The following is a 72,089-nucleotide window of genomic DNA, read 5'->3' as shown; positions in this document are numbered from 1 at the left end:
CGTATCTAAGCTTTCATGGGGTGCCACAAGCATTAGACTCCATCGTGATGACAAGTGGTGAATAAAAATTTTAGCGGGATGAAGGTAGTAATGATTACATGGAGTAATGGAATATAAAGCATTTGAATGTTCAATGTATTTAATAATAAAATACAGGAATAAAATAATCTAAACAAACTAATTATATATGCGTCAATATGTTCCATCTCACTTGTGAATGTTTGGATAGAAATTATAAACCAAATCTCCCCAATCAATCATTTATTATCATCGGAGTCACCTAAATTTAGACAATTATTCTTCGCATTCTACTAATTCGTGTTATAGCACATTTTTATGGATATGGAACGCACAAGTGTAAAGCGCTAACACCCATGACCCAATTAGTAGGTCATATATTTTGATTGCTACGAAAGGGTGATTCACTCATGCTTTACGACAAAACCGTCGGTGCTTTGCTTAGGTGTTTGCTTCAAAGTTCAAATCACTGATAATGACAAGATAGACTTTTTTTTTTTTTTTTTAATCACGGGGAAGAAAAAATTATATTAAGGTTAAGTTCTGCCAAAGTTAATAAGCTTTGGGAAACGGACCCAAACAAACAAGTTGATTATAACCATCAGAATCACTGATAATGACAACATAGACTTCGTATTCTCTTTTTATTTACTTTACCGAAAGTTTGATAAAGATTTTTTCATTTTATTTTATTTTATTTATTATTATTATTTGAATAGATGTACGAAGTATATGTTAAATACGTAATATGTATGATATATATTGTCTCACCATCCATGAGACTAGTAGGGTATATATATATATGAGTATATACAAAATATTTTTTTAAGATTCTTATTATTAGACCTTACTTTTTACGGTTTTTTTTATTTTTATTTTTATTTTTTTTAATCTAATGTCTGCAGCCCTGCAGGTCAAATACTTAAAAGCAGAGTGTAAAATATAGTATAGTAGGTTCAAGTATCCTCATCTAATAAAATTGAATCGTACACCTGGAGTATTTAAGTCAAGTCTCTTACAAACTAAAATCAATTCTTGCTTGATAAAATGGACTAATAGGCTCTACTATTGATTATTCCAAAAGGATGCATAATACAGAGTATATATGCTAAGGTAAATACCGAGTGAGTACCATTTAGTCATACATACATACGCTACCTTAAACATCTCTCAATTCTGATTCATTTGGTTGATAATGAGATTAATACTACGTACTTAATAGTCTGTTCCGCTATATTAATTTATGCTCCCTTTATTTTAGAATAATTGACACAATTTGACTTTTGTACTTGTTAAATTGTGACTCGAAATCTAGTAGGGCTGACTTTAAATGCAGTTGTCTCTCAAACTATAAATGATTTTGAGATGATTTAAGTTGGAGGTGATAGCTTGTTTCAAGATATTTTCAACGACAGGTCATATGCCTAATTCCGATAAGAAACGAGAAAGTTATGGTCGTTTTAAGAAGAACTGACGTTGTTGGAAATATGTTGACGAAGTACGCGACCAGGCACGCCCATGCCTAGTCGAAATTTCAGTTTTTTTGGTCCAGTTTTAGCTTTATTATTTTAGGGATAATTTTCCTAAAATTATATCTTTTCTATAACGACTATTTGAGTATTTGGGGAACAATTTTAGGGTTTCCTTATGTTATAAAAGGACCCTTTAGTTGATCAATTCGATCATACCTTATTTTGAGCCATTAGATTTAGGACTACTTGTATTATTCTCTCGTTCTTTCTCCATTATATTGAAGAAGCTCTCAAACCCCCCACCCATGTCTGTAGGTCTAATTTGACCAACCCACGTAAATCTTTGTGTTTTTTGTTTATCTTCTTTATTGATTTTCTCATTCTTATTTTTCATTGACTTGTTCCGCACTGATCAAATACAATTACACCCTTATTTCCTAACAGTAATATTGATTATTTGAGGAGATGTGGCTTCGGGATGAGAATTGTGCCGAGATTGTTAGTCATGCGTGGGAAAGGGGTGGTGATATATGCTCAAAAATTGCTTTTACCTCGAAAAATTTGAGTGCTTGGAGTAGGGAGAAATTTGGGGATTTTGTGAAGGAATTAAAAGACTGTCAAGCAAGGATGGAGAATCTTATGAGTGAGGTTCAATCTGATGAGGTTATAGCCCAAATGAGAGCGTTGGATGATCGTATGGATGAATTGGAACGCCGTGAGGAGTTGTATTGGAAGCAGAGGAGCTGTCAAGAGTGGTTAAAAAATGGGGACAAAAACACAACTTTTTTCCACACTAAGGCTAAGCAAAGAGCGGAGAGAAATAATATAAATGCAATTTCCGATGAGGCCGGTAATGTTTATAAAGATGAAGAGCAAATTTCGGCTGTTTTTGTGGATTACTTCACTGATCTTTTTGCCTCGAATAACCACATTGAAGTAGAACCGGTCATTGCCAAAGTAGAGGAAAAGGTGACAGATAGACAGCGTACTACTCTTGCTGCCCCGTTCACCGCCGATGAGGTCCGTGTTGCTCTCTTCCAGATGCACCCCACCAAAGCGCCTGGTCCCGATGGTATGTCAGCTATCTTTTTCCAGAAATTTTGGGAGATAGTTGGTGTTGATGTTGTTGGGAAAGTACTTGATATTCTTAATAATGGTGGTACCATAGGTTCGATTAATCAGACTCACATTGTGCTTATCCCGAAAAAGAAATTATGTGTGTCTCCTGTTGATTATAGGCCTATCAGTTTGTGTAATGTATTATACAAAATTGTCACTAAGGTGCTTGCAAATAGGTTGAAATTGGTTCTCCCTTCAATTATTCATGAGTCACAGAGTGGATTTGTTCCGGGTCGATTAATCACAGATAATGTGTTGGTTGCTTATGAGTGCTTTCATTACCTCCGGAAGAAGAAAAAAGGGAAAAAAGGGTACTTGGGCTTGAAACTTGATATGAGCAAAGCCTACGATCGGGTGGAATGGAGTTTTTTGGAGAAAATAATGCTGAAATTGGGCTTACCGATTAACTATGTGGTCTTGGTTATGAATTGTGTTAAGACTGCTTCTTTTGATGTCCTTGTGAACGGTCAACCTTCGAAATCCTTTAAGCCTAGCCGGGGGCTAAGGCAAGGTGATCCACTATCACCTTTCCTTTTTATTATGTGTGCAGAAGGTTTATCTGCTCTGATTAGGGATGCTGAAAATAGGAGACTTATCCATGGGGTTAAAATTGGTCGGAATGTCAATCCGATTTCTCATTTATTTTTTGCAGATGATAGTCTTTTGTTTGTGCGGGCAAATGAAGAAGAGGTGGAAAATGTTCTTGGAATTCTTTCAACCTACGAAGTTGCTTCTGGTCAGAAACTGAATATGGATAAATCTGAGGTGTCCTTTAGCCGAAACATTGAGCAAGAACGGAAAAATATTCTTCAGATGAAGTTATCTTTTAAGGCAGTCGAGGGTCACGACAAATATTTAGGGCTCCCAACATATATTGGTAGCTCTAAAAAACAGGTTTTTCAAAACATTCAGGATCGTATCTGGAAAAAATTGAAGGGTTGGAAATAAATTTTTTTATCTCAAGCCGGGAGGGAAGTTTTAATTAAGTCAATAGCTCAAGCGATCCCTACTTATTCTATGCAATGTTTCACCATCCCGGTGAGCATACTCAATGAAGTTGAAAGATTGTGCCGGAATTTCTTTTGGGGTCAAAAAGGGGAAGAACGCAAGATGAGCTGGGTGGCTTGGGATAAGTTGTATGTTCCAAAAAGTCAAGGTGGCCTTGGGTTCCGCAATATGAGAGCTTTTAATAGAGCCCTTCTCGCAAAGCAGGCTTGGCGAATTCTTACCAAGGAGGACTCGTTAATGTCAAAGGTCCTCAAAGGCAAGTACTTTCCTAACTCTTCCTTTATGGATGCGAAAATTGCATCACATTCGAGCTATACATGGAGATCGATTATGAGTGCAAGGGATGTGCTTTTAAAAGGTATTAGGAAGAATGTGGGAAATGGTGCTACTATTGATGTTTGGAAGGATCCTTGGGTGTCTAGTCTTCCGAATTTTTGTGTGGTGAGCAGAAGGAATTCAAATGATGATAATCCATCCACTGTCCATGACCTAATGGTTGACAGAAGCTGGAATGTGGCTGTTCTGAACTCTAACTTTTCAGCTCTTGAAGTGAAGGAAATTGTCAACATCCCAATTCCCTTATTTGATAGCTCAGATTCGTGGTCTTGGCATTGGTCAAAAAATGGATGCTTTTCTGTGAAGTCTGCTTACAAATTGTTGAGTATGGAGCATGCTCAATCGAAAGCCTCCAATTCCAATCCCCCAATTTCTTTTGACTGGAAGTGCATCTGGAATTCAGACCTCCCCCCAAAGATTAAAAATTTCTGCTGGCGCGCAATCAGGGGAGCCCTTGCTGCTCGTGTTTCTCTGCTACATAGAGGTATGAGTGTTGATTCTGTTTGTCCTATGTGTGGGGATGCTCAAGAGACTATCTTGCATATGTTGGTGTTTTGTGAGGAGGCAAAGCTTTTGTGGTACCTATCTCCTTTGCGTCTGGAAGTTGGGAAGTATAATGGCAGCACTTTTGCGGAGTGGTGTGGTGGGGTGCGCTTGATTTTCAAGGATCACTCGTGGTGGAATGTCTTCTGGAGCACTTTGTGGGGTGTGTGGCTGCGTAGAACTGACTGGATTTTCGCAGGGAAGAAGAGAGAGATAACTGAAGTACTACACAAAGCAATTAGCATTGTTGGTGAGTTTGATTCTGCAAATGATCATGGTTGCAGCCACTCTGTTTCTGAACCCCTGGAGTGCAAATGGAAATCTCCTCCTGAGGGAGTTATAAAAGTGAATTCTGATGCGGCTATCTTTAAGTCGAGAATGGTGGGGATTGGAGGGGTTATGCGTGATAGTGTGGGGGATGTTGTTGCTGCTACGTGTTTGCAGGTTGCAGGAAGCTTCGATGTGGATGTGGTGGAGGCAATGGCAATGCGGCATGCTTTAGTAATTGCAATGGAGTCTGGCTTTTTGAGAGTGTGCCTCGAGACGGACAATATCAAGCTCCATTATGGCTTGAGTAAGCAGAAGGAAGATCTTACTGCCTTTGGTTTAATTACCAAGGATATTCTTAAGCTTGCTAATTCTTGCCATGAATGCTCATTTGCTTTTGTGAAGAGAACATGAAATCAGGTTGCTCATAGTCTTGCTAAGCTTAGTAGTAAGTTTGTTTCTCTTAGAGTTTGGTTGGAAGAGTATCCCATTGAGATACATGAGGTTGTAATGGCTGATTTAGGCCTTTCTTCTACTTAATATTATTCTCATCTCTTCCAAAAAAAAAAAATATTGATTATTTGAGTCTGGATCGGAAACTAATCAAACTCTTATAATGTATATTACGATTGATTATTTGATTAAGGTTTTGACTCCAGGCTCTTACATTACTCCTAATCTAATATAAAATATAATCGATTCTAAAGTAATCAAGCAATAATCCTAATTCACTCTTGAATTAAATTAATGGTTTGAATGCCATTTCTATCACTCGGAACGAAAAAAAATAAAAATTCACAAGAATATTTTTTGTATCAACCAAGGGTGTAATTGTGTAAAAACCTAAAGTGACATTCTTCAAAGGGTGTCTTCGATTCCACATCACCTGTTCATATATTGACGTTCACCATATATATTTATACTAATATTTCAAATGTTATAATAATGTAAAATGTTGATAAATGGGTATTAACATATTAATATTTTCATAACACTAGTTGTTTATAATTTTCACCAATATACTATTTTCATACCTTTGTTGTTACTTATGCGTTAGTTGACATGTGCGTCTGTTCAAATAATTTGATTTTTTTTTTTTGAAGGGAATGATTTGATTTATTTTAAAATACGTTGAGTAGGTTTTATTTTATTTTATTATTATTAAAAAGATTATTTCTCTAGAGAGTGAATACCACTCTCTTTATTAAAAAAAAAGGATTTTTTGTTAGAAACTAGCTAATAAAATCCATAATTTGTGAGAAACTATCTAAAATGTTGTAAGAAACTACCTAATTAAAGGTAAATTGTCGTTAAAGACTATCTATTGTCGGATTTCCACGGTTAACCAATTTTTCCGCCATTGACCCATCACAAAATACCCACAAAACCGCACGCTTTCGGGTTGGAAGGTGGTTTGGCTTAGTGGAGGCAATTTTAAGCGGGTTGTGTTAGTTTTAGGGACAAAAGCGGGTGGTTTTAGAGGTGCTTTATGGAGGGTCAACGTCGAAAAATTTGGTCAACGCTGGAAATCCAGTCAAAGGTAGTCTTTTACAACATTTTATCTTATAATATGTAGTTTTTTACAACATTTTTTTATTAGATAGTTACTTACAAATTTTAGATTTTATTATATAATTTCTGACAAAATTAAAAATCCTTTAAAAAAAAACTTATCCAAGAACACTATAACAGCGTAACTACTCATACTTATGATGTGACTTAATTTCCTCTTTTGGCAAAGGGACTAGTAATCTAACACACACGTCGCTCCCCACTTCGAACTATGCACATTGAAAAATGATTATATAATTAAATTAGATTATAGCATATACTGTTTGATCTTATTTATGAATATTTATCGTTAAATATAATAATAACGACATTATGAATATTTCACATTCAATAAGTATGCATTGGCGCATTGCATTAATTTGAATCTAATGGCATTTCTCATTCGATTATTTTTAATTCCTTTACCTTTAAATAGGATTATTTTGCAAATGAGGTCAAACTTTATTAAGCCAAACTATGTAACCGAAGATCATAGCCAATTAGATCAATGAATTATACATAACCTTAGTGGTAATTGGTAAGATAATTAAGCCACCTACTACCATATAAAAATAATCTACATGAGGTCAAGGGTTCGAAAAGAACATGGGAAGCTTTTGCGCGAGACCGAACTCACCGTGAGTTCAATATATTTGACAATAATATTATAATATCTGACAATAATATTCTAATATATTGCATTAATATTCTAATATTTTACAATAATATTCTAATATATGAAATTAATAATCTAATATCAGAGATTAATAATCTAGTAATCTAATGTCAGAAATTAGATTATTAATGTCAAATATTAGATTATTAATGTCAGTATTAGAATATTATTGTTAGATATTAGATTATTATTGTACATATATTGGAGTTATCGTGAGTCCGACTTACCCAAATTTTTTCGAAAGAACATATATAGCCTAAGTTTGTAAAGGGTTCGAGTCAAACATATAGCCAAAGTTTTCATTGTGGAGCAGAGGTGACAATGTAACAAGATAGCAAGTAATATTTTTGGATTTTAGAAATAACATATATAGTCACATACAGTAGAACAGTAGAAAATTCATAAAATTAAGACTAGGCTCAACTGCTCAAAGCTTGCATGCATGGCTCCATTCATGCAAACAATTTTATTATTCAACGATAACCTCCCTCTTTTTCACAGGGACAACACGTACTACTAATACATTACATATTAGTAGCTTTAATTTCACCATCACATTACCATTTCAACAACACGACGGACAACACAACAACATTAACAACGACATAAAGCAACAACAATTGCAAGATGCTACTACATGGAGCTAGCAACATAATCGTACACCCTAGCTGCATTGTCTAGGTTTAATACTTAATAGTTCAAACGAGGAAACTATTAATTAATTCCAGACGAAGAGAGCATGTACGTCATTGTAATGATGGAACATTATTAAGCATGGGTGCAACAAATGCATCTTCGGCGAAGGCCGTGGCAATTTCCAGCTGGATATCCTTCATACCTGCAAACGGTGTCACAGTTGGAGTCCCTTGAACAAGGTCCCCTAAATGTTTTACTTGGAGATTTGCATTTCTTCCTGCTAAATATTCCAGCTTCTGCCTTTCTTGGACCCGCGTCTTCTGCACGTCACATAATCAAGAACAAAATTGTTTAAAAACAATTATATTTTATTTTATTTAGCTATACTTTCAAATTTTATACGGAGAAATCTACTACTCGTAAATATTAAAATAACATTGCTCGTTTTAATTAAATCTTCATTGTCATACTAAATCAACATATAAATGTAACGTAAGTAGCTTAGGAAAATGAAGATAATATCAATTTGTTGTTATTTGTGGCCTTATTAAAAATATCAAACCGCATTTTAATTTGTAAAATCAAAGCTTAGCTTAATACTTTGCATGCATGCATGAGATTGAAGTTATGCTACGGAATATAATATAGTTTTACTAACTATATATACTACAAGTAAAATGTTAATAGGTTATGCTACAGAATACTTTACATATGTCTGAAATCTAATTAGCATAAACTATTTAAATTTTTTTTATATGTTTCTTTTATCGATCCATATATACTACAAGTAAAATGTTAGCGAAGTGTCTAGTCTATTTACTATATACGTACGTTCTTCACTAATTAAATTGAAATGAACCTATAATTGAACTTTAACACATTAACATATAGTTTCATATATAAATCAAATTAAAACTCGACAAATAAACCAACTATAGTGCTCAAAATAATAATTTGATGGAAAATAAAGATAGGATTAAGAACCTGTTGACAAAACAAGTAAGAACACAAGGAAAAACACAGCAATCGGCCTCATTGACATCTTCATGATTTTCTTTATAGAATTATAGATAGAGTATGATTTAAATGTATAAGATTAATTGTTATGAAAACTAACACAAGCTAACGATTATTTATAGGAGGAAAAAAACACTAATTGAAAAGGTTTAAAGGTATAATGCCGATATGTGGTACACTTCTATATATTGTCTTGGTGCCAAAAAGCTTCTGACGGGGCAAGTGTTAAGTCTGTTTAGGCCCAAAGCCCAATGTGCATCTACCGACACACATTGTGTGCGATATTTAAATGACCCGATGAAATATCTCGCCTAAACGCCTGGTGTACATGGTTCGGGCGTTAGACCTGTCAATAATGATAATTGATCCTACTCGAGAGCATGTAAATAGACTAAAATTGAGATGAAATTCGGATTTTTAAGAAGTCATTTTGAAATCGAACTTTGCACTTGTTAAATAAACATGATACGAAGTATGGAGTATGTTTGTCATGAATATGACATCTTGACATGTATAGTCTGATCTACAACTTTTAAGAACCAAGAACTTGTTCCAACCTAGCATGAGTTAAATTCGATAGCATGCATTTACGAGTACTTACAATACATCAATCCACAATAATTGATTAGTTTGAAAGGTCTATTTTCCTAATGTATGTGATTTAATTGATAGGGTATTTACGTCGTATTTGATAACAAATTAAATTAACGTTGTTGAAGTAATGCCAGTACATACATGTATTCGAAACGTGAGTACTTAGCTCGACACTTCTACTTTGTTAGAGCTCATTGTCTCTCCCTAACATTTGTTTAGAGAGCCATGAGGGCGGGTGATGAGATTGGATCCCAGAATTCTCTGAAAATCGAGAGGGTACACTAACCACCTGAGGTATTCCTTACTCTCTTTACCTAACATTTGAGAGATTTATTTATTGATAGCTCTTGTAGTTCTACCTTACCTCAAACTAACCACATTAATTATGATGTGGCATACTATTAATTCAATTGATCAATTGGAATGCTAATTAACATTTATGGAATTAAAATAAGAAAAACAATATGAAACAGAGCAAGTATATATTTTTCTTGGTGTATAAATTACAAGTAAATAACAAAAAATAGTGAAAGAAATATATGTGTATACTATAAATAGTGGAATGATTAGAGTTAAATCTTTTTGACAATAAATTACAAAATATAAATTAAAGTATATAAAAGATATTCAAAAATATTTCATTTGGGTATATATGGAATATGATTGTCAAACTGGAAAGAAAATATATAAGGTATAAATAGTTTACTTAAGGATTTTGCAAAAAAAAAAAAAAAAAAAAAAAAACCGAAAAAGGCGGAAAAAAATTTCACAAGATAATGACAAATGTCATGTAAGAATTTGCTTTTAGTATAAGTTAATAGATATCATCATCATCAATTGAACGTTAAAACGTAACCGCATAAAAGACTTTTTTTTTTTTTTTTGGCAAGGTGGAATTTACGTGGAAATAGAAGACGAGTCTTTGATAGATGGTTCATTTACTAATATGAGAGGGGCGGACCCACCTTTAGTTATAGTGGGCCCGGTGACACAGTATTTTTTTTTTTAAAAAAATATCAAAGAGACCCCTTATTATAGATAGGTGGTCTCTTTGATGCTGCTGTTGGTAACAACAAACAATATCAAAGAGACCTCTTATTAAGATAGGCGATCTCTTTAATGCTGCTATTGCTACAAAAGACTTGCTGTGGTTTTTTTTAAATATTAAAGAGACCTGTTATTTATATAAGAGGTATCTTTGATGCTGCTATTGCATTTCGCAATTTTTTTGCGCTACTTTCTTTTTTCATTAAAGAGACCAGTTATATTTAATAACTGGTCTCTTAAGTTATCTCACTTTTTTTTGTATAATTTTTTAATAATTTTTTTCCCTTTTTATATCTTATATTTGTACAACCAATTTTAATATTTCCCCATAAAGCTTATCAATTAACTAAAAAATCATAAAGTTAATTCAATATAATAATTTTATTGTACCATTTGTTTATAACATGTTATTTGTAGTATTTTCGACTTGTAAAATTGAATTCTTAAGTACTGTATTTGGTTGTGGTATGAATTTTTGTGTCCTATTTTTGGATTGCAATCAATTTGGTGAAATATATATATATATATAATTTTTGGATTGAAATTAATTATGAACAAGACATGGAAAAAAAAATTGTACTTTCACAAAAGATCAATAATTGATGGTGATACACTATCTCGGAAATTCTGGATCCGCCACTGAAATATAATTACGTAAATTTTTGAAATGTGCATGTCGGCAATGAATATTTAGTGGTCCTCATACTTGCCAACTTTATAACTTGGATATATTTTTCCACCTTTTGTCATCTTTTTATATCTTTATTTTTCAGTCGATGGATGCTTTCTCCTTAGACACTAATAATAATCATACCTTATCTTCAAATTTTCCTTTTTTTTTAATACTAATTACTAAACTATTTTCCCCCTAAAAAAAAGTACTGATTTATTTGATTATTTTCAATAGCTAACAATATCTGTCTAGATATTTCTTCTAACAAATACATCCTGATATTTTAAAAACTGTATGATAATCTATCTCCTTTTATGGAATGAATGATTGGCCTGCACCAACAGTTCAGCACAAATAATATATTAAATTAATGGGACCATTATTACTATAATTAGTACAACACCTGGTTAAGTCGTTTTCAAAAGTTATTTACATTCAAAATTTGTGTAAATGTTTTCACCAAAAAAAACATGTACAAAGTATATATTTGCGTAAATATATGTGTTCAACATTAAAATAAAAATATAAAAATAAAATTTGCGTAAATGTCAAAATTAAACAATTTATAATAATTAATATATTCAATTGTGTATGAGAAAAAATTGCGGTTATAAATTATAATAATTAGCTAATTAATAAATATGGAGCAAGAGAAATTCTACAAGATCTATGAATATATGCTTCAAACGGCGTACCTTTTGCATGATGGGTCAGCGAGGAAATGGGAACAGCGGCATCAATATCATCAAATACATCATATATTACTCACTACCAGTTGCAAATATTACAGATATTCACTACTACGTGTTGGAATAAAGGAAGGAATCCAAATAGCCTGACTCGAGCGCCCGACCAAGCGCGAGAGGGAGCTTGGAAATTGAAGGAAGTTCGCCCGACCGGGCACGAGAGCAACCAATCTTTTGACTGATGCTCGCCCGACCAGGCGAAGCTCCGCCCGACCGGGCTCGAGACTTGGCTTTTGGTTTGCCTCCTTGGATTCTCTTGTTCCTTCCTCTTTCTTTGTAACCCCTCACTTAAGAGGTGTTTTATGATGATTAAAACACCTCTAATTGCTTATATGTTTCATCTTTTCATCTTCTTGTGATCTTTTATTTTCCCCCTTGCTTCTCTATATATATTGAAGTCAGAATTTTCTTGAAAAATACACACATATACATGCTAAACACATTTGAGCCAAACACAATTTTCCTCCTTTGGACATAAGTTTGCGTAGGCTCTAGCTCTCATTCTAAAGTGCCTTAGCATGAGAGTGGTGTGTAACCTTAGAGAACGATCCGACGAATACAATTGAGCACCCTGGTTGCGCCGGAATTCGTTTTCAAAGACAGTGATTTATCACGCCACACCGAATTTCCTCTTTACTTCTTGTTGTAGCCTTGAAATACACCTTATTTTACAACACTACGTATTATGGAATATTTGTTTAACTTATCAACCATGACATCATTGTGGTATAGTATCATTTTTATAAACAACTAATAAATTATAAAAGATTGAAAATTTTATAATGGTCGATTGAAATACGACTACCATAATGATTTATGACTATTCGGATAATGATTGACTTATTTTTCTTCAAATAATATCTAAAGTACATTTCTTTATTTTTGGTATAAAATAGTGATAGAGTATAAAACATATTCCTGGATCTCAACCATCAGTTTAACCTTTTGGTTGAGTTGGTCTTTTAACAAATAGTATCATCAACGTTTTCTTTATTTATCTAATTTTTAGGTTCATTTATATAATTTTTATTTTTATTATATAATTTCTCGAATTTTATTTTTTATGTTAGATTAATATTTCAAAAATTATATTACATTGTAAATATTAAAAAATTAATAGTGTTCATATTACAATATGAAAAAAATGAATCGATCGTATTATTTTATCATTTAAAATATTATAGCAGTCATATTTTAAACGGCCACTATAAAAGCATTGAACTGGGTCGTGACAAGTTTGTTGCATGCTTTCCCTTCTTGTTACTTTTGCACGGGATACACACGTTACAAAGTAGACATTAAGCAGCACAACATACCTTATCTTGACGTGATCCACGCATAGCAGCAGGTGGATCTAGTACGGGGCCTAAATACAACGTGTCCCACCATTTTGGCAAATTTTATATGATACGTAGTAATAGATAGAGTATGGCCCTGTTTGTTGGGCAGAATAGAGCTGATTTCAGCATAGTAGGATAGGGCAGAGCAGAGCAGAGCAGAGCAGATTTCAGCATTATTATTATTATTATTATTATTATTGCTATTACTATTACTATTACTATTACTATTACTATTACTATTACTAATATTATTAACAGCATCCTCAAAACTCGGAAACACAGTGTCTGTCAAAAAATGTCCACTATAGTCACACCATCACCATCCTCGGACTCAGAATCCTATATAACAAATTAATAATAATAACAATAAAAACAAATATTAATAAAAGTTGACAAACAACAAAAACACAACTAATAATATTAATCTAACAACGTACAACTATAATAATAATAATAATAATAATAATAATAATAATAATAATAATAATAATAATAATAATAATAATAATAATAATAATTCTAACAATAGACAACTAATTATAATAACAACTAAAAGGTGTGATCCCTCACTTATAAACGATTGAGAATTTTATAACTAGAGAAATTAATTAAGTAGAGTAATTCAAAACGACCCTCAACAAATTCGTAGTATATAACTATAATTTTTTGAACAACATACTTATGAACAATACAAACAATAAGATATTAAGATTGATAGAACAATACGACCCTCCTAAACAAATTCGATGCCTTATGAACAGTTCATCCAAATACAAACAACATACTTTACAAATGATCTTGGTTATCTTTTAAAGTAAAACAATCGGAATTGATAAAAAAATATCAGTCGTCAACGTGTTTTTTTAAGAATTAAAATTCAATTTTTTTTTCGAAATTTCCAGGCAAACGCCCAGAAATTTCGAAAAACCTAGGGTAGTTCGAAAAAACTAGGCGTTTTAGCCTAGGTTTTTCGAAATTTCTGGGTGTTTTCCTGGAAATTTCAAAAATAGAAAATTAAATAATCGGAATTTCGAAAAAAAAAAAAATTAAATAATCGTACTGTTTTCGTACGGTCCGACGAGCCTCCGGTGACCAACGTAGGTGGTGTTTCCGACCTTTCGTTGTCTTCCATGAGATCCGACGAATTAGGTTTTGCAAAATTTAAATTATTTGTTTGATTTTGAAAATTATAGTGGTTGGTGGTTCAACACGATCGTTGGTGGCCGGTGTGAGGACTAGAGAGAACGATAAAAAAATTTATGTAGGGTAAAAGTGTTAAGTTTATGTAAAAAATAATTATTTTATAATATTTTTATAACAAGGCTACGTACGTCATTTTAGGTTATTTTGCGGGCGTTAGTTAGAGATTCGAGGGCGACGTTTAGCGGTCCACTAATTCTTCTTCTTCTTATTATTATTATTATTATTTGATTTTTTTTATAGATTTTTTACTCTTTTTATAACATTAGAAAATGTGCTAAATAATATAAAATATTAATTATTATCATTAAATATTAGTTATTATTATCAATTAATATTATATGTTAATTATTATTATTATTATTATTATTATAAAATATTAATTATTATTATTATTATAAAATATTAATTATTATATTATTATTATTAAATATTAATTATTATTATCTATAAATATTAGTTATTATTATTAAATATTAATAATAATTATTAATATTATTTTTATTAAATATTTATTTTTATTATTATTAATTATTATTTTTAAGCAGAGTAGGATAGAGCAGAGCAGATTTCAGCATATCAAAGCAGAGCAGATTTCAGCAAAATAAAGCAGAACAACTCAAAAAACAAAGCCTATGTAGTCAATTTCTAACTTAAAATCACAAGTATTCAAACTCCATCCTTGAGATTCTACCCAATCTCTTTCAAACAATATTTTTAAAAAGTGTTAAAAAATAATGACTGATCACGCCTAGTAGCACTGATACATTCTCTATTATTTCATGCATAATATAGTTTAGCACGGATACATGCATTCTATCTAGCTAGTTTATTTACAAAGAAAATTAACAAAAGATAATATATGAAGCATGCATTAAATTTAAAATTAATTAATTAGTGCTCCATAATTTAATAATTAATATTAGCTTCCTACAAAAATGCAAAAAAAAAAAGTTAATAATGCTAGACTTGCTATTGTTTTTGACAAGAAGAAAAGGGATTTCATTAATAAAATATAGCCAAATGGCACTTACATATTCTTAACAAATCAAGAATTCCAACACAAGTACACACCTTAAAACTAAATACATCGTAAATTTGATTAATTAACAATCGCATTAATAAAAAAACTTCATCTGTTGAAGCAATACAATCAGTGAGTTCGCAGTGATTCGACTTGAAATCCTATGATACGTAGTCGTTTAAGTGAAAATACCCATGTGGTCCTCCGGATTTTTGTAGAGTTTATAAAATCCTAGATATTCAATTCTCACCATACAAACATAAAAAGAAAATATAATCAAGAGAAAAATCATCATCTCAACGATGAGATCTATAATCAAGAGAAGCAATGTAGGCTAGGAAAACCTTCCCAAGGGAGAAACCCTAGAGGGAACTAAAAAAACCCTCCCAAGAAGAAAACCAAGCACAACTTGCTATTGTTGATTTTATGCAAATGCATGATAAAAAAATTAATATATACATGTATTCATCAATAATGAACACACAAATTTCATCCATCATTGAGTCCGATTGCCAACTCGTCATCAACCGACTTTCGAAGGGAGCAATCTACTTCTCCGATCTTGACTTTGTGCTAGGAGATATTCTATCCTAGAGTATTTAATCTACTTCTCCGATCTTGACTTTGTGCTAGGAGATATTCTATCCTAGAGTATTTATTTTAATTCTATTGTGTGGTCTCATGTTAAACGCGATGGTAATTTATTGTGTCACGCATAATCTTGCTAAACTAGTTCCTTTTGGGGTTGAACAAGTGTGGGAATTTTATTGTCCAAGTGAAAATTCTCCCTATGTAACTATATGGATACTTTATCACTTGATAATAAACTAGCTTCTTGGTTTCAAAAAAAAAAAAAAAACAAAAATTACATCCATCACATGCATAATATACTACCTCCATTAATTTTTAGTTGCAACAAAAGAATTTTTTATGTGTTACAAATAATTCCCCTTTGTTGCAACTAAAAATTAACGGAGGTAGTATAAGATATGTTAATGTTTCATATAATCATATATATTAATGTTATAAGATGATTTAACTTAATGCATGACCTCGGGAATATATATACTACCTCCCAAAATAAAATGGATGATGCTACAAAAATAAGTTCAAACCAATGTACCCCAAGTTTTGGGGCATTGCCCTACAACCCTAGAATTAGAGTTAGTTGTCCTTAACCACACGCAATCAACTTGTTAACAGGTTAACGAGACCCCCGTGCCAAATCGTCCTCAGAAAACATATAGGTTCAAGACATATTCTAATTAACACTTGAGTTGTTGTAGACCTTGTAGTCTTTCCATCATTTTCATCTAATCACTTTCAATTCGTTCAATTTTCAACTTTTATAATTTCACTTTGAAATATCTTTCGTTCTTTGAAGCTGTACCAATTTGCATGTAATCTTCCCCTCTTGGGTAATTTACTTTATAATTCTATACACTAATTTTATTTACCTTTCACCCCATACACTCTCATTCTACAATATTTTCCCTTTTAATGTAAAATCAAGTAGCATAATATAAATGTAACACGTAGGGTTCCAAACCTTTTATCGTACCAATAAGACAATCGATATATTCTATTATTTAAAAATACTCTATAATATATAAAATTTGATAATTTGAAAGTATTTCGTATTATATATGCACCAAATATAATACTTCCTTTGTTTATTATAGCACCATGATTAAAAATGTGAGAGTTTTTAGGATCGGATGGAGAGTGGGAAAGTGTAAGGAAATTCCTACCCTCAATGTGCCCCTAGTTAAGATTTATCTCACAACGATCTCAGTTGTAAGATACAATCTTTATCAATAATAGATCAAGTATTTTTTATACGTAAATAAAAGTGATGACATGATATTAAAAGTACAAATACAAATATACAAAACCGTCCATATTATTACACGCAGTAGGGTAGTAGCCTTCAAGCAATATATCTTTTTCGAGTACCAAGCTTTAATTTTTTTTTTTTACATCAACGTACTTTTTCTTGTAAACATAAGGAGAAAAGAAATGGAAACATTAGAAGACTCCCCTCACGAGGAAAAACTCTTAATGCAACAACGACAACAACTACAACGTACGTAGATGAATGGACGATGACATGACTTATGAATTATGCACAAGGCTTGGTGCACATGCATCTTCTACGAAAGAACCTGCTGGAATTAGTCCATGTTATCAAATATTCTGTGTAATTTTTTTGTTTTCATTTTTATTTCATTATTTGTGACCTTTACGGTAATACATCACTATAGTGAGGTACACATATACTATGGACTCTATGGTAATTTAAATGAGGAATTGAGGATAGTATAAGTGCGTGCTATAAAAATGTCCACGAGAGTTATATTTAGGTTTAAGTAAAAATAAATAAATAAATAAATAAAATTGTAACGTAGTAGTAATATGAGAAATTAAAGCATTACTTCGTATTAGTTTCCTCTTTGATTCGAAATACTTATAGCCGGATAGCCCTTAATTTTGGGTTGCATAATAATTAAAAATCTATTTTTTCAAAGGAATTATATATTATGGGGAGCTAGAATGTACTACGTAAAACTACTGAATTATCAAGGGAGGAGAAAGAACCTGCTGCCAAAACAAGCAAGAGCACCAGAAAAATTGCCTGCTTCATACTGATCTTTGTTATTATTGATATTCTGGATTGCTATTCGTCGCTCCTTTTTTACCAGGCGTCGCTCCCAATTTTAAGTGAAATGACCATTTTGCCCTTAGCTTATTTTTTGCTATTTAAAGGTTCACCGAGTAGCCATATCCATTCACGAGCATATTAAAATCATTATGGAGCGATTTCACTCAAAATTTCGTTTTCAAAATCCCGAGTTCCAAAATTCCCGAGCGAGGGCAATACAAATCGTTTATTTATACAAATAGTAAATTCCCGAGCCGAATTTACGGGCTTAAGATGTGGAATGACGGCAACGTTCGTACACCGGAGGCATCGTCGGAAGATTCTGTAAGTTTTTTAAATTTTTTTTTTGTTTCTGTTAAATGGACATCCGGATGAAATTTCCGGATGATCCTTGGGTCATCCGGAAATCTCATCCGGATCCTTCGGGGTAGATCCGGATATTTAATCCGGATCTAGGGGCATCCGGAAATTTCATCCGGAAGTAACATCCGGACAAAATATCCGGATCTTCCACGAAGAATCCGGATGAGATTTCCGGATCACCCAAGGATCATACGGAAATTTCATCCGGATGTCCTTAAAAAAGGTTTTTTTTTTTAATGTTTGTTTCTTTTCTTTTCTGTTTTTTTCCATTAGTTTTATTGTTAATTGTTTCCATTACTGTTATTGTTATTTATTTTATGTTTTATTCCATTAGTGACATAAAACCGAAATTATTGTGTAAACTATTATTATTATCGTTATGATTAATTGTGGTATTATTATGATCCATTTTAATATTGTTTCGATAATTTTTGTTTATTACTATTATTCGTTGGTTTTTTTGTGTTATTGATTATTATTATCGCTGTTACGGTTGTTATTATTGTGTTTATTATTATTGTTTTTAATATCGTTATGTTTAATTGTGTAATTATTATGATTAATTTTATTATTCTGTCGATAATTTTGTTTATATTAGTGTTATTGTTAATGTTTTTATTGTTTATATTATTTTTAGTATTGTTGTGGTTATTTTTAATACTGTTACTATTATTGTCTAGAAGTAACGAGTTTGTGTTTTATGTGTGTTATAATTATTTTTTATAGGGTTCGGAGGACGAAGATGCTGCCGACGATGTGAATTATAGTGCGCATTTTGCCACAGACACGCTGTTTCCAACGTTTGATGAGGCAGTTAATTGGGCGTATGTTGTTGCCGTGAATCTCGGTTTTCTTTTGGTTAAATCGTCTTACAACAAAACTAGAGACGGTCGGCCGTACCGGTATTTGAGGTGTGATAGGGGCCGAAAGAGCCAGCCGAGAGATCTTGAGAATGCAATTAGGGTGGACACCAAAACCAAAGCAATTGGTTGTCCTTTCTACATCAAGATTTATTATGTCTTCGTCACCGACAGTTGGAAGATACGGACCAAGAATGATGCAACTGGGACCCATAACCATCCAATGATTGTCTATCCGGAGGGTCATCGTAAGATCAGTGGCTTGAGCCCGGAAGCCAAGAAGGTTGTGCAGGACATGACAAAGTCCAAGGTTGCACCGCGGAACATCATGGCGACAATTGCAGAGCAATTTCCCGAGGATCATCCAAACATCCGACATATCTACAACTGCCGGAATGACTTGAGAGCGGAGATGTCTGATGGGAGAGGAGTTGTTCAGCAATTTCTACATTTGGCGAGAGAGAACCGGTATATTTACTGGGTCATGTCTGATGATGTCAACGTTATGCAGCATGCGTTTATGGTGCACCCGATCACGGTGAACATACTACGGACGTATCCGTATGTGATCGGTATGGATTCGACATACAAGACCAACCGATACGGGATGCCGTTCTTCGAGATAGTCGGTGTGACACCGACAAATCAGAATTTTCTCGTCGGTTATGTGTTCATGCGCAACGAGTGCACGGGAAGCTACCGGTGGGTCCTTCAGAGATTACGAGAGTTGATTGGGTATGATAAGGAGCCGTCGGTATTTCTGACAGACCGTGAGCTTGGACTTTGTGCGGCATTGAGAGTTAACAATGTAACAAATTACAAAATTAACAATAATTATATAGTTACGACAACAAAACAAAAACATACTAACACAAACAAAGCAGAAATGAAATAAAAATAAAAATAAATATAAAAATGCAGAATCAGAACCAACCAAAAAAAAAATTAAAAAAAAAATAATAATTCTGGGAAAAAAGACATCCGGATGACCCATGAACATCCAACAGAAAATTCCGGATAACCCTGGAACATCCGAATTTTTCTGTTTGATGTTCTTGGGACATCCGGATTTTTCATCCGGATGTCTTTTTTCCAGAAACAGGGTATTTTTACGCAATTTTTTTTTTTTCGATTCGATTAACTTCGCAATAACAACAACAAAGACGACAGCAACAATAACAACAACGACTCCAACAACAACTACGACGATAACAACAACAAAAACAATAACAAATAAAACAGAAAAAATAAATCTGGAATAAATCCAGAATTTCTGGATTTTGGGGACATCCAACTGAAATAATCGGATGTCCCAAGAACATCCGGATTTTTCAGTTGGATGTTCTTGGGACATCCAAATTTTTCAATCGGATGTCCCTTTTTTTCCAGAAAATCTCGTATTTTTCCGGTTTTTTTTTTTTTGCGATTTGAGTACCTGCTCGCCGGATAATCCACCGCCGCCGCGACCACCGTACGTCACCCTTAATCGCCTCCGGTCACCCATTGCAAGTCGATTGTGATTTTCCGGTTATGGTTTTTTTTTTTTGGATTTAATTTTTTTTTTTTTTTTTTTTTTTGAGTTTTCAATTTCTGATTTTTTAGAGATTAGAGATTTTAGAGAAGAGATTTCAGATTTTAGAGACAGAAAATTCAAGTGTGAAGTGTGTAGTTCGGGAGTCTCGAGGCTATTTATAGTCTAGGGGCAATTTCGGAATTTCAGGCAAAAAAAGCGAGCGACGCTAAGTAAAATGGGAGCGACGAATAACAACTCCCTTGATATTTTGTAAAAGAGCACTAGCCTTTAGTTTAGGATAGTGTATGTTTGGTGATGCTAATCTACACAAACCAAAACCTATTTATAGAAGAAAAAAGTTGAAAATTCAAAAAAATCTATGCCAAAAAAATATTTGTACGTATAATAATACTCATTTGTCTGACGTGGAACATCATTATTATCTCAACCAAAATGCAGTATTACCGACACAGGAGTTATCCTAGCAAATGATAAGAAGGTGACTTATGTTGTTGTGACAGATGTAAAAGATATTAGCGGAAATCAATCAATTTTAAAAACGTGTAGACTTATGTTTTCGAACACCAATGTGTTAGCTACTTATCTATGTCTCATGCAAGTGAGATAACAATTTTTTTTTTTTTTTTTTTATATTGCTCTTGGGTCCTAGAAATTAAGAAATACCGATCATAGGGTTTGTGGTGGATTAGAATTAGTATAAGAATTGACCCTCGCAAATTGAATGGAAGGCTGATTCAAAGCATATTATAACATTGCATAAACTCTATTCTTTTCACCCTAGTGTAATCTTACTTCCTCTATTAGTTTTGAAACATCGATTACAGTTAACCTAACACCGAGCATTAATATCTCTAATCAAGGGCGGAGCCAAGGGAGGTATGCTTGGCCCATGCTCAAAGCTTGTATTAGATTTTAAAAAAATAAAAATAAAATAAAATAAACCTAAAAGTTATAGTAGATAATACTCCCTTTGTCTCTATTTTTTTTGCCTTATTTGACTGTGCACGGTCTCCAAAACGCATCTTAAAACGTCTATATCTTTATTTCCATACACATAAAAATTATTAAAATGTGATATTAATAAAATATACATTGAGACGAATTTAACAATACCAATCATGACTATATTATCTTTAGTAGATTAACGGTAATTTATGGTCAATGTTTTCAAAATTTGACTCAAAAAATGACAATGAGGCAAAAATAAAGGGACGGAGAGAGTAGATACCGTAGATACTTGAGGTTGATTTTATAACTTTAAGGAAGACATTCACTCATGGTTGGCGGGCCTTGAGTTCAATTCCCCTAACTTGTTTATTTAAAATCCATTTTTGGGCCCTTTATACCTCTCCCTTTCTTATTTATCTGAAAGGCTTAGTAAATGACCCAGTCCATGAAAAAAAAAATGGGTCCATCAAATTATCTAATTATGTACTTGTAAAATTTATTAAAAGATGATATTACTTGATTGATTATGGAAGATAACCATTGAATCAAACTTTGTGTTTGGAGTGATTCTCAGTTAAACTCCGAACAAAGTTTCTTAGAGAGAGAAAAAATATACTTTAAAAAAAACTTTATGGTTGAATTTTAAACACAATCATTTACAATAAAATTTAAATCGTTTTATTTAATTTTTTTCTATCAAACATATGGGACTTCTTGGTCTTAAAGACTCAGTGGGTTGAATAAATGAGGGATGAGGAGGATCACACAGCTGCACAAGTATGGTGCGACTAATTACTCCTATACAACACAAGAAAACAAAAGGTACAATTTTAAATCCCTATTGTTTGGGTCCAATTTAGTCCAATTGGGTCTAGGCATTAAATGATCCAATTAGAAGCCCAAGGTCAAGGTTCAACTCTCCAATTGTGCTAAAGTCAAAGGTCAGCCCTCAAAACAAGTCAATTGGGCTAAGGCCCAACTTCTCCATGTATGAAGAGGTATAAAAGCCATCAATATTCAGATATACACATTGATTGACATATTCTCATAACTCAAAAAAAAGCCTCAAGCAACAAATTCTCTTGCATAGTGTTCTCTTTCTACACATTGTACTGACTTTAGCATCGGAGGGGCCTTCCTCGGCAACACCCCCGAGGCTAGTTTACGTGTGTTTACTGTGCAGGAAACCTTCAGCCCAACATAACTTGGACCGAATCTAGTCTTCTCCGTTTCAGCGGACCTTCGGCAAGGTCCCATTGTTTTCACCCGAAACAATTTGGCGCCGTCTGTGGGGAAGACTTTCAAAAATCTTTAAGCCAAATTTCTAACCAAGATCATCTTGCAATTATCTTAGTAGCAATGGCTAAGAACCGCAAGAGCAAAAGCTTCCGTCAAGGAGCAGGCGAAAAGCCTAAAACCCCTACACCATCACCCTCGCCGGACCAGAACTCTCCCAAGGGTGCCAGCTCGGGGGGAGGTTCATACAAGGAGGATTCCCTTTCTCCCGTAATTCATGACTCTCATCATAGGCCGAGTCACTCTCGGTCTAGCAGGGGTGAGTCCGATCATAGGACACATTCAGTGCCCCAAAGCCAACCATCGGCTGTGCGCCCTCATTCCCATACTCGGCCGAGGACCCCTTTGACGGGGCCCAGCTCGGAAGAGGTGGCAAGAGCGCTGACAGTACTCATGGAGGCGATGAGGGCACAAAATATGCCACCACCTCGTGATCGAACTCCTCCGCATACCCGGCATCAGCGGAGGAAGTTAGACCATGATGGTGGGAAGCTTCCTTCCTTCCGGGAACTGGAAGAGTGGGAAGAGGATACCTGGAAGAATGAAAAAGAGAGGAAAAAGAACCCTCAATTTTTAAAAGGATCCTCATCCTCACGACCAGAAACGCATAAGAGCAGCAGCTCAGCTTCTCGGCCAGAATCTACTCACCGAGAACCTGAGACGGTTCGCCGAAGCGTCCTCGACCGACTCGGCGGCAAGGAACCGAGTGTGCGCAGTCGCCTCTCGTTCCCTGCAGCCGAGGCCCAGACTTCCCAGCCAGGGACGAAAACCACTCCTACCTCTCTAAGAGGGCGGAGCGCGGTCCCTTCGGCCAGGAACAAGGGCAAGGCCGTTATGCTACCCGCCAGTTCACCATTCGAGCAATGAATACTGGAAGAGCGCGTACCCACGGTTAAAATACCGTCGCACATCACATATGACGGGACCTCGGATCCGAAGGATCACGTGGCCTCGTATGAGACTCATATGCATCTTTGCCCCAGATCCGAAGCGACTTGGTGCAAATATTTCCCAACCACTCTCAAGGGGGTCGCGCAAGCGTGGATCTCCAAGGGAGTAAGGCAAGGCTCCATAACAGGGTGGGATGATCTGTCCTCCAAGTTCAGGAGCAAGTTTTCCAAGGCAAACCGCCGAGAGAAGACTACTGCAGAGCTCATGAGTCTACAACAGGGGGAAACCGAAAGCCTCCGAGACTATCTGACCCGTTTCAGTAACGAGTCATCTAGCGTCTCTCAGCTGGACCAAGGGCTAGCCGTTTTTGCAATGCAGAATGGCCTTCAGCCCGGAAAGTTCCTAGACATCATGGTCATGCATACCCCGCAGACCTTGGAGGAAGCTCTGAATGCCTCGGATAAGTTCATCCGAGCCGAAGAATGGAACAAAGCGAAAACCCAACCTCAATTTGGGGGAGGGAAACAAAGACAAATACCCTTGTCTGAAGGCCAAGGCCATAAGGCAAAGGGAAAGTCAAAGGCCTCGGAGCAATCTTCGGCCAGCGACCCAAAGAAGGAAAGATCTGCCTCATACACAGGCAGATACGAGTCCTACACTCCGCTCTCTCTTCCACGCGCCAAAATTTACTGCGTGACGAAGGAGGAGCAGAGTTACCGAAAGCCGAGACCACTCCCAGAGTGGTATCAGCGAAAAAATAAAAATCAGTGGTGCGAGTTCCACGAGTCTTCGGGACACAACACTGAGGAGTGTATCCAACTGAAGGACCAGATAGAGGACATGGTCCGGAAGGGATACTTGAAAAAATACATCGCGGATCACCGCGAGAAAAAAGAATCCGAGAAGTCAGCAAAGGACTCTCGGCAAGACCTCGACTTCCCCCGGAAAAACAGTAAAAAGCCGGAGGGGAAATTCCCTCCGATCAATGTTATCTCGGGAGGAATATACTCTCGGAGGGAGCACAAGCGACACCTTAGAGCTTTGACTCACCAGGTGAACAACGCTGACATTCAATCTCCCCAGTCGCCGGTGCCGAACATGACGTTCACAGCCGCCGACTGCCGGGGGATTACGTTCCCTCACGAGGATCCGTTGGTGATCATCGCCACGGTGGCCAACCACGACGTCAGTAAGGTCCTTGTTGACGGTGGCAGCGGAGCAAACATTCTGTTCCGAAAGGCCTACAATCAAATCAAGCTGAAGCCCAAGCACCTTACGCCGGTACCCTACCCGGTATCCGGGTTCAACGGGGCTTCAACTTATCCAGATGGGAAGGTGACACTTCCTGTCACCATCGGCTGCGATGAGGCAGCCAGGAACGTCATGATTGAATTTTTGGTCATTGACGTTCCTTCAGTGTACAACGTGATTTTGGGGAGACCCATAATTCATGAGATCCAAGGGGTCGTCTCAACTTATCATCAGCTGATGATTTACGTCTCAGACGCCGGCTTCCCCGAAAGGATACAGGGCAACCAAAAGGACGCCCGAAGGTGCAACTACCTCAATCCATCCAGTAGTCGCCCAGATGACGACAAGGATGAGGAGGAGAAAGAAAAAGAAAGAGAGCCAAGCACCAAAAAGCCGAAAGGCCTAAGAGCTTCGGCTCAAGGATCTGAAGCCAGAGGTAAAGGGCCCGAAAGGGAAAAGGCTAGCTCTTCAGCTGAACAGCAAGACTCAGAGAGCCAGCCGAAGAACAAAAAGACTGGGACATCTGCTGACATTGGCAGCAGGCCAGATTATGAAGAGTCCAGTCCATCAGAAATGGACATGGACCAACAGACTGAAACAGTTGAGTTGGCCGAAGGAGACGTTGAGAAATGTGTAACAATCGGGATGGACCTTGATCCGAACACCCGTTGTTAACTTATTCAGCTCCTTCGGGACAACAGAGATGTGTTTGCTTTCTCGGCAGCTGATATGCCCGGGATAAGTTCAGACCTCATCTCCCATAAGCTTAATGTTGACCCAACGTGTCGACCAGTTAAGCAAAAGAAGCGGAATTACTCCGCTAATAAGAACCGAGACATCGCAGCCGAGGTCAAAAAATTGCTGGAGGCAGGATTCATCGAACCTTGCCAATATCCAGAATGGCTGGCAAATGTGGTGATGGTTCAGAAGCCCAATGGTACCTGGAGGATGTACGTTGACTTCACGGACCTAAATAAGGCTTGTCCGAAGGATTTCTATCCCTTGCCGAGGATCGATCAGCTAGTCGATTCGATAAGTGGCCATGCCTTGCTTAGTTTCATGGACGCATTCTCGGGGTATCATCAGATCTTCATGCACCCCGACGATCGAGCAAAGACAGCATTCGTCACGAACGCTGGGGTGTACAATTACAAAATGATGCCCTTCGGATTGAAAAATGCGGGGGCAACCTTTCAAAGGTTGGTGGATCAAGTTTTTGCCGATCAAAAGGGCCGAAACATGGAAGTCTATGTCGACGATTCGATCGTCAAAAGCAAAAAAACCTGAGGACCATGTTAAGGACCTGGCTGAAACTTTCGCCACCTTAAGGAAGCATCAAATGAAGCTGAATCCGAAGAAGTGTGTCTTCGGCGTGAAGTCAGGGAAATTCCTTGGGTTCATAGTCAGGAAAAGGGGGATTGATGCCAATCCCTCCAAAGTCAAAGCAGCGCTCGACCTTCCTGAGCCGAAAACAAAGCGGGAAATTCCTTGGGTTCATAGTCAGCAAAAGGGGGATGGCAGCCCTTTCGAGGTTCATTTCCAGAGCTTCGGATAAGGGGTTACCTTTCTTCAAAGCCCTGAAACTCCCGAAAACAAAAGAGCTCGTTTGGGAGGAAGAGCAGAAAGACGCCTTTAAGAAGCTTCGGGAGCATCTGGCTTAACTCCCAACGCTGGCTAGCCCAGCTGAAGGAGAAACTTTGTACCTGTATGTGGCCGTTAGCCCGGCTACCATCAGCGCAGTATTGCTGAAGGAAGAAAGTAAAAGTCAGCAACCGATCTACTTCGTCAGTCATACACTGACGGATGCCGAGACTCGCTACCCTCTACTCGAGAAAGTCGCTTTCGCGGTAGTAGTAGATGCTCGGAAGCTGAGGCCCTATTTTGATTTCCATCAGATAGTGGTCTTAACTGATCAGCCGTTGGAAAAAGTTCTCGGCAAGGTTGAAAAATCTGGTAGGCTAGCCAAGTGGGCTTTTGAGCTCACCGAATTCAGCATCAGCTACCGTCCGAGGGCTGCCATTAAGGCACAGGCTCTAGCGGATTTCTTGGCCGAATGCTCATACCAAGAAGCGCTAGACAGTGAAAAGAAAGTCTGGACCGTGTTTACGGATGGATCTTCCACCGAAAACGGTTCGGGGGCAGGAGTAGTGATAACTCCTCCCGAAGGCAAATCCTTTGAGTATGCACTAAAGTTTTCTTTTAAGGCCTCGAACAATGAAGCCGAGTATGAGGCAGCAATCGCCGGCCTAAAATTGTGCATCTCCTTGGAAGCCGATCATGTCTGCTTAAAAACAGACTCTCAGCTAGTTGCATATCAGATCAGTGGCAGCTACGAGGCCAAAGAGCCCTCCATGATAGCTTATCTTGCCAAGATCAAATCAGTCATTGCAGAGCTGAAAACTTTTGAGGTTCAGCTGATCCCAAGGGGTCAGAATACTCAAGCCGATGCACTCTCCAAACTTGCTAGTTCATCTTTTACCGAGCTGAACAGATCTGTATATGTAGAAGTGCGTCGAGAGAGAAGTGTCGACGAAGCACCTGAAGTGTGCTGCGCTGACCCAGAGCCTAGTTGGATGGACCCCATCCTAGCTTTCAAGCTTCGGGGAGAAACTCCCGAAGATAAAGCTTTGGCCTCCAAGATGAAGAGAACCAGCTCTAGGTTCATTGTCTTCAGGGGGGAACTTCTGAAAAAGTCCTTCTCAGCCCCATTGCTGAAATGCGTGGGACCAACAGATGCAGATTATATCCTACGGGAGATTCACCTCGGCATCTGTGGGAACCACATTGGGGGAAGAACCTTAGCCCACAAGGCATTGAGGGCTGGATATTACTGGCCCACCATGATCGCAGATGCTAAGGAGCTGGTTCGGAAATGCGAAAAATGTCAAAAATACGCTCCAGTTATCCATCAGCCAGCAAGGGATCTTCAGCCGATCCTTAATCCACTCCCGTTTGCCCAATGGGGACTGGATATACTGGGACCATTTCCAGAGGTTGTGTACCAGAAAAAATGGCTGATAGTTGGAGTTGACTACTTCAGTAAATGGATCGAGGCCGAAGCAGCCTCGAACATTACAGAGCAAACTGTCAGAAAATTTATCTGGCAGAATATCATCACTCGCTTTGGCATCCCGAGAGTATTTGTCTTCGATCATGGGAGGCAATTTGATAACTTACCGCTGAAGCGGTATACAGATCAGTTCGGCATCAAACTGGCATATTCAGCGGTATGCCACCCGCAAAGTAACGGACAAGCCGAAGCTGCAAATAAACAGATCTTAAATGCCCTCAAGAAAAGGGTGGAAGATCAAAAGTCCAAGTGGCTGGAGGAGCTCCCTGGAACCCTTTGGTCCCTTCGGACAACTGAAAAAGAGGCAACGGGCCATTCACCTTTTGAACTGGTGTATGGTGCCGAAGCCGTCCTTCCAGTGGAAATTGGCTCTGAGAGCCTTCGAGTGCACCACTTCTCGGCTGAGAATGAGCGACTGATGAGGGAATCTCTCGATTTCCTCGACGAAGTAAGAGACTCAGCCCGAGACAGAATGGCCGCTTATAAGCAGAGAATCTGCAAATTTTATAACCGAAGGGTCCATGCAAGGCCTCTCAAAATTGGAGACTTTGTCCTTCGGAATGCTGCTGCAGTTCAGAAAGGCCGAATCCATGGGAAACTCTCAGCTGCATGGGAAGGACCTTATGAAATCTATGATGAGCTTCAGCCAGGGACATACCGACTTCGGCAGTTGGATGGAACTGAGTTGAAAAATCACAGGAACGCTGATGTACTGAAAAAATATCATGTGTATACCCTTCGGGGCAGAACAATCTTTGTAAGTACATTTTGAATTAATGAAAGGCCTTGGAGCCGCCATTTATATAAATGTTTACAACTTTTTATCCTTTCAAAGTTTTCTTCGTTCTATCTACTCTTTAAGGGTTTTTTATTCAGCCTCGTCTGAAACCTTCGCCTTCGGGCAACTGGGTTTCAGATTGCTGACAAAACTCGTCTTTTTAAAGAACACTAGTCTTTCAGCTGAAGTCAAACTTCAGTAAGACTTGTTCTCCAAAGACATGAGCCCATGGACAATTCTGGGATATTGCCTTAACTGAGCCTTGTATCCCAGAGAGCCATTATCCGAAACATTGCCTTAAGTTGGCCCTGTGTTTCGGGTATCCATTTTTCAAAGATAGACAGAAAATCAAGGATAACAGCAACAGTTGAAAATTGTTTATTCAGCCTCGTCTGAAACCTTCGCCTTCGGGTAACTGGGTTTCAGATTGCTGACAAAACTCGTCTTTTTAAAGAACACTGGTCTTTCAGCTGAAGTCCAACTTCAGTAAGACTTGTTCTCCAAAGACATGAGTCCATGGACAATTCTGGGATATTGCCTTAACTGAGCCTTGTATCCCAGAAAGCCATTATCCGAAACATTGCCTTCAGTTGGCCCTGTGTTTCGGATATGCGTCTTTTTAAAGAACACTGGTCTTCCAGCTGAAGTCCAACTTCAGTAAGACTTGTTCTCCAAAGACATGAGTCCATGGACAATTCTGGGATATTGCCTTAACTGAGCCTTGTATCCCAGAAAGCTATTATCCGAAACATTGCCTTCAGTTGGCCCTGTGTTTCGGATATCCATTTTTAAAAGAAGTCTAGTCTTTCAGCTGAAGTCAAGCTTCAGTAAGACTTGTATCCAAGAAAGCCATCATCCGAAGCATTGCCTTCAGTTGGCCCTGTGTCTCGGATACCCATTTTTAAGAAGTTAAGAAATTGTTTATTCAGCTGAAACCATACTTCAAATTCTGGGGGGGCAAGAAGCACTATCAGTGCAAGTTTATGTTCAGCAGAATTGAAGAAACAGTAAAGCATTCAAAAACAAAGCAGCTGAAGAAAAGAACATCAAATTAATAATTTATGCTCAGAAATTGAGCTACAAGTTCAAATAAACTGTATCGGCAGCCGCCCACAAGCGGAAAATAACAGCTGCTGAAATACGTACAGAAGCAAAAAATTAAACTGTTTTGTACGACAAGGCAAGCTGAAGCAAAAAACAAGGCAAAAAATTCAGAAAGCGGCAAGTCTAAAGTTAAGCGCATGATGAATCGCAAGATTCTGAAGACGACTGCCCGAGTTCCTATGCTTCAGCCCGAGGATCAGACTGATCAGCATTGTTGAGCCCCATGGTGGCCTCAACCCCAGCAGCGGAAGAAGCAGGCTTTGCACTCTGCCGAGCCTCCCTTTCCCTCTGTTCAGCCTCCAACTCCATTCTCTCAGCTTCTTCTTCGGCTTCCTCAGCCTTAAGAATTTCAGCTTCGACTGGAGTTACATACTTCATATGAGGGTCTTCTGGATTCTGGACCCATTCAGCACATTTGGACCAGTCCAGCTTCGGCTCAGCATGAAGGCAGACTCTTCGGCATACTCTGAACCCGTTTCTGAAACCCATTTCATATTCTTCCTGGGTATAGACACGGACTTTGAGTAGAGCCTCAGCATCAGCCAGCTTCTTCTGGGTCTCCTCCAAGTCTTCCTTGGATTTCTTCAGCTCATCGGCGAGCTTGAAGGAAGAACCTTTTAGCTCATTCAGCTCCTGCTGAACTTGGGAAGCCTTTGTCTGAGCCTGGGCCACTTCTACTTTTTTGGCCATCAGTTGATCCTCAGCCTCATGGAGTTTAGCTCTTTGAACTTCAGCAGCAGCAGCAGCCTCTGAGAGTTGGACATCCCTGGCTTGGAGCAGCTCTTCAGCAGCCATTCTGCTGGCTTCAAGAGCTTCTAGCCGTTGCTGCACTTCAGCTTGTGCAACAGCTCCTTCCTGGATTCGGCTCTCAATGGCAGCCTTGAATCTGGAGACGTCCACTCCCATGTGCTCTTGGAGGAATTTTTCCCCTTCCATCAGTGGGGGAAAAACTTCCTTCTCCATAGCGTCGCAGAAGGTTTTGAAGGCTTCAGCAGCCTTTTTCTCGTATTCCTCACCCTTCTGCTGCTTCTCTTCAGCTGCTGCTTGCTTCAGCTTAGCAAGCTTTAATTCCTCTTCGGCTACCTTCTTGTCGTGCTCGGCAGCGTCTACCCTATCTTGTAGGGTATCTATCAGCTCTACAGTAAGAGTCTGATTGTGCACGAACTAAAAACAGGAGCACAAGTTAAAAAAAATATAAATAAAAATAGAGCTGAATTTTAGAGGAAATAAAGGCAAGGAAAATCACCTGCATCATCAGCAGTTGGTTAGACCTGGCTGGGTCAGGAACTGATCTGCTGGATTCGCCCATCCCAGCAGTGGCCTTCAGCGACCAGATTCTTGCCCTATCTACTTCGGACATGCCAGCAAAATCGCCGAAGTAGGCTGCAGCACCTTCACGGTTCTGACCTCATATGAGGTCCCAGATGTGATCTGGGATTGGAATTCGGGGGGCCGAGAAACCCATTTCTCCAGATTGCAGAGTCTGGAAGGAAGGAAAGGATGACGATGGAGCTTCTTTAGCTTTGGATGGCTCAACATCATCCTTCTCAGAAGAGTCAATTATTATGACTTCTTCTTCTTCAGGGGTGAGGACGAAAGCCTCAACCTCTCTGGCAATGTCTGCCGTGAAACCCTCAGCACTGGGCATCACGGCATCCTTATTTTTGTGCTCAGCAGCACTCTCCTGAATTTCTTCTTGGACCCCTCCCTTAGATTCGGGAGTTCTCTGATCCACCTCCATCTCAAGAGGTGGCGGAGGGGTCTTTTGAGGTGATTGGGGTGGTGGCCGGGGAACCCTCGGCGATCCATTGCCTTCCTCGGGTTCCCTTATTTCAACGCCGATGGTCATCGGCCTCCGCTGAAAGTCATGAGGGCCGATGATGGCCATTCTTCGGCGCCTTTTCTGAAGGGGCTGCTCGTCCATGTCTGAGTCTGAAGACTCTTCTTGTATCTGGTCTTCGGGACGAACAGGAGCTTTCCCTTCTTTGTGTCTGTTACTCTCTTCAGACTGTAAAAGACAGGGGGGAGGAAGAATGTGAGTACAAAAAAGAAAAAAAAAAAAAAAAAAAAAGACAAAGTTAAGTCTGAAAGCTCACCGAGGTCTTCAGCAAAGCCTCGTCTTCTTCAGCTGCCCTAGCTGCAGCTTCTTCTTCAGCAGCTCTGGAGGACCCTTCTCCTCCTTCGCAAGCTTCGATAACCCGTGCAACCTCTTCGGCCGTACGGGCAGCTTCAGCTTCTTCGTCCAGCAGCTGAAACCAGGGGTCTCTCTTCTTCCACCAAGGCTTCTGCCTCTGATACAGAGCAACAGCCTCAATTTGAAAGTGGGAAGAGTCTAGATGAACTTCCCTATGCCTCAGCTCAGTGATAGACGGGGCCCGATCAGTTACAACTCGTTCTCGGTTGACACCAAGACGAGCGTAGTTAATGCCAACGTTGGTCTCGTCCCGCTCTGAAAAAGAAAAGGGGAAAGGTCAGTTCAGTTAGGTTGGCACAGCATAAAAAAGCGAAGTGAGAGAAGAAAAAGAGATAATTAAAAAGCCTCGGCCCCAGCCGAAGAAGCTTACCATCCTTAAACTTTCGGCTGAGGCCAACAGCTGCTAGCATGTTCTCTTGGAAAACATAATGCGTATCGGGGAGCCAAGTCTCCGGGATATGCTGCATTCGGCCGCTGCCCCCCCGGTTCGGCAGCTTGCCGAAGATATTTTGTTGATCAAGGTTCGGATCCGGCCCGTTATCTGCGGGGGGACCTAGACTTCCCATATCGGGATCAGGCTCAGCAAGGTACCGGGGAGCGCTGAAGACGCAAGGGTGGCCCGGATCCGTGGGTGCCCTAACCCAAATCCATTGACCTCTCCAGTCCTTGTCTGAAGAGTCGTTCGGCCACATGGTTAGGTACTGGGGCCGAGACTCAATCCGGTACCACCCAGAACCATGGCTTCCGTGCCCACTTTGAATATTTAGCACTAGCCGATGAAGCTTTTTGAAGCAGTGCAGGTTCGGCACATACTTGAAGAACTTGCAGACCCATAAGTATGTCATCACCCTTCGGATGCTGGTGGGAGTTAACTGACATAGGGAGATATTGTAATGGATCAGCAAGTCTCGGACGAATACGTCCAAAGGGAACCTCAGCCCATACTGAAGTTGTCTTGTGTACACCCCCACATACCCCGGGGGTGGACGATGGATTCTATCGGATGCCACGGGCATTCGGCACCAATACCCATCAGCTTCAAAAATGACGTAATGCAACTAATTTGCTCGGCAAACCGATATTGTTCGGCATTCTCCACCCACCATGAGTAGGGGCGGTTCTTTATCATGGCCGAAGCTACTTCGGCATTCTCCCACTCTGAAAACCCGGGGAGGATATCCCAAAGGACAGCGGGAACTTCATCGTCCCGTCCAGAAGCGCTCGGCCCCTCCGTTCTCTGAGGAGGAGCCGAGGAAATTGGAGTTGCCCTAATCCCTTCAGCAGGGTCAGACTCTGGCCTTTGTCCATTCCAGGTCCCAATCCTGTTCCTAGGATCGGGAATTGTCCTTGCTCTTCTTGGAGCACGGGCTCTACCTCTAACTCCTCTTGCCATTGATTATTTCGAAGAAAAAAGTCAAAAAAAAAAGGGAAGGAGTTCGAATTCGAAGAAAAATAAACTGAAATCAAAGGAATTTACCTTAATCTGAAGCGAAAGTTGCTGATTTACGAGTTCGTAGTGGCAAGTCTCAGTTTCTAAGCTTAATGCTCGGGGAATTTGCGAAGTTTTGATGCGGGTTCTTGGGTTCTCTCGAGAATTCTGGGTTTGTGTTGGTGAATAAGTGAGGAGAAATGACGCGCCTCTGATTATATCTCCAGAAATGGGAATACGGGGAGTCCGCGTTTCAATTTCTCTTAAATACCCCACTAAGTAACCGTTAAACACACGACCTTGTGATTAAACTGCCCATTATCCGTCCAACTTCCACAATCATCCGCCTTAACCGTTGTTATCTCATTAATTACGGTTTAAATTCAAATTTTTGGATTAATTAAATCATTTACTTCCCTCCTTTTCTGAATTAAATCAAACCCGACCCGTCATCCTTCCAAATCGGGTCTGGGGGGCAAGTTGTTTGGGTCCAATTTAGTCCAATTGGGCCTAGGCATTAAATGATCCAATTAGAAGCCCAAGGTCAAGGTTCAACTCTCCAATTGTGCTAAAGTCAAAGGTCAGCCCTCAAAGCAAGCCAATTGGGCTAAGGCCCAACTTCTCCATGTATGAAGAGGTATAAAAGCCATCAATATTCAGATATACACATTGATTGACATATTCTCATAACTCAAAAAAAAGCCTCAAGCAACAAATTCTCTTGCATAGTGTTCTCTTTCTACACATTGTACTGACTTTAGCATCGGAGGGGCCTTCCTCGGCAACACCCCCGAGGCTAGTTTACGTGTGTTTACTGTGCAGGAAACCTTCGGCCCAACATAACTTGGACCGAATCTAGTCTTCTCCGTTTCAGCGGACCTTCGGCAAGGTCCCATTGTTTTCACCCGAAACACCTATTAATTTGAATAATTTTATTTGATAAAATTGATATCCTTTGATTTGACGACAAAAATCTCTGTAGTTCGAACGATGATTCCAACACAATGTCACAACGATAATGTTCCTTTATAGAATATAAGCCAATCGCGTACCTTTAACCACCAACTTGTGCTTTTTGGTTGAATAATTATTAATCTTTAAAACTCTCCTTATTTTATTCTTTTTTTAAATATAATAATAATAATAATAATAATAATAATAATATAATAACATAATATAGTCTCGTACGATTTGATTATATGTTGTTAGCATATACTTCTATGTCATCTACGGAGTATTTAACTAACAACCTTGTGAGAAACTACGCAATATCTTGCAAAAAGTCATTGCAAATTTGCATAGTATAGTAAAGTTAACATAGCTTAAATCTATCTCATATACACATGTTTGTAAGAAAAAGAAAAAGAAAAAAGGAGAGTCTACTACATAAACTTTAAAAGGACCTACATAAAAATTAATGTGTAAAGATTTAGTTGCCCGCTGAACTAATTATATGGTACATGTTCTCTATTTTCTCCTTTAAAACGGATAAGCTAAGAGACGCACGCAATGCGTGCTTGTGCAATATAAAGTAATCTATCAAGCTCGATTCTCTGTGTTTATTTCACGAAATTATCTCCTTAATTCTAATTAAAAAATATTAGTGAGTTTAAGAATTGTTGATAAATTATAACAAATGTTGATGATGTCATGTAGGCTTAATAATAAAATTTGACTTCCCTCAAAATAAAAAACTATAAAAAAAATAAAAGATGGAAGTAGTGTTCTTTCAAAAGGATGGTAGGTTTTTTTATTTAAATAAAAAAAATTGAAAGGGGTATTTTAGAAAAGTGAAATTTATCACCTAAAACTCCCATTCACTTTATATATAGAATTAGTTCTTTTATAGCTTCTTAACAATGCTACATACTAACATTTATTGATTTCAATTGATTGAGCATTGTTATCAATAACGAAATCGATTTACACCCCAAAAAAAAAAACGATTTTCAAAAGGTGTAAAGTGAGTTCATTTTAAGTTTACACCCCAAAGGATCACTCATTATAATCATAAAAATTAGTTCTTTTCTCTCTTCAATTCTCCAAGAATACCCTCAAGAATAATATAAGCTATTATTATTATAGGCTAGAAAATAGAAATCCTTAGAATCGAGATATACTTTAATAACTCCATTATTCATACAAGATATAGGACTTTATTTTCCACTTTTAGCAAAGGGACAACTAACAGATTATCCTCCACTTAGAAATTGAGCTATGTGTGGTGATTAGTGAATGTGCTCATTTATTATAATTTAATAATATCTACTAATATTTTCCAGAAAAGATCTAGTTCCACTAAAAGCACTTGCTAAATTTTAAAGATACACACACGAAAGTTTAAGGGACTCAAAAATATTACTCTGATCCTTACAATTTTAATCACCATATCATAAGTTATAAAAATTTGTTTATATTCCCTCCGTCTTTTTTTTTTTTTTTTTAAGCCATACTATTAAATAATGACATTAATCATAGTGACTTAATGAAGTTATTGGTAATGACGCGTCATTAGGTTAGCTTGCGTCACATATAGAAGAAGAATTGTTGATGCATAAGCCTTTATTAAACTTGTGCATGTCGGTAATCAATACTAAAATGCTCCTCATACACTACTTAATTACCAACTAATAATAAAGCTATAACTAACTTCGATAATTAGTGCACACTATTCCTACTTTTGTATCTAGATGGATCTGTCTTTCTTTAGATGCTTTTTCATCCGAGTCTCCGACTACGAAGCCTTGTCATCATTTAACTTCATTTTCTTTGATAGGAATAATATGACTAAGAGTGTTTATTATTGCTCCAGCTGACAATGAGGTCGACCTATTTATGTTCATGATAAACAAATTCTATTTATCTAATGTAATTTTTTGGGCGTTGGAGAAAGATTGAAAGGTTGCCTTCTCATTGCTCAAGCGTAAGTTAAATACACGATTACAAGAGATAAACTAGGAAACAAATTAGCTACAAATTCAACTAGGCATAAGATATATACATTTCCAAACTAAATATATACACTATCAACAGAATATATTATCATATATTCTAACACTCCCCCACAGTTTTAGCGGGAAAATCACGAACGTTGAGACTGGCACAAAAATCATCAAATAAACATGTAGTACTTGTGGGAGTCCCTTCGTAAAGATGTTAGCAATCTAATAACGAGAGGGAACATGTAGTACTCGTACCTCACCTTTAGCGACTTTCTCACGAACAAAATATATGAATGTCCATCTCAAAGTGTTTGGTGTGTTGATTTTGCACCGGATTCCCAGAGAGGTAGATGGCGCTCACATTGTCACAATAAACAAGGGTAGCTTTCTGAATCGGACAATGTAGCTCTAGTAACAAATTTTTGATCCAACAAGAATCAGATACCACATTAGCAACCCCACAGTAATCAGCCTCTACACTAGAACGTGATAATGTCGGCTGACGTTTAGAAGACCAAGAGATCAAATTGTCGCCAAGAAAAACACAATAACCTGAGGTCGATCGCCTAGTGTCGGGGCATCCTCCCCAATCAGCATCATTATAGGACACAAGTTTATCAATAGAGGATTTATACATATGCAAACTGTAGGATAGGGTACCCAGTAGATATCGTACAATACGGAAGGTACTGAAGAGCACCTGCAAGACTTCTATACTTAGTAGGCTCCTCATATGGAGCATCATGAGAAGCACTAAGTTTAGATTTGGTGTCGACTTGTGTAGGGCAGGAGCTACAATTCGACATGACGACGCTGTCAATAATAGAAGCATCATACTGTTTCTGAGACAAGAACATACCATTAGCATTACGAGTCACAACAATGCCCAAAAAGAAGCTTAAAGGTCCTAAGTCCTTCAGAGCAAATTCAGAACTGAATAAAGCCATAAAATGCTTCCGCAAACGGTTAGAAGATGTTGTAAGTATGATATTATCAACATATAACTAGGGTTGGCAATGGATCGGAGGTGGATCGGGTGGGCTCAATCCACCTCCATTCGCCAACGATCCCGTCATCCAACCCATCCATCACCATTTAACTCTTCATTCACATCCAACCCGTCCATCATTCGCAGATGAATCGAGTGGATCAGGTGAATAACGGATGAAATAAAATACACCATCGTTTATTTATAATACTAATATACATAATTATGAAATTGATATATATAGTTGACAAAATCTTTAAATTTCCAACATTCACATTGTTATAAGAAGTCTAACTTATATTACTAGTAAATATAAAGTATATACTTATGTAGTATTACAAATAGGTAAAAAAAAACATTTGTAATTTAAAAAAAAAAAATATTAGCGGATGGATGGAAGAGTCGGGTGATGGATGGATGAAGCTCCACCCGAATCCGACTTGATCTGTCACCCGATCCATCCATCATCCATATAAAATCCGTTTTTTGTCGGGTTTTCATCCATTTAATCGGATCAGGTGGTTCAATTATCCATGGATTTGGGTGAAATTGCCAGCCCTACATATAATAGAATATAAGCAACATCAGAGCCTTGTTTGTAAATAAACAGTGAATTATCAGATTTACTATGAGTAAACCCAATAGAGGCAACAAAATCTACAAATCGCTGACATCAGGCTCGAGGAGCCTGTTTGAGCTGATACTAGGCTCGAGGAGCCTGTTTAAGACCATAGATAGATTTTTTCAATAAACACACATGATCAAGGCGACTTTTGTTGCGAAAACCCATCGACTGATGCATATACACTGTTTCATTGAGATAACCATGTAAGACATCTAATTGATGGATGGGCCAAAAGTGAGATAGAGCAATGCTAAGAACAGTACGAATAGTCGCTGATTTGACAACCGGACTAAAAGTCTCATCACAATCAATACCCTACTGCTGAGTTTTGCCATCGCCTACAAGACGGGCCTTATGCCTCTCAAAAGAACCATCATATTTCCGTTTGTGTCGAAAAATCCATATAGAACACAGATAACATTCACATCATGAGGCAATAAGAGCATTAAATTCATCTAACATTGCACATTTCCAATTTGGGTCACGAATAGCACTAACATGGTCCTTTGGGATAGGAGATATGTTGGGAGTGGTCATCGTGTTTAGATTATGAAAGTACTTTGAGTTAGGTTTGATAATGCCATTTTTTGCTCAGGTTGTCATGTGATGGGATGAGGTAGCAGGCTGGGAAATGTGACGATCAGGTGGCTGGCCTGGTTTGGGGTGTGGCTGGCAGCAGTGGGCGAGGAGAGCAGTGAGGAGTGTGGCATGGTTGCAGTATGTGTAGCAGAGCCGTAGTCAGCTTGTGGTGTGGGCTGATTATCACTTTGTAAGGAAGTGATATGTGGGCTGTCAAGAATAGGCGGTCCAAGGTGAGGAGTATATGTAGACTGCTGGGCTATGGGCCGGTCTGTGACAGTACCAGGTGGGAGGATGACTGGGCTAGAGGAGGAAGAAGGCCCAGTTAGAGAAGAATGGCTGGACTGCTCATGTGAGGAAGTGGGTTGCGCAGTTGGTTGAGTGTTGTGCAAATGATGAAGGTGATTTAAAGGATTTACATCCAAAAAAATCATAATCATTAAAATGCGGTTTGTGAGCTTTAGAAAATGGAAATTCAGTTTTGTTAAATTTCACATACCGACAAATTATGATTTTCCCATTTGACATATTATAGCACTTCGAACCACGATGATTTGGCGCGTGGCCAAGATATATACAAGGTGTGGACCGTTCTTGCAAATTTATTGATAAAAGTGGAGGGAAAGAGAGGTAAACATAAGCAACCAAAGACACGTAAATCCGAGTAAATTGGATCACATTGATCATATGAAATTTGAGTCGGGATTTAAAACCTAAGACTTTGGTTGGGAGTATGTTAAGAAGATATGTGGCCATTTCTAGAGCGTGATGCCAAAAAGAGAAAGGCAAAGAAGCATAAGCAAGAAGAGTCCGAATGATGTTATTTATTGATTTTATGTATCGTTCGGCTTTTTCATTTTGAGGAGAAGTGTGGGGACAAGAAAGACGAAATAGCATGCTATGGTGATTAAAGAAATCTTTAAGAGTACCATTAACATACTTGGTGCCATTGTCACATTGAAATGTCTTAATGTTACATTCAAATTGTGTTTGGACTATCTTATGAAAAGATTGAAATAAATGTTTGACTTAGAATTTCTTTGCAATAGGAAAAGTTTATAGGAATTTGCTGCAATAATCAAGAAATAAGACATAATAACAATGACAAGAAGAACTAACAATAGGCGAAGTCCAAAGATCATTATGAGTTATATCAAAAGGAGAAGCACTGTACGACAAAGAATTATAAAAAGGTAATTTAGAGTGTTTTCCGAGAGGACACGAGGAAAAAAAAAGTACTACAAGCCTTATTACAATCAATGAAATTTTTACTACTTAAAGATCTAAGAACAGCAGCACCAGAATGTCCTAAACGATTATGCCAAAGATCAGAAGAGAGAACAATAAAGTTGGAATGGTAGACTTGACATGTGGCTTGAGTATATAAAAAGTGCGGATAGAGGTCACCGGTACTGTCACATCTCATTATTTTGGCTCCCGTCTGTAAATCAGAAAACCCAAAAGGATCAAATTCAATGGAAACCATATTGTTAGTCGTGAATTTACGGACAAATATGAGGTTCTTTATCAATTTCGGTGCATGCAATACATTATTTAGGGTAAAGGGTGGATATGGGGAAGGCAAAATAGTACTACCATGACCAACAATTGGAATTAAGTGCCCACTACCAACAACAATGTTATTATTTTTAATGCTTGAATTGACATAAGATGAAAGAATACCTTGATCCGGTGTCGTATAAGAAGTGGCTCTGGTGTCCATATAATGATTTCCATCCGACTGAGACATATCAGAGAAAGCATGCATGGCCGCTTCGATATCCATTGGAGTGTGTGAAGGGGACATTGCATTGTATGCTTATGGTCGCTGGCCCAGAATGCTCGGCCCAGCAGGCCGTGAGCTGGCAGAAGGGGCAGCAGACCTCGGAGCCCACGAAGCTGCTGGATACGGGCAAGGTGGATTGGGCCACTGAGCCATCCAGGGGGTCCATGACGTAGGCCATGATTGTGGGCCATGCTGAAAAGTCCAATGCTGCCCAGAATTTTGCCCGATTTGCTGTTGGGCTTGCCCACCTGAGTTGCGGCATTTTCATAAATTTTTGGAATTAGCCTTTTTTTGCTTTCTGTTTTTGGAGTTCGACCGTGAGGCAGAGGAGTTCATAGAAGGATCCGTGTGCTGCTGGCTGCCTGAGGTTGAAACAAGAGTCGTCGCGAGCGGTTGGTGGGTCCACCCTCCTTAGCCAGGTGGTTCTTAATGGTCCGCTCAGCTAATTTAAGGCGAGAACGGTAGCTTTCGAATGAAGGCAAGGGTTCTTAATTCTGAATAAAATCCACCATCCTGGCATAGGGTTCTGGAAGCCCGGTTGTCATCTGAAAGATGAGGCGACTATTAGGAATCGGAGCATCAACATCAACAAGATGATTGCAAGAAATTTGATGTGATTACAATAGCCATCAATGGGCGAGAAATTCTTGAAGTAGAGGTCAGCAAGCTCTTGTTCGAGATGAGAGGCTCGGGAGGCTTTGTTGTCTTAGAATATGGACTCGAGACGGGCCTAAGCACCCTAAGTAGTGTCGTCCTTTAGGAGAATAACATGAAGAAGATCCTTGGAAATAGTTCCATAGATCCATTGAAGGACTGCAACATAGGGATGTCAGTGGAGCGGGTCAAGTAAGAGACCCGCTCCATCCCCTCCCCGAATTTGGGACCCGATTTGGCAGGTGGTGGGGCGGTGTAGACACCTGATTGTGTCTCCCCAAAAATCAAACTCAGTTATGAGTACCTTTCATGTCTTTGATTAAAGAGTTCGGTAGAGTCGAAGAGTCTCGTGAAGTTTCCTTAAGCCTTGACCATGTCCCTAACCTTCCCTAAAATGTTTTAACCAAAATCATTCATTTTGTATCTTTAAACTCAAAATCATTCATTTCGTGTCCCACAACAAAGAAGAAAGAAGGTCCATAAACATCCAAGATGGAGATCTAGCAAACAAGGAGAATGGTCAGATTCTTGAGCACTTAAACCAACCACTCTTTTTTCTTGTTTTAAACGACTTTAATTGAATAATTAGTATTGTTTGATCACTTTAAATAAACTTTAATTAATTATTTCACATAGTATTCTTTTGTTAATTAAAGACTAGAATTGGAATAATTAATTGTTGTTTTAGCACCTGAGTCAAGACGAATATTGTTTATTTTGTTCTTTTCACGAATTTGAATTAAAAAGAATAATGACATTCATTGCAATTTAGACCTTTTGTGATTAATGTTTGTAAATAAAATCAACTAACTTAGTTTTAGGTATCGTGTTGCATATATTATTGTGGATTGCTAAACATCACCCGCAAATCTCCACATAAAGCCCACAAAATTCACTTGATTTGACAATATTGTCCTTGACCTAAAAAAAAACACTCACACTCTCATCACTCACACTCTCATCGCTCATCTTCTTTCTACATCTCTAAAAAAAAAAATTCAAACTACGGCAATGTCGAGGCGGCAAGGCAAGGAATTGGCGGCGGCGTCGGAGGGAAGGAGGTCTCAAGGAGGCAAGGTACAATTTCTTAAAAAAAAAATATATGAAAACCGCCGTGAGGGAGGTGGGGCGCCTTGGCTGGGCGCCCAGCCAGTGGTGGTGGCGCCAGCTGCAGACGACGCATCCAGTGGGCTTGCGCCTAGGCTGGACGCCATAGCCACGGTTGTGCGTTTTTTCAAGGCGCAGCAGCCGTGGCTACGGCGTCTAGCCCAGGCGCCAGCCCACTGGTTGCGGCGTCTGCAGCTGGCGCCACCACCACTGGCTGGGCGTCCAGCCAAGGCGCCCCACCTCCTTTTTTTTTTTTTTTTGTAATATCTTTTTCAATTGTTTTTATATTTTATTGTTTATTTTTATAAATTTTTTCAATTTTGTTGTATTTTTTCTATGTTTATATTTTGTTTACAATTATTTGTTTGTTTTATTTGTACATCTTTATTTTTATTCTCTATTTCAATTTGTTAGTACATTTTTTTGTTCATTTGATATTGTTTTTGGTTAGTTAATTTATTTTAATTTTTATTATTGATTTATAAAGTCTTCAAAGGACGCTAGACAAAAATCAATATAAGTTCAGTAAATTATCAAATAAAGCGACTACACCTAATTGAAAACCAAAACTAAATTGCGAATGAATTATTTATGTTTATATATATTCTTATGTGTTGGTTTTATTTCCTTTCTTAGTGTATTTTTTATTCTATTATTTTTATTTAAGTGTTTTGTTAATTTCTTTATTATGTTAATTTGTTAGTATGTTTTTAGTTCATTTGGTTTGGGTATTGGTAGCTATTTTTGTATAATTTTTTGAATGTTTATATATTTTTAAATTTTTTGTAGAATTCACTGGGTCGTCATGGTGCGGGGAAGAATGTAGAGCTTCTTAGTAGAAGCTATTCAGTGGAGAGGTCGGGGCATAGACATGTTAGATCCCGTGGTATTTCGGCCTTGGCTCGTAGAGAACGGATCCACCGTCGGGATGAGGATGACGATGACGATGATGATCCTGAGGAGGGTGACCAGGAGGAGGAGCAGGAGGATGGCGCATATGAGGATGAGGATGTGGACGATGAAACGGTCGAGGGCCGTTAATGATTCTTGGGTTGTTAAGAGTGAGGTGCCCGGTGGGCCTGTTGACGGGAGTGTGATTCCTAGATTTCTAGGACACATAGCTGCCCGTATTTGGGAGGACCGGGAGAGGACTTTGTGCTGTGGCTGATGCGGATCAGGCAGATTTGCTGGCGGAGTTGTTGGCGGTGGACAGGGCTGCACTGTACACCGAGGCGCTTGGTGTTTGGGAACACGACGGTGTGAAGATCGCATCCGTGTTGTAGCGGTGTTTGTACCCCAGTGCACGTAGGACGCACGACGCACAGCTGGCTGCTTATGTTTTTCTACTCCTCGGATGTACCTTGTTTCCGGATAAGAGCGGCGGAAACAAGCTTAGGCCACGCAACGTAGTATAGGCGTGTGACTCCGACAGTGTAGGCCAGTTTTCTTGGGGATCGGCTACGTTGGCGTATTTGTATCGCCAACTAGGATTTGCGAGTCGGGCTGACGCGGCAGGTATCACTGGGTGTCTGACTTTATTGCAGACATGGATATACGAGTACTTTCCTGCATTGCAACCACATCGTGACTCGGTTCCTATTGATGAGGGGATGCCGCGTGCTTGTGCGTGGAGTCCGCGCTCGAAGAAGAAGTTTGTTGACCGCCTCCGATCGATACGGTTATTGCTTGACAGGTTGTCCCCCTTAGAGGTAACGTACATAAATTGTTTCTACATTTCATTATATGCACATATTATATTCATGTTATTAAATTTTAAAACTATGTGCAGGTGAACTGGATGCCTTTCGGCCCGAACCCTAGTGTTAGGGTACTCAGGACCCTGTACACGGGACTTATTCAGTATCGTGAGATCGTAGAGGCGTACATGCCCCAGCGTTGTCTTCGCCAGCTTGGATTTGTCCAAGTTGTCTCTCCTCCCCCGGCATGCCCGATGAAGGCGGTCCGACCTGTATCGTCGAGGGACTACGTCGTGCAATGGCCGGATATCATGACTGGGACGTGGGACCAATTTCCGATGGTGGCCCGCTTATGGACTGCGGAGTTGCAGAGGCCGCCCTCTGGGGTTCCTCCCATGTGTGACCACTACTACATGGAATGGTTCAACCGGTATTCGCACCCGAGGTTGATCGCAGATCTCGACCACAGCGATGATGATTATGTGCCACCGCCTACTGCCATGGAAGCGGTATGTCTCATAAAATATTTATCGTTGTTTTTTAATTAAGTTTTATATGTTGTTATTGTATTTCATCTTTTCTTTTGTGTTGTATGCAGTGGATGGGAAAGATAATGCAGGACGTACAGAAACTCTCTCTGGAGAAGGACAGCATGAGTGCAACAGTGAGAGCTGCTGTTGATAGTCTGGAACAGACCCTTGCGCATAGGGAGTCGGCGTCGAGGAGGGATTACTGATGGTTTTGTCATTTTATTTATAGAGCACTTTAAATATTATCGTTTTAATTTATTAAATTGGACATTATGTTTTAAGTTTGTAACATTTTAGATTGTTCTTTTAGCTTTCAACTTTGACATATTATCATTGTCATTTTTAAATTTTGACATAACCGTTCGTGGATCCGCGCAACTTACCCATGCAACATATAGAATGCAGTAAGCAATACAATTTAAAAAATTAATGTTCTCACTCGTACGTTTCCCTTGTGGTAGCCTGTAGGATCTTCCGCCACTTACCATTCACCAATCTCTCTGCCATTTCCAAATTCTTGTTGAAAAGGTTGTAGGCTTTCACTTTCACGCAGTTGTTGATGTACCATGTGCACAATAAGTGCTTCGATTCTGGAAACAGCTCTGCTATGGGGGCAAAGAGACCTCCCTCACAGTCACTGACGATGGCTGCTGGATGAACATTAGGCCCGATGTAGTTTCTCAGCTTCACCAAGACCCAATAATAACTTGGAGCCGTCTCATCTTGATGATTGCATGACCAATCAGAAAGTTCTGGTTCGTTGGAGTCATCCCCATGATCTCAACCAGTGGGAACTTGTACTTGTTTGTCTTGTACGTTGAGTCGATCAAAATCACAAATGGCCAAGACTTGATCATATCAGCACAATTAGGATGCACAAGGAATAGATGAGTAACCTCCGCTGTATCTTCATCATAATTAAACCAGAACAGGTAACCACGTGATTGTGCCTGGTGTAGCAGCTGCTGTATAGGGTTCCTTCCCTCTGACCGTTCAAACCTGAGTTGCTGTCTGACGTTGTAGATGTGTCTTCGGTTTGGATGGTCTTCTGGAAATTTCTCTAACACAGATGCTAATATTTTAGCAGGCTTGACTTGAGCATCACTCATTTCTTTCACAACTAGTTTCGCAGCAGGACTTAAGTCGCTCAGCTGTCGATGACCCTCTTCATATACTATCATCGCATGGTTGTGATACCCCCATTTAGAGTAACCAATCACTTCCCAACCGTCACGACTCCGTAGTTGTCGAACCTTTACTCTGAACTCACACCCACAACCTTTCCGCTTTGTATCAAACCGAGTGGCTGTACGAAAATCTCTTTCTTCTCTTTTGCGATAACGGTCACATCTCAAAATGCGATCCATTCTACCATCCCGTTGAGATTTATGAGTTACTACTACCAAGCAAAATCCAGCTGCAATTGCAACCTGTTTTGCCCAATCAATCGCTTGTTGAGCTTCTTCGAATGGACCATCATGTCCAAATATCCCACTGTAATCATTTCCGTCTCCACCATAATCCTGCATCAATTATATATTATAACAAATACATTTAACGGATAATACATTTAATTTCTATATTTACACAGAATTAACACAAAAAAAAAAACATAATTATGTATAATATTATTCATACACATACACATACAAATTTTAAACACAATCATTTATAAAAGTCACATAAACAATTAAATATTTTGGTATACATTAACACAAATCTACTCACTACATACATAAAAACATTAAATTCTTAAACATAATTTAAAAAAAAAACACCGTTTTGAATTTTCAATTTGAAATAAATTAAAACAAAAAAAAAAAAACCATTTCCAATTTTTTTTTAATACAATTTCGAATTGTCAAACTTAATTTTAAAAAAAAAACCTTTCTCAATCAAACTTAATTTTTAAAAAAACCCAATTCGAATTTTCAAACTTAATTTAAAAAAATACCATTTCGAATTTTCAAACTTAATTTTAAAAAAACCTATTTCGAATTTTCAAAATTAATTTAAAAAAAACCCATTTCGAATTTTTAAAAAAAATCATTTTCGATTTTAAAAACAAAAAAAAAAAAAATAGGGTGGCGTCTGCCAGGGCCGCCACAGCCACTGGACTGGCGCCTGGTAGGGCCGCCTCAGCCAATGGAGTGGCGCCTGGCCAGGACGCCTGTCTGGTGGTCTGGGCGTCTGGGCTGGACGCCGGTGTGGTGGTTCTGGCGTCTGGCTTGGACGTCCATGCTACGGTAAGGGCGTCCATCCTAGGCGCCGGAGCCACTCCTACGGTAAACCGTGAATTTTAACGGTGACTTACCTCGTTTTCCGTCGACGACGACGTACCTCCGGCGTCCCCCGCATCTCCGGCCTGCCCTCCGGTCTCCCCCGGCGAGCCAGTACGGCTCCACATTTTTTAAATCGAGATTTGTTCAATTTTAGAAAATGGGCATAATTGTCACACCAAGTCATATTTGTGGGCTTTATATGGTAATTTGCGGGCGATGTTTAACAAATCCCTTATTATTTGGTAATGAAATTGTGAAAAGGAAGAGCTAGTAGAGGCAAAAAAACGTTTTCCTAGTACCCTCACTCCCGAACTCATTTCTAGTAATAGTAGACCAATTTGGGCATGGGTAAACTTATGATTCATGCTAATTATCCCTTGAAATTTACTTGGAAGAAAGGTGTAAACGAGGTTTATGAGTTTTCCTTAAACTCATTAGCGACTCTCTATTGGTTTCTTATAAAAAAGGATAATGATTGGCTCATTTCTAATCTAAGGTCTTCCAAACAGTCAGGAATTCAAATCCTAATACACCCTAAAAAGTGTAATAGCTTTTAAAGGGCTAAGGGCATAAAGGAAATGAGATCCCCAACGACGGGCTACCTTCCTCACAACTTAATCATATCGTGATTAATTCTATTCATTCTTACTCCGTACTATTTCCTCAAAAACAAAAAAGAAAAAAAATAGTACTCCACATACTAATTTGGCATATCAAGACGATCTAATGTACCACCAAAATACAAGAACACCAAGAGGTTGTGGGATAAAACCCCACTAGTGATACTTTGAGATGGGGATTCCTTTACCTTCTAAAGTGTTTATCCCGTTAACCCGGGCTGGGAGGATCTGTGAGACATTCCGGCCCGATAGGGTTCTTCTCCTTACCAACCAAAAAAATACAAGAACACCATTACAAGATGTAGGGGTGAGCATGGGTCGGGTACCCGTACCGTTAACACTATCGGTTCGGGTACCCGATATACAATAATACTAAATATAATATTCATTAACCAAACCGATAAGTTCGGGTACTCGGATTTTCGGATCGATTATCGGACACCCAATATGTTATCCAATAATGAAAATTTAGACTTTATAATCTAGTTATTATGATATCATTTAACACTAATTAACAATAATAACACATGATCATGATCAAATTACTATTAATATTACTAACCATTTAAATTATGATGTGATTATACATTAAAGTAAGAGTTTAGATTTTAGATCAATAGATTTAAGTAGGAAAAAAAAGAAAAAATTGCTTATCGGATCGGATAATCGCTAATTTTAAAATGACACCCAATAACCGTACCCGATAACAAATTATCGGATCGGGTACCCTAGCCATTATAGTTATCGGAATAGGTACCCTAATTTTCGGTTCGGTCACTGTTCGAATTTTCGGATAATTTTGCTCAGCCCTACCCGGATGCATAACTAGGGATACAATGCTTTGTACGGATCTATTTCAGACGGAGAAGGGTAAAATACGAAAGTGGGTTTTTTCATTACTACGGAGTACGTGTTATTTCTTTTCACTTTCATGGATGTTTATTTTTTCATGTTAAACATGGTTGTTTTATTAACTGTAGTACGAAGTATATACTTTGCACGTAAAGTACTCGACGAAATGCCGCAGAGGAAAAGTGGTAAATTGGAATTGTATGATTTCTGGGTTTGGTTGGAATAACATGATAATGTATTTAGATTTCTGGGTTTGTTTAAGTAATTGTATGCCTGCTAAGAATGTAGTTTCATGGACTACAATATTGTTGAGCGAGTATATTGAATTGGGTAGGGTTATGTTTCAGAATTCAGATGTGATATGCTGAACATGAACCAACCCTAATGACTATCTTCTTGAATAATGACTGGTCCCGATCTGAATGACCCGTTTGCCACCTTGAGTAATGCATTATAAACATCTTATACAGAGGGTGCATGTTATCTAATAGTCCTTACAATTTATAATTTTGGACCACTACTGTCCATTGCTTCCAGATCCACCATCTAATTGAATGCTTAACTCTGGTTATAAATAGGCCTCATTGAGTCACTTCAGACTTCACGTTCCAGTTCTGAGGGCTGTGGTTTGACAACGGATGAGTCAGTCCGGGTTCAATTCATGCTCCAGAGGTAGGATAAGCACCTATGAGTCTATGACCAATAATTCTTAGTAAAGGCATTTGGAAAAATGATCATATTCCATTGAGAAGTTTGATTATTCCCCAAAATATTGCATCAGCAACGCGAGTATGACAGATGAATATATAATTTTGTACAGACCGCATTACATATCAAAGTAGTAATAGGGAGCATGATAAAGTACCATAAGAGGCTCATATCTCGGGTCTGCAGGTGCTCATCTAGAGTTATGGCACCTAGCTGAGGTGATTAAGCACATAGCAGAACGTTAAATTTCAGCTAGAATTTCAACAAAAAGGTGAATAACCCTGATTAACTGATTCGATGAATTGACAAGCCTTAGTCTCTCAGAAGTAATGTTCTATGTATACTGATCAATGTTTTACCCTGTATTTTGTAGTGACGATCATGATATGGTGTTCTTTATACAGGCCAGAGAGTGAAGCATAGGCAATATCACTAAATGAAGTCATGGACGGATACAGGTTGATGGGTAAAGATGGAAAAGCTAAAAATCATTGAATATGGTGCATCCGATAATTATGACATTGATTTCAGACTTGCAGTTTTCAGGTTTACATAATGTTATGCCTAGAACTTCCAGATTTATTTTTATTGATAAGGCCAACTCTCAGTCTCTGATCTTAAACTACCTTAAAGAGTATGGTTTATCCTGATAGACTCTTTTACCTGTCATATGTACCAAACTAGATCAGTTGACACAATATCAAGCAAATGATTATGCACCGTCGTTGCACACAGATCATTCTGCAAGCCCTGTTATGCAGGGTGCTGAGCATATGGTGCCAGAAGACAAACCAAGAGAAGGTTAGAGGTATATTACTATATGTTTATTGCGTGACTCACAATATTGAGATATTGACTGTCAAGATATATTACTATCAATTGCACCTTTACCATGTAAAACAACTAGTTGATCATGCAGTTGATCCTGTTAATTAGGTGGCGTGCAATTCAGTGTAAACAATAGAGGGAGAGATGGGGAACAAAAACAGCTCATTGATGGGATTGACATGGTTTAATATATTTATTTCTAATATAGGAAAATGATTTTACTAATAAAAGAAATAATTTGTCTATAATCATAATTATTGAGTTATCATGTAAGATTATATCAATAAATTTTCAGATTTTTGGAAATTGATGATCTTATCAGATAATGTCATTGTCCATTATTTTCTCTATGTATACTTGATGATTTTCTGGGTAGATACAGATTGTAGTTGAATATGCAGTGCTTATTTCATACAAGTTAAACCCATATTCCAATCATTTAGCCTACTGTTTTGTATGAATATTATTAGTTCATGAAATTAGAGAAACAATAATAGGGTCGATGTTATAGACCTTATAGTAGTAATTGCATCGTTTTATCAAGAAAATTAATTCAGAATGTCTAGCAATTGTCATGTTGTTACAATAGCAACACTAATTATTCATGTCATACTTCGGTTTGCTTTGATTGTTATAGCTGCACCTCAAAGTTCACTTGTTACATATTTGCCAGGATTTAGTGGCAGCTTTCCTTCTAAGCACTACTCTGGGTAAGCGTTACATTCATTTTTGTCTTTCTGATTTTGTTTAGTATGTACAATGAATAGATCAAATGTAGAGCTGATCGAATCAACCTGGCCTGTCAGCCATTTTCCGGCTTGATTAGTTAAAGAAAAAAGCCGATTTTGGGGTCTGACTCGACCTAAATCGAATATTTTAGGGGTGATCTAGGTTCCCAAAGATACGGGCATGCTTCATAGGATGTATGGCCTAGCCAAATACGTCCTATGATCAACTCTAACCGAACATGATTTTTAACTTTTTATAATTTCATTATTGTTGAGTGAAAATGGATGAGATGTTTTGTTTTTGATATTTGAATTATTATTGTTATTGCATGTTAGTGTTCAAGGTATGTGCCAATTGATGAACATAACGCGATACACATGTTCTACTATTTTGTGGAATCTGAAAGAAATCCTGCAAAAGATCCTGTTGTTTTGTGGCTTAATGGTGGACCTGGATGTTCAAGCTTAGGGGGCTTAGTTTATGAGCATGGTAACTCTTTTTACCCCTGCTTTTTCAATATAGTACAATAGTACTTTATTGTTGGCCCGAGGTTAAAGATCTTAACTTTTGGCACCAACGGATGTACAATGTTTTATGATTTATGAGGTGTCAACTCACACCCCGTACTTCTAAAGAACAACAATCTGCTATAATAATTTCGCATTCACAATAGAAAGAAGTTATGATGAGATATTTAATTGTTTGTTGCTTGTCACCTACTTTCATTGTTTAATGATCAAATTTGTGTGTTGTCAAACATGAAAGTAAAAAAGGTACATGTATTGCGAAAAGAAAAAGTTTGATGAGAGAAATTTGATATTTGATTTTCTGTTGGAATTGTTAAGTAATTGCATTTGAAAATATACATAGGCCCATTCAATTTCGAAGCGTCCGGCCCAATTAGTTCTGAAGATTTGCCAAAGCTGCATCCTAATCCATATAGCTGGTCTAAGGTATAATCCTACAACTTTTTTACATACTTCAGACTAACTTTGAACAATTATTGAAGAGTTCATTATTAAATTACTATTATAATCTCATAATTTATATTGTTTATGCTAATTAACTAGTCTGTTTAGCAGGTGTCCAACATTATCTACTTAGATTCTCCTGTAGGTACTGGCTTTTCTTTCTCAAGGAACACAAGTGATTACATAACTGGGGACTTAAAGACTGCCAAAAATACACACATTTTTCTGCTAAAGGTATATATTTGCTTGTCAAAATATAATAAAAAAAAGTCTAATTATATAACTTGTTAACTTACATGAGGCAAAATGTCCTATATAGTAGATACCTTCAATGTGCAAACTTTAGTTAAACCTTCGGTTAGGATGCTATATGGACATTTCGCCCCTTATTAGTTGCCTAACTGTTAGGTATGCAATAATTAATATAGTGTAACTTTATGAACTAATATTGTAGTAGACGTTTAAGCTTCACAGAAGCATACCCTAATTCCATGTTATTTGTATGAAATTTGATATGCTGCAAATGTAGTGGTTTGAGATGTTTCCAGAGCGCCTTAACAACCCATTTTTCATTGCTGGAGAATCATATGCCGGTATTTTTATACCAACTCTTGCACTTGAAATAATGAAAGGTATCTAATAGATTTCATAGAACACATAGTAACCATAGAAAGGAGAGGGTGATGTATTGTTTATTTTCAATCTCATGGTTGATTTTTTGTAGGACTTGACTTAGGCTCAAGGCCAATCATTAACATAAAGGTAAGCACCTTCTGATATTATAGAAATTGTGATACAGAATACTATCTTCCGGACATTCTATAGTAGTATATGTAACTACGGGGTAACATTTTCGAAACAGATGGATTAACAAATTACAGCAGGTAACAATTTTTCCTCTACATACAGGGCTATATGATAGGAAATGGAGTTGCTGATAAATACTTTGATGGGAACGCTGCTGTTCCTTTTGCTCATGGAATGGGCTTGATCTCAGATGATCTATATCAGGTAATCTTGAAGGTTGTTTACAAAGCAGTAATCAAACTGCTTAAGCCCGGGTTTTAATCTCAATTATCTGCATTCCTGCAGGAAATTGTCGATGTATGTCATGGCAGCTATTTAACACCATCAAGCAAAACATGTCAAAGCAAACTCGACAAGTTTGATGATGTAATTGATTTCATCTTTTTTTGAATGAAAATTTATGTTCTCTTACAGAAAGATTGTTGACTTTCTTTGCCTTCTGATTAACAATAGGTCACTGAGAATGTGAATCATTATAACATCTTGGAACAATGCTATGATTTTTATTATGATGAAGGGTATCAATGCTATAGCTGCAATAATGACAAAGATCTTGATTATGCTAATATGAAATCGTCAAGAAGCTTTGGCAAATTTGGACACAATGAGAGGCGTCTTCCTGTCCAGAGAACATTTTCAGATCATAAAATTAGTTCACTTTGGTCACAAGTTATCAGCAATGTTAGTACTTTATGTCATGTAAGTAAAAGTTACTGTAAATTTTATACTAATTCCTGTGTTCCGGTGCAAATTGTCATTACTTGTCGTCTGTCAGTCATGCATTGATGAATGCACAAAGAATACTAATGATCCTTTAAATTTTAGAATTTAGATCAATGCTTTACTTGTAATCTTTTCCAGTTTGAAATTTTAGCTATAAACAGGAAAGAAGTTCCAAAAACAGAAAAAGTCGCTTCAAATTAATATGTAGTCGGTTCTCAAGATCAACATGACTAACTAATGAGTATCCATAAACTGGAAATTGACAATGATATTATTGATATATACCGAACTGGCCCTTAAGTTTCGAATTTCGATACATTACTGATATTGCAGTCCCCAATTCACTGTCATAGTAGAGTTCTCTACTCTGTTAATGTTAAGGACTCACTTCCACTTCATAACTTTTTATCAGAGTGATATGGCTCCCATCCTGTGGCTTAACAATAAGGCAGTCAGGAAAGCAATCATGCTGCAGAGGTAGGATAATCACCTATGATCAGTTCTTGGTAAAGCCATATAGAAAACAACCAAATCTATTGACAAGCTTGATACCCTGGCAATTTTGCATCAGGAAAGTGAAACTGGCAGATGGGATTCTTGTACAGACCGCCTCACATATCATCGTGATGTTGGGAGCATGATTGAATACCATAAGAGGCTTATTTCTATGGGCCTGCGGGTGCTCATATACAGGTATGTCAGCATTTAGTGGTCACATAAATCTGAGTCTAGAGTTTAGCATTGTGCATTTCCATAAATTCTTCGTAGACTAATAGATGCTTTAAACTGAATCTTGTAGCGGAGACCATGACATGGTGGTGCCATATACTGGAAATGAAGCATGGACAAGATCACTTGGTTACAAAATCATCGACGAGTGGAGACCATGGTTTACAAATGGACAAGTTGCTGGGTACATTCATTCTACTAAAATCTTAAGAATGGTAAAGCTAAAATATCAGAGAATTATGGTGCACTTGATAATCATCCTATTGATTGCAACCTTCAGGTTTACACAAGGTTATGACAAGAACCTCACCTTTCTTACTATTAAGGTCAGCAGCCCATACGAATCTTACTTGCTTTTCTGTTGTATAATCCATAGTAGTTAGTTATTAATAGTACTCATATGAATCATATCTTTTATCCTAATATACATATAACAGAAAGTTCTTCAAACATGATAATTATGTCCTCATAATTGGCTACTGATTATTGATCATCATTCTGTATGCTCTTTCAAAACAGGACGCCGGGCATATGGTGCCAGAAGATAAGCCTAGAGAAGCATTGGAATTTTATAGCCAATGGTTGGCAGGAAAGAAAATTTGAGAGATTTGGACTTAGAAGAAACAAGAAAGTCCAAGACACTGGTAAAGTATTCTTTAAGCTTTGCTATCTATAATCACCCTAACAAATAATTAAGGTGAAAATATACTTTGTATGTAATTTGCTCACCTATAGAGAAGCCAAGGTAAGTTGTTCAATACAATGAAACATTGTTTGATTGAAAAAAATTGGTATACAGATAACAGCTGAAACAAAATACAGATTATTGAGTTCTACTCGACATAAGTTACTCCAACATACAGCAGTAAGCTAGCTAATATCAATTTTTCGACTTTTTTGAAATTCCCCTCATACTAATCTTGATCCGTGTTATGTATAGAGATTGAATAAAAATATATTGAGGGAATTTGAACAGAAAGGCATGCAATGTGTGCTTGAAATGGGTTTGAGATAAGAATTTAAACCACAATTAGCAAATAAGTCAATTAAATGTATCTGAAACATAAAGAGACCAGCAGAAGCCTTTTAGAATGATATGTTTCATATTGTGTTCGCATGGAGGTGGTACATCAACGTCCGATTCTAGGAAAAAGGTCCCCTTTTTTTTCAATTATATAGAGACTCAGCATATTTGACACTTGGAAATATACTCATACTCGAAACTTCTAGCCATGTTTGAGTAATAACTCAATAAAGTGAGCGAAGTTGATCATACAGAACAGAACTAGCATTGGCATATAATAAACGAAGTGAACAAAATTAAAGTTACACTTATGCAATGTTAAACAAGTAAATGGTCAGAGTTGATGACCTTGCTAATCAGATTTGAGGCCTGTATAATACTCTCGAACTAAGACATCAATGAATCATGAAGGAAAAGATTAGCAATCATTATTTCCTGGATTCTTATTTAAGGAATAGATATTATAATCATGAACTAGTATGATGGCTCTTCCATAAGCCCTGGAAAGCTCAAGAACATGTCGTTTTCTTGATCCAACATCACCTCCAAAAATGATGAAGCATCCGAAGAAGCTATTAATGGTGAAGAACCAGCTTGGATTTCCTTACAATCAACCCCTCTATTGTCATTAATCAACAAATATTCTGCCAAATTATTCTCATCTTGCTCTTGTACCCGACTTTGAGCTGGTTTGAACGCCTCCTCTAGGAGAAAATCATGCCAACTAAAACACTCAGGGGACTTGGCCATTTCCCCTGCATTATTATAGCCTTAAGAACAAGCTGATGTTGATGAATTCGATGATGATTTAGGTGAAGGTAAGCTTAAGAAATCATAGCTGTTGTTATTGGGTGGTACATTAGTATCGGAATTTGGTCCTTCAGTGACAAGGCTTATAGCTTGCAGTTGAGACAGAAGGTCTAGGGAGTGACTGTTGCTGCTATTCATAGCATAGTTGTTTTGCATAGGTAAGACATTATTATGAGATACTTGTGAATTCGAGAGGAAAGTGTATGAAGGTGTAGTAAAAGAATCTGGTTTCGGAAGGCTGGATGTGTTATTGCTAGCTTTCTTCAAATCCTTCTGAAAGTTCCGATATACTTTGGGGTGTCAGAAGACCTAGAAACACCGCCAATGTTCCCATAATCCGCTAGGATTTGGGAGAATGGTTTATGAGTTATGGGATCAATCCCCATCTCAGTTAGCTTCTTCCTTAACTTGGTATTCCAATGGTTCTTTATGTCATTTTCTGATCTTCCTGGTAGCTGATGCGCTATTAAACCCCACCTAAATGCAACAAACATTATATGAGACTTAAAATCTTACAAAAGGGAGAAGGGTGAATGCACATTAGATAATTTTAAATTTCAAACGTACATAACCAAGGGCTGATACACATATCCCCGAAACAAAATTCACTCTCCAAGGACATGTAGGTAGTTTGTGAGATATCTAAGGGCATTTCCTGAGCATCCTTAAAAAAAGGTGGCTTTTCGGGAGAATAAAGGGTGAGTCCACTCCTAGAGATGGGTCAATCATTTCTCGTGTGTAACCCAACAATGTAACTATATAAATTTTTTTAGACTATTAAGAAATTGGAGATCGAGAACTAGTACTGCATCAAAGCATATCAAAGAATTTAGGGAATTGATCACTTACCAAAAGCAGAAAATCTGAATTACTTAGTAACAAGATTATACTAAAACAGGTTTAAAATGCATTATTCTTTTTAAGGTGGAGACGAAGTAACCTGCTACCAACAGCAGCATGAAGCTTGATGATAAGCTCCTCTTCCTGTTGAGTGAAACCCTCATCATGTAGATCATACCTCTTATAATTATTATAATTATTATTATTATTACTATTCCACCTTAATCTACAATTCTTCCCACATCTTTTTGTACCTAAAAAAAGAAAATTTTGCATTCAATCATCAACCAAAACTAATATAAATCAAACTTTTCATACACTAATAATTAAAATTATAACTTAATCATGCATGTTACACAACATTACAACAATGTGATTATAACTACCTGTTTTTCTTGGAACAGAACTCCAATTCGTCATCCCCTGCTTTGATACATACGCGAATGTAGTACCATCTTTATCTTCACCCCAAGCTCCCTTCCTCGCATTTAGTTTATCACAACATGGAGGAGGTCTTACCATCTTAAGTATATCTTCTTAGCATATAAATTATTATGTTAGCTTATATTTGCAAATTAAAAGATCATTATAGATAAAATGTAAGAAAATAATGAAGGTATAAAGTTTATGCTACAAATGATGTATTTATTTTTTTCTTAAGAGAAAAAATTGGTTAGGAATAGGAATGAGTGTAAGAGGAACATAAAATGAGAAAAGCATGAGACTTTTACGATGCATCTCGTCTAAACTAAACTTTCATGATATATGCATTGTAATGAAGATGATCAAGTAAAATGGATGAAATAAATGTTTATAATTTCTTTCATTTTCTCTTTCTAAAATTTGAATTGCATGGCTCTAAGGAAATACAGGTTCAATTTGGGTGACTAATTTGGTTAGAGTTGTAGAACTATACTAATTTAAAATATGTATTTGTTTAGACTTGTTGGTTATTGTGAAAGAGAATGACTTTGTTTTGGATTCTAAACGATCATATATAAACTTATCGAACATTATACTGAAATTTTTAGAAACTTACTTTAATTCAATTATATAAACGACTTCGGTATGAAGAATTAATTGATCCTCCCATCCGACTTGAACACTTTCTCACTTCTTGCATAAAACTGTGAATCTATCATAACTTGAACAATTATTTGTGAAACTAAGGGAGTAATACTTACAAGCAAGTATTTTGTATTAGGAGATGCAATTATTTAATTTTATCCGAAATTGTACTAAGATCTTCGTGAAAAACTTTATTTTATCACGTGTTCATCTCAATTAATCCGAGAGTATTTTTAAAGTTTTTTAAAGCTATCAATCGTATATGCTTAAATAATGTCAGTTATTATGTTAAAATACTCCAAACAATTTATATTAAATCTGATGATATAAACAACTAATAAAATTTACACTACTGGTCAGACAATATACATTGAAATTTTAAAATTACTTAGTAAATCTTACTCTTAAAAATCAAAATTTCATGTCAAACTATAGCCTTGACCCTTTTTTTTTTTTTTGTGATTTATATCATTTGACGCGTATGAGTATGATATGAACTTGCTTGTTTGTTACAATGATTTATAATAATCCATGAAAATCTCCATGATAATTAGTTGGTCATTACAACTACTAACAACATGTATACTGTATACATGGGCAGCAGTCTGAACCCATATATATGCATGGGAAAATATGGCGTGATGTATAATTAAATTAAATAAATTTGCAAAATTAATTAAGTCCCTTAAAAGCTAAATCATGGTATACGTATACCACATTATTTGGCCAATATAATGCCCACATTAAACTTACAAAAGTGAGTGAATTGTTGAATATTTTAACTTATGTTTTGCGTCTTTGCCTGCCTATATAGCCTTTGCCGTTAGGAATCCAATCCTAGAGCCTTAAAGGCCAAAAATAATGTTATTTAAGAATTAAGATGCATCACTATATTGGCTCCTCCTATACTTTATTCAACTTGAATCTAAACTATTTCTAAAATTAAATGTATTCTTTTTTTGTTTCCTTTTTTTTTTTTTGAGTAAATTTAAATGTATTCTTTCTTACCTACATTGAGCTATATTTGAAATAGATCAATACTCTCTCTGCTTTATTAGTATTCTTTATTTTATTTTATTCTTTTGGTTAGATGTTTTTTTTTTTTTTTTTTTTTGACGGTAGATGTGTTTTTATTGATTTATTTTTAATACGAGTATTCTTTGTGGCATAGTAACGAAAATTCTCTTTTTTTCCTCATGGCTTATCCTATCATATGATTCCATTAATAAGATGGAGTATAATATATCTTTAAACAGCATTATCTGACTCTTCGAACAACTGCTACTTAATATTCATGTATGTGTCAAAACAAAATAACTTTTACAATATTTAATAATTTATATAAAAGAAATTAATTACAATGTAACATCCTTTTAGATTCGTTTCAATGTTAAATTTCATAATTTCTACTTATACACAATCGAATGTATTAATGTTTACAAATGTGCATTGAAACTAAGCAAAAGCAAGTGAGTTGAACTTTCAAATCGGGGGAGTATACAAATACGCAGGGGCGAAGCAAGGATTTTTTTATCAAGGGGGTCAAACTTAATAAATGTCTTAATATCTCATGGACAGATATAGTATTCAAATGTGAAAAAATAGTGAGACCAAGTTTTATTAAAAAAACCAATGAAAATGTATGGAAAAGGGAATTTAATGCCTAGGGTTGTGCTATAACTTATTACTCCCTTCGTTTCGTAATAATCGCAACATTAGGTGTTGCACAAAGTTTTAAAAAAAATTATAAAGTAGGGACCAAAAGATGAATATTATAATATAAAATATAGTTATTGCCTTATTGGAGATATGTTTAATTGTTAGTATGAGAGAAAAATTATAAAAAAAAAATAGTGTAATTGGTAGAAGAGAAATAATAAAATAGTAGTGGGTTTTTACCAAATAAGGATGTGTTGCAATTATTATGAAACGAATGTAAAAAAAAATGTTGCGATTATTACGAAACGGAAGGAGAATATGAAATACTCGTAAAAAAAATCTTATAAAAATGCAAGGAGCAAGTCTCAAACTTATTACTCCCTTCGTTTCGTAATAATCGCAACATTAGGTGTTGCACAAAGTTTTAAAAAAATTATAAAGTAGGGACCAAAAGATGAATATTATAATATAAAATATAGTTATTGCCTTATTGGAGATATGTTTAATTGTTAGTATGAGAGAAAAATTATAAAAAAAAATAGTGTAATTGGTAGAAGAGAAATAATAAAATAGTAGTGGGTTTTTACCAAATAAGGATGTGCTGCAATTATTATGAAACGAATGTAAAAAAAAATGTTGCGATTATTACGAAACGGAAGGAGAATATGAAATACTCGTAAAAAAAATCTTATAAAAATGCAAGGAGCAAGTCTCAAACTTGGGACCTCCAAATAGATCCCTTTACTCTACTACCAACTCAACTATGATGCATTCAACATAAGTATTTGCAACATTTAATATACAATCAAAACCAAGGGGGAGGCCATGGCTCACGACAGCCTCCCCCCCCCCCCCCCCCCCCCCCCCCCCCCCCCTCGGTTCTGCCACTGCAAATACGAAATACAATCCTTACTAAACTGAATCAAATCAAATCATACTCTACAGATTACAACTCTTTACCACTTCTAAAATTGAATTGGATAAGAATAGCTCGAAAACTCATATATGACTTACCTTGTTTAAAGTCATATCCCAAATCATCATAGCAAATTCGTACTTACACATTAAAAAAGAAATCTACAAATTGTGAATTATGAATTTGTGATGATGTGAATTACATGTATATTCCATGCACAATCCATAAAAGGATTCGTTACAATAAAAAAAATATTTAAAAAGAAACATACATAGGGTTAAATTATGATATTCATTGTATTCTACAATTAGAATGAATGTTGCAACCCACTTGGACCGATTTTTAGACGAGTCAAATAATTATATTCAGGCATTCAGCCGAATGCCAACCAACAATTACATGTTAATATTATATATATGCTAAGTTATTAATCCAAATTTTAAGCATATTATTCTGCGCTAATTATTGATGCCCAAGTAATCATTTTTAGTGTATGTATTCAGATTATATGTTTGTTGTATTTTTCATTTTTGTTTTTATTAATAATTTTAGGTAAGTTGAATACAAGTCCCAGACATGTGGGTAACAACTAAGATGACAAATTTTCGAATTTTTGGAAGAAAATATGACATTTATTCTAAGATTACATTCTCTTGAAATCATCTAATAATGATGATGTATTCCATTAGTATAATATTTATTTTTGGTTGTCAAATTTAAGGGATTTTTTAATGTTTTTTGCATATAATAATAATCAGAAAAGACTACTTTACATGTACATTTTATTTGGTTTACTTTAATTGCAATTTAAGGAAATATTAATATATTATTTGAGATTGTTAATCAAGTCTAAATTGCCTGTATTGTGAAAAGATTAGGATGTGGGCTGTGTGGCTAAAAGATGAGTTGGATTGATGGGACCATACCTATTATTTTTATTACTATTGGGTTTGGATATTAGCAAACAGGTATGGCCTATTGAATAGCTTGTAGAAATGATTGATAATTGAACTAGTGTACATAGTTCTGGAATACAAATTTGAATTTGAGACTTGCATAAGTACATCAACTGTTCTCATTTTAGAATCTTCTTCACGAGCAATTTCATGGTATTAGATAACAATTTAAAATATTTTTTAAAGCATACTTTTATTATTATTAGAATGTATGTCAAAAACACATTGATATAATTAACGTTTATTTTTATTTAATATTTTTATTTTTATCTCTCTTAATCAATATCTTCAGAGTGTTGGTTAACTTTTGCCTATAAGAATAAGAAAGTGTTTATTGCAAACATAAAGCGAAATAAACCAAAGTATGAAAATTATTAAATCAAATAATAACATTGAAGAACTAATCATTAAAATGACCAATGGCATTGTAAACTAATCAACATATATGTAATTGTCATCTAATTTAGCTGGTTAATTCTTGGGTGGTATCTAGGATCTATTAATCTAAGATCAAACCTTGTTTATGTAGTTTTATTTGCCCATTTTGGCTATTTTATTTACACCGAAAATTCAAGGAATAATCGATCTTGATATTCGCTTTCATAAGAAAAAAGTTGTATATGAGAGATGATATCTTAAACAAACTTTTGATATGAAATCATGATAAAATTGCAATGTATTTTAGGTAAATATAGCATTAGGTCGGCTCGCCTAAAGCACAACACATTATTACGGAGTGTCGTATTTAAGTTGGGTTGTATCTATTAAAAAGACACGGTATGAATGTATTGAAGATACTACTGTCAGCGTGTCATGAGTTTGTTATGGCAAGAATGCCACATCAGCAATTAGTTATAACAGATTTATTGAGTTTGTTACAGCTTCTTCTAGAATATTCTTACATTGTATTATTGTAATACATGATATAAATACTCTATTTCCTGATGTAATCTATTTCATTCAAAATTAATGAAAACACAAATTTCTATTTAGATTTTCTCCCTCTAATTTTCTCTGTTTGATAACATGGTATCAGAGCTGAAAATCTATTTTTTTTTTTTTATTGAAATCTTCACAAATTCTTTGATCTAAAACCAATCTTGCAGGATTTCTTCATTGTTCTTCCTAAAATGAATTGTTCCAGTTTGATTTTCTCTGAATCTCTTTCTGAATCATCAAATTCTTTTTGATTTTCTACTTCAAATTCATAAATCATGACATGCTGGTAGTAGTATTTTCAATAAAATGAATAGCACAGCAAATCACAACAAAATAAGTGGATTTTAGCTTGGACATATATAAGCACTGCACAACACATTCAACATAACGTACATGTAATTATTGGGTTGAGTCATGGACCAATGACACCAATCCTAGTACACAAGCTTGGCATGAATCACAATACAAATTTTATAAAACTTTGACTTCATTAATTAATTTTAACTATAAAAACAAGAAATCCAAAATAAACATTGTTCGTTCTTTAATTTCATTTTTAGTATGGAGTACTCGTTACTTTGTAGGAGTCACCAAGAAATAATGTAATCTTATACGAGTACTTCGTATACATTATCCAATGTCATCAATGACATAAGAACCAAACATATAGTAGCTGGAGAAAACAGTTACATAACCGAAGAGCATTTAAGTCATAGTTAGTTACAACTAAACAAAAATGAGGTAATTTTCACTTTAATATTCACCAACCAAAAATGAATCTTCTAATGCTAATCTTTTGATGTGACATAATAATAATTTGCCGTTAATTAGCTCTTAATATTCACATCTCCAACGGTCAATTTTGGACCCACTATTAAGTTTGTAAGTTGTCAACTTCAAATTTGTATTGGCCTTTACTATATGCCATGGTCAATTTGGTCATGGTATTACGGACATATGACCCCTTCGTTTATTAATTATCTTTACGTGTTATGAAATTTTCAAATTTTGCATTAATTTTGTGTTGGCTTGCCAAATTTGACCTGATTAATATCATGGGAGTCTTCGTTAATCATGTCTATAATCATATATATAGAAGTTGTTTAATGTTATGCTATCCCCTTACAAGTCAAGATTACGTTATTTCATGTGCTAATTAGCTTTACTTTCATGGAATGAATGATTATGACCCTATTCTAATCTTTCATACAAAATTACTCACATGTATGGATTTATAGCGATTAATTGATTCGATAATATTTGTTTAGTGGTTAAGACTGAAAGTCAACTTAATATATATTTCCCTTGTGAATCATTTAGAAAAAAAAATAAAAATTGATACACCTAGTTAATCGGTGATCAATTAAAATATCTAACGCAAATAGACTCGCCATTTTAAATAATGATTCGAATAAGTAACAAAACAAAATAAAACCATCTTTCATTGATTTTTACTCCGCAGCCCGCATAAATTAAAGTCAAATTAGGTTATATATTGGTGGTAAAAAATTTAGTAAATAAAAGTATTAATGAATGTCATTTTATAGTATTGTCTTTCAATGTGTGCAAATGTAACAAGGTTAATAAAATTTTACAATACATATTACTCCTTCTGTGTTTTGATAGTATTGTCGAGGCATAATTTAGATCATTAATATCTTTAATTGCCTATTAGTTAAATTGTAAAAATAAATTTAAAAAATAATAATGAAAATAGACATTGTAACTAACTCAATGATATACAGAGTATTGTATAATACATTAACATTTATCCATTTCATAATAGTAAAAACTTTAGTGCATAAATCAAAGTGATACAAAAAAAAAAAGGAGAGAGTATATTAAATATCAACAATTTTAGTACTCGTAGCTAATTATTGTGTGACGAATTAAGGAGATATAAGATTTTTGCATTGCAAATTTGACTATTCTCGATCTTGTTTTTCTTGCATTTAGAAAATCAAAAGAATGTTTTGGTAATTGTTTATAATAATGTGGAGAAGGACGTCGCTCACGTCAGTGATCAAGATTCAAGAGGAAGTTGTGAAGGCATTATGGTGGACTGGTGGTGGTGTAACAACTATCGATAATTACAAGCTAATGCAAAGAAAAAACAATAGCGTCTATGGATTATTATTCCATGAAAATTACAGTAAGATATTATTGTAATTTACTTTAAATAACTTTTGAAGAGGCATTTTGGGCCCATTGGATGATTCTCCCATGGGTTAAAGGAAATAGTACGAGTATTAACTTTCAATTTGTATGTACTTAGATTTATGAAAATTGGATTCCTTGAATATTGAGCTCCCTACAAATATTTAGTTATCCTTACGATATACAGTAACATATAAATAAAAACAAAAAAGAACAGAAAGAGTAACTTCTCTTTGAAACTTTACAGAACTTTAAATTACATTGATTTATTGACACAAACGGCATAGAGCTTTAAGTTACATGAATCCGCATATCAAACAAAATAATATGGAATACCCTCTTTTATTGTAGAGTTTCAATTGATTACCCATTTACATAATGCAGAATTATAAAGCCTAAGTACAACACTGTTCTAATCACTTTAAATCCCATTGATCTTACTTGTTTGTTACTCCGTACATTATAAAATATAAAGAATTAGACCCTGTTCTTTGGAGCTTTTGAGCAGAGCAGAGCAGACCAGATTTCAATAGAATAAGTGTCAGCAGAGCAGAACAACTCATTTATACTCAGTGAAGCAAAGCAGACCACAATAGCTCAAAAGAACATAACCTTATTCGTATTTAATTGCAAATTAAACGGGATACTCCCTTCGTTTTTTTATTTGCATCACTTTCCATTTATGGATGTTTTTTTTATGCATCACTTCTATATTTGGTAATTTTGTATTATATTTTATTATTTCTCTTTCTTACTTTAAACTCCACTCAAATTATTTTATCATTTATCTCTTTTCCATGATCCCCACTTACATAATAAAAATATATAACTTCTCTCACATACTCTCTTTCATGATCTCCATCTTATTTTTACTATAATAATTTATTCACCCAATCACAATATTATATTGCTCTCCTAAAACTTTGTGCATTTTCAAGTAATGCAAATAAAAAAAACTAAGAAAGTATTTCTTATCAAAATTCATGAAAACTTATCAGATTAAATACCAAATCAAGATCCCTCAATCGAATAAATTGGGAAATTCCCCCATAACCCAATAAAGTTGATCAATAAATAAATAATGTTACTCAAAGGAGCCTTAAAAAAGCAACATAAAAACACTTGTAACTAAAGCTGCCTATTACATGCAATTGTTACTTTTCCAAATGCAAAAATAAAGCTTACAATTCCACTAACCCATTACTTCATCTATATACTCCACTGTATTATGAACATGACTACCATCCACTCTCATTAATTTACTCCCACAATCTTTAATTCTATCATTTTCTCACTTAATTACATTTACCACCCTTAATTAATTATACTAACCTACGTAACGGCAATAATTAAATTAAATAATCTCCCCATTCTTTTGTCTTTTTACATAACACAAGTAAAAATTTAATCATTTAATTAATTTTCAAATTTCTTATTTTGGTTTGAAATATTCAAATTTAAGTAAAATTTATTTAAGTTGAAAGTACACCCACCAATATCAGATTCTCTCCTGAAAGTTAGAGAGAGAAAGTGCAGAGAAGAAGAAGAGAGAGAAAAATAGCTGTTGAGGAAGTCGGTCGGTTCATCTCCTTCACTCTCTTTCTCTTCTCCATTTGTTCCTCTTTCTCTCTCTAAATTCTCTTGCATTTTTTCGTCGTTCTCTCTCTCTAAACCCCCTTTGGAAACGCGTTTCTTTCCTTTTCTGTGTTCTTGTTGATGACCTAACTCAACTCTCTTTCTCTCTAGAGCTTTCTCTATCTAGAAAAAGCAGTTACTTCTCCCTTAATTCTCAATAACTCCCACTTAATTCTCACCTCGAGGATTAAAGGGGTTTCAGATTTCATCCCCAATTCCAAAACCCATATCTTAATTTCTCCAGAAAATCCCCAATTTTTCTGGGGTTTTTTTATTTGTAATTTTGATTTTTTAGAGTTAGGGTTTTTTTTGTTCTTAATTTGTAGTTGAAAAGTTCAATTTTGGGGGAAATTAGTGTAGTTATGAAGAGGGGAGGAGGAAAACTAGAGACATACTTGGGAGTAACACGAACTCGATCGGTTCAAATTCTGGCATTACTGGGTTTACTGTACATGATCTTCATGACATTTGAGGTACCCTTTGTTTTTAAAAGCGTTTCACAGGATACTTCTGGCGTTTCATTCCAAAACGATGCGTTTGTGAGACCTCAGCAGCTTGATAGTGAGGAAGAATTGCAGGAGAAAGAAGCTCCGATCCGACCGTTGAAAGAGCCGTTAAGGGCTTCATCAGTTTCTCCGAAACCTCAGCGTCAAATGAGGGAGTATAAAACACTTTCTGGGTTGATTTTTGATTGGAGAGCTTTAGATAGCACTGAAAAGGATGGATTTTCTGGGTTGCATAAATCTGCAATAACTGCATTTCAGTTGGGGGAGAAGCTTTGGGAGGATCTCAAGTCAGGGAAGATAAGAATCGATGTCGAAAAGGCGGCGGAGAATCGGACCGAGACATCGTGCCCGAACTCGGTTTCGCTATCTGGAGATGAATTTACAAAGAAAGGAAAGGTAATGGTATTGCCCTGTGGGTTGACATTGGGGTCTCACATTACTCTGGTGGGTAAACCAAGGATAGCTCATGCTGAACATGATCCAAAGATATCAATGTTGAAAGATGGTGATCAAAGTTTGATGGTTTCACAATTTATGTTGGAATTAATTGGGTTGAAAACTGTTGATGGCGAAGACCCACCAAGGGTTTTGCATTATAATCCTAGGTTGAAAGGGGATTGGAGTGGAAAACCTGTAATTGAGCAGAATACATGTTATAGACAGCAATGGGGAACTTCTGTTCGTTGTGAAGGGTGGAAATCTAGGCCTGATGAGGAGACTGGTGAGTTTTTAAAGATCTAATCTTTGTTAATATGATTTTGATTAATTGTATGTTGGATTATACTTGCTTGGATTGGTTGAAGCTGGCATAAGGGATTGCCTTTTGTAGTTGTTGGATAGAAATTTGAATTATATTTTTGGTTTGGAGTAGAATGATGGAGTTAACTGTGATTTTTGGTCAATTAGACTGGTGTTGACTTAAAAAAGGTGGATTTTTGTGATGTTTGTCCTAGATGTATGGTGGCTGTGGTAAATGAAGAATTGCATGATGATATGACTTAATGAATGATAATCTAGGATTAGCTCCCTGCTGATTTTAGCTCACATTGTTGCATGTTGTAACAACAAATTAAATAATGTATTGGTTGAGGCTCGAGGGACATGGGTGTGAAGGCTTGGGCGGTGTCAAAAGTTCAGTCTATTATCTGTGGTGTCATCAAGCTTTGATTACTGATATTTTGATTCTAGTACTGACCTAGTTATGTGCTTCTTGGTCTTTGTAGTTGATGGGCTGATTAAGTGTGAGAAATGGATCCGTGATGATGATAGTAATACTGAAGAATCCAGGGCAACATGGTGGTTTAGTCGGCTGTTGAGCAGGCCAAAGAAGGTGACAGTAGATTGGCCATTTCCTTTTGCTGAGGATAAGCTGTTTGTTATGACTGTTAGTGCTGGTTTGGAAGGTTATCATGTCAATGTGGATGGGAGGCATGTCACATCCTTTCCTTACCGAACGGTGAGTAAATTCCTTGAATCTTTTTAAGGATGTACTGCTGTTGTGCTTCTTCTGATATTGATTCTACAATGTTTCCAGGGCTTTTCACTGGAAGATGCAACTGGGCTGACATTGAAAGGAGACATTGATGTTCATTCTGTATTTGCTGCTTCTTTGCCATCATCACATCCTAGTTATGCTCCACAGAGACACCTTGAGTTCTCTGATAGATGGCAAGCTCCACCTCTCCCTAGCGGCCCTGTGGAGCTTTTCATTGGCATTCTTTCTGCAGGCAACCATTTCGCCGAAAGGATGGCTGTGAGAAAATCTTGGATGCAACATAGGTTAATTAAAAATTCCAAAGTGGTGGCCCGATTTTTTGTAGCATTGGTAGGTGGAGATGATATGTTTAAATCGCTCATTGTGTAAAAGTTGTGTAAATGAGTGGTTTAGCCTATGTGCTAACATGACACTGATTTTTTATATTTCAGCATGGAAGGAAGGAAGTGAACGTGGAGTTGAAGAAAGAGGCGGAGTTTTTTGGTGACATTGTTATTGTACCTTACATGGATAGCTATGACCTTGTTGTTGTGAAAACTGTAGCAATTTGTGAATATGGGGTGAGTGTTCCTACATTTGATTTAACTTCTCTCCTTCCAAGGTGCAATGCAACTTTAATGACAACCTCCTTTTGTTAACAGGTACGCACTGTCGCTGCAAAGCACATTATGAAGTGTGATGATGATACCTTTGTTCGGGTTGATGCGGTTATTAAGGAAGCAAACAAGATCCCCGAGGGTAGCAGCTTGTATGTGGGTAACATCAACTACTATCACAAGCCTTTGCGCAGCGGTAAATGGTCTGTCACATATGAGGTATGACTTGGGACCATGCTGCCCCCAACTAAATGTTTATTAGGTCTTGTGCTTACTAGTGTCTTCTATAAGTTTGTGTGAATCTTGCTTTTTGTTATGCTACTATTAGTTTGTGTTATTTTTTTCGTCATTAAATACGGAGTATCTTGCTATAGAACCTCTATTTTGGCCATTTCCTCAGCAAAATTATATGAATTTCAATAGATATTGCTGGGTTGCTTGACCAATATGTTTGCTATCAGAAGCTGAGATGCTTTCTTCAAAACTTTTGCTGTTAGTGCATATCCATTCCTGTTGTTTGTTTGCTAGTTTAGTCATTATTCGGCATTTTAGACATATTCAATTGAAGTATGTGCGATGATTCAATGTATCTATGTTAGAGACTTTTAACTGAATTGTACATTAATGTTTGCACTAGTAATAAATGTCATTAGCTATATCGTATGGAGTGTCATGTGCTGTGTTTTGACGTATGTTATCTTTGTGTTTCTAATCATCTTTCATGATGTAGTCGAAAAGTTCGTATTCTCCGCAATACAGCTTCAGGTTTTAACTTTGTGCTTTAATATCTGCATGCTTTTGGAGACGCTCATCTTTTGCTCATTATTGTTCACAAATTTGATTGAACGTTGATTAATTGTTTTCATGAATCACCATGGGGACCCAGAAAGAAAATAGAGCATATAATGGAACCTGAGCAGTGGCTGCAAAGTCTTAGAGTGTCATCATGTCAATATATGGTGCATGCCCACCTTCTATAGTGTGTGGGTGGGTGGGGGGGTTGTGAAGACTAAAGAGCGGTCCCTGTTACATGTCATCTTGCCAATAAGATTGATGAAATTGAACAAGGAAAGAGAGGCTTTAAGTCTGGCACTTTATTGATAGAGGATGAATGGGATGATGGTCATGTCTTGGTGTTCTAATATGACTGCTTCTTATGAATTGTCAATTTGTTTATCATGGTAATTAGCAGAATTGATGAAAAGTATCTCACTTTTTTGTCCGATTTTGTCTTCAGGAGTGGCCTGAGGAAGATTATCCACCTTATGCCAACGGACCAGGTTACATTTTGTCATCAGATGTCGCAAACTTCATTGTTTCCGAGTTTGAGAAACATAAATTAAGGGTATGATACTCTTCTAAATAAGAAAGAAGAGGGAAAAAAAAAGAAATTTTTTTATATCTCGATTAAAAACCGTATCTTTGTTTTAAATCTAAATTGTTATTATTCATCTCTTGCAGTTGTTTAAGATGGAAGATGTGAGTGTTGGAATGTGGGTGGAAAATTTCAACAGCACAAAACCAGTGGAATACGTTCACAGCCTCAAGTTCTGTCAGTTTGGATGTATAGAAGATTATTACACTGCTCATTACCAATCTCCGAAACAGATGATCTGTCTATGGAACAAGTTGCAACAGCTAGGCCGCCCAGTTTGCTGTAACATGAGATGATAGTTAGTGAATTACAGGGAAGCCAGCGCTGCCCTGTTCGCTGATCGTCGAATAGCTAGCAAATTTTTGAAGCCAAATATCAGTTCCCCTTTTTTGTAAATTCTGCAAAAGGTCCTTTTTTAGGTTGTTCTCTAGGACCATATAGGTGTCTAGTTCCAGATTCATTCATTATTTTCACCCACTTTCCTCCTTTCCTTTCTCTTACCATTATTCTAGTTTTTGTACCTTGGTCGAGTCGAGCCGTGATGATGATGAGAAATATGCACCCCTGGTGAACAGCCTTATCCAGTTGGAAGGTTTTGTAATCTAATGTAGAGAAAAAAACAGTACATGGAAATGAATCCTCAACTTTCCAGATACTGATCAGGTGTATATCTATAAATTATGATTGGATATGGAACCATTCTATGGTTATTAAATTAGAAGCTACTCTTTCACATTATCTTTTAATTTTCCACTCAATTTGGCTAAGTGGGAAAGGCCATGTGAGGAAGTTAGTTGCTTATATGGCAAAATTGGTAACCACCAATATTATTCTTTTAATCATTCTTAGCCGTGTATCCGTTCTCTTTGAGTTGCCCTTTTTTCTTTTTCTTTTTCTTTCTTTTTTTTTTTTTTTTTTTTGGGTCCTTTTGGGTTTGTCTCATATATTATAAATGATTATAGATTATCATGCTCCGTATTTAATGTATTCCCTCCATATAATATACAATTTTGATTTCTAAATATATACTCCTTTCATCCCATAATTTTGTGTACGTATTTCTTTTTGGATATGTTAAAATGTTGTTTTTAAAAATAGTACATTATTTAATTTTTATGTTTTCCATACAAAATGCACATATATCTAAAAAATCATTACTTACTTTTTCTTTTTTTTCATACAATATTCTCTACTTTTTATTATTCTCAAATAATATTCTCTATTTTTTATCTTTCCAATAGAATATTCATTTACTTTCACCATTCTCCTTAATTACCGTGTTTTTGAGAAATAAGCACGAAATTTTTGGGACGGGGGAGTATAAATTAAATATTTGTAACAAAAAATCTATGTAATACCTATTCAACAACATATTTCATGATTGACAATGTAGTATGAATAGTGGGGTTAAAAAAAAAAAAACAGTCAAACGTGTTAATTATTTTGAGATGAAGAGATTTAGAGAATACTTGATTCCACTTTCATCAACTAGGCAACAAAAGAGGGTGGAGGGAGTATATATTCTTCTTCATATTAACAATTTTATTGTCATTGCCGTTAAAAGTAATAAAAGATCGAACGACAAAGGTGGTGTGTAACTTAAACTTCCGACTTCTTGTCCATAAAAAGATCGTAAGTTGCACATGAGTATGCTCCCTTGATAATGCATAATAATACTACGTATGTGCTCTACTTTGGGAACATAGAGACGTATTAACATCTTTGGAACTTTAAAGCGGTTTGTTCCCGAATGGTATGGTATAATGGTTCTTACTGCTCCTAGTGGCTATCAATTTGAAGTATGCAATCAAAGCTTTTGTAAATGCCCGATTTGTTAGTTGATACATTTACTGCCAATTAGGGTAACCGATTATTTGGCTAAGAGTGTGTTTGGATTGAAGGAAATGGGGGAAAAGGAAGGAAAGAGAAATAAAGGGAGGGAGTTTCTTTCATTTGGATAAAAAATTAGGGATGAAGAGAATTGGAGGGGAGAGAAATGGAGGGACTAAATTTTAAGAAAATAATCCCTCCAACAATGGAGAAATTTGGAAGGAAAACTCATCCTTTTTCCTTCCCCTTCCCTCCCCTTCACCTCCCTCCCCTTTTCCTTCCCTTAACATTACCCAAACAAACTGTAAATGATAATCACCAAACATGGTAAAATAATAGAAAAAAAGGGTAAAATAAGCAAGTATAAAGTTGTTATTTGACTAATTGTTAAATAGTAGTTATTTGGACATTTTTTCTTCCTAAAATGCCAAAAGTAATATAGGTATAGAATGATAATAGGAAATCGGTGGATAATATAA

The 72,089-nt window shown here is 36.6% G+C and overlaps 3 protein-coding genes and 2 pseudogenes across 3 annotated transcripts; 4 read left to right on the top strand and 1 right to left on the bottom strand.

The window, feature by feature from the left end:
- The first annotated feature begins 18,202 nt into the window (after window positions 1–18,202).
- LOC110726583 (protein FAR1-RELATED SEQUENCE 6-like) lies at window positions 18,203–20,047 on the top strand. The gene is made up of 2 exons (XM_021906063.1): window positions 18,203–18,253; window positions 19,019–20,047. Exons 1-2 carry the CDS (start codon window positions 18,203–18,205, stop codon window positions 20,045–20,047), a joined length of 1,080 nt encoding a protein of 359 aa, XP_021761755.1.
- A 30,356-nt stretch (window positions 20,048–50,403) lies between these two features.
- On the top strand, window positions 50,404–51,891 carry LOC110726582 (serine carboxypeptidase-like 20). Its single transcript, XM_021906062.1, has 5 exons — window positions 50,404–50,555; window positions 50,918–51,063; window positions 51,445–51,527; window positions 51,657–51,779; window positions 51,868–51,891. The coding sequence occupies exons 1-5, from the start codon at window positions 50,404–50,406 to the stop codon at window positions 51,889–51,891; spliced, it is 528 nt and encodes a 175-aa protein (XP_021761754.1).
- On the top strand, window positions 51,311–54,645 carry LOC110726581 (annotated as a pseudogene).
- Window positions 54,646–54,970: 325 nt separating this feature from the next.
- LOC110726543 lies at window positions 54,971–57,272 on the bottom strand (annotated as a pseudogene).
- An 8,384-nt stretch (window positions 57,273–65,656) lies between these two features.
- Window positions 65,657–70,622, top strand: LOC110726540 (hydroxyproline O-galactosyltransferase GALT6-like). The gene is made up of 7 exons (XM_021906023.1): window positions 65,657–67,035; window positions 67,538–67,770; window positions 67,849–68,139; window positions 68,241–68,369; window positions 68,451–68,624; window positions 69,643–69,750; window positions 69,867–70,622. Exons 1-7 carry the CDS (start codon window positions 66,171–66,173, stop codon window positions 70,074–70,076), a joined length of 2,010 nt encoding a protein of 669 aa, XP_021761715.1. The 5' UTR covers window positions 65,657–66,170; the 3' UTR covers window positions 70,077–70,622.
- The last annotated feature ends 1,467 nt before the right edge of the window (window positions 70,623–72,089 follow it).

Source organism: Chenopodium quinoa, unplaced genomic scaffold (assembly GCF_001683475.1).
Source record: "Chenopodium quinoa cultivar QQ74 unplaced genomic scaffold, ASM168347v1, whole genome shotgun sequence".
Classification (NCBI taxonomy): Eukaryota; Viridiplantae; Streptophyta; class Magnoliopsida; order Caryophyllales; family Amaranthaceae; genus Chenopodium; species Chenopodium quinoa.
The sequence above is the reverse complement of the archived record's forward strand: the minus strand, read 5'-3'. Positions and strand labels throughout refer to the sequence as shown.

What these genes read in the sequence shown, in the direction of transcription:
- LOC110726540 (XM_021906023.1), top strand. Translation starts at nt 66,171, where the DNA reads ATGAAGAGGGGAGGAGGAAAACTAGAGACATACTTGGGAGTAACACGA. An exon ending in AATGGTCTGTCACATATGAG is followed by an intron (nt 68,625 to 69,642) that starts GTATGACTTGGG and finishes TTTTGTCTTCAG; the next exon opens with GAGTGGCCTGAGGAAGATTA. An exon ending in TTGAGAAACATAAATTAAGG is followed by an intron (nt 69,751 to 69,866) that starts GTATGATACTCT and finishes CATCTCTTGCAG; the next exon opens with TTGTTTAAGATGGAAGATGT.
- LOC110726582 (XM_021906062.1), top strand. Translation starts at nt 50,404, where the DNA reads ATGTCTAGCAATTGTCATGTTGTTACAATAGCAACACTAATTATTCAT. An exon ending in CCTTCTAAGCACTACTCTGG is followed by an intron (nt 50,556 to 50,917) that starts GTAAGCGTTACA and finishes TTAGTGTTCAAG; the next exon opens with GTATGTGCCAATTGATGAAC. An exon ending in CACACATTTTTCTGCTAAAG is followed by an intron (nt 51,780 to 51,867) that starts GTATATATTTGC and finishes CCTATATAGTAG; the next exon opens with ATACCTTCAATGTGCAAACT.
- LOC110726583 (XM_021906063.1), top strand. Translation starts at nt 18,203, where the DNA reads ATGTGGAATGACGGCAACGTTCGTACACCGGAGGCATCGTCGGAAGAT. An exon ending in AGGCATCGTCGGAAGATTCT is followed by an intron (nt 18,254 to 19,018) that starts GTAAGTTTTTTA and finishes TATTTTTTATAG; the next exon opens with GGTTCGGAGGACGAAGATGC.